Raw genomic sequence first — 72089 nt, 5'->3', positions numbered from 1 at the left:
CAGGTGGGTTGTGTAAGCCGAGTGGTGCCCCATAGTGTGTGTGTATATCATCCCAAGAGTGTGTATTGGGTCATTATAGAGGCGTTCTGTGCATTTACATCCCGCTCACAACGCGAGAAGGAGAGAAGTGAGCGCTGTTAGCTCACGCTGTGTATTTCTTATCCAAAACTAATAAAAAACTTACAAAATTTGGCTTTTATACCTTAGTCAAAGTTTTTGAGTGGTCAAAACTAATAATCTGGAGTTCTATCAAAGCTGGGAATTGACTAGCTGATACAATCTGGAAGCTTGTAGCCCCGGCTCATTAATTACAAAGTTTACCAAGAAAATAGGAGTTACAATATTCCCGATTTATCAAAATAATAACTGTTTTACAAGGAGAACTCCAAAAATGGTGTCCGCGTTAGCTTGCTACTAACATTCCCCCCCTCCTTGCCTGTGTCGTCCCTTGACATAGCTTTATGGGCTGAAGTAATCTTTGGGTTGACGGCAGGCGAGGCGGTCTTTCAATGCTTCTTGTGCCTTTTGGTATCTAATTCTGCGTTCTTTTTCAGGCACTTGCAAAAATTGCATGGTGACTTGGTTTTTCAATTCCACCGCTGAGTAGCCTACAAATCTCGATGTGAGATTGCTTATCACGGGTGCAAATATCTTCGTTTTCTAGTGAAGAATCGAGTGTAGAATGCTTCTTCAAAAGCTAGTATATTATGCGAGGGCAGGAACATGCATCTAGCATAGAATTCTTAAAGGATTTCTTCTGAAGGTTGCCCATTCAGATCATAACATAAACCTTTGTTTCCTTCCAAGAATGAGAGCCATGGGGCTCCTGTCTACTCAAGCTCATTGAAAATCTGTATGCATGTGAGTAGCATCCTGCAGATCTTACATAGCATTGCACAGCAGAGATCTGGCAGACTCTTGAAGAACGTCATGGCGCTTGTTAGGGTTTTCACCATGTATTCTTCCGTCGCTTGGCCTCTCTCTGGAGCTGGCAGCCTAGGGAAATTGAGCCAAATTGGCCTCTTCTTCTGCAGTGCTTCATGCGCTTGCCATGTCCTTACTCTAGGTACAAGATAGAATGTGGGATCTTTTTGTAAGGCTGCAGGTGCTCTTTTGAACAGAATCAGGTATCTTGGATTCTTGTTCAGCCAGCTTAACCTCCACTTCGAGTGGTCTTTATCTGTGCCATCTTCTTGCATATCCTTGTACAGCCTTTCTTTTATTTGTAAGAGTTCTACCTTGATGAGAGGGTACGGCAGGGATAGCTGGTGCCATTGAGCGTTGATTTGGTTGGGAGTGAGTTGACTGACATTGACAAAGTGTAAAACTCTCAACTCCCAATCCATAGCGGCCTTCCACTGCTCATCGACCTCTAAGGTGATCTTTTCCTTCAGTGCGTCTTCTTCAGCTTTTGGCAGCTGGACCATTGGCACTATATCTTCGTCAGTAATGTGGACCTGAAAGTCTTCATCACCACTCAACTCTACTGTACACTGCATCTCAAATTCAGCGGGGCGGCTCTGAAGTGCCTGCCTCTTCCAATGTGTGTGATTTTACCCTCCTTCTTGGTGGCCTTCAATGTGGTCAAGACATACTGCACGTGGTCCACAGGCTGCCTTGTTGTTGACTTCAGAACTTGAGTAAAGGTGGTGGCCACGGCGTGATTTGGTGTCGTGTACCTTGGTGGCCTTTTTGTCAGAAAATGGAAGTGTTGATGGTACAAACTGGCTGGCTCTTCCACCTATTTGTGGATGAGATCGGCAAATGTAGCCGCGGTTGTCTCCTTGGTAAATGTGCCCGCGGTTTTCCAGTCTCTTGCGCGTATGGTCATTCCTTCAGTGGGGGCAGTTTGAGTGCCTCTGCCACTATTTCTTTGTAATTACTACCTCGACCTTGTTTCCTTGGGTGTCTGATATCTGGGCGGTTCCGTCTTCTTTGATTGTGGACAGAAGCTCGTAAGCTTTCTGAAAGTCCACTCCACAAGGCTCTTGTTCGTAGAAATGTTGGAGCCCCAACCTGCGGTTAGCTTCTTTGGTTTCTGGCTTTGCAGCTACATCATAGACCTCTTTAGTCAAGAGCTATAACTCCGCATGATGCCCTTCTTTACTCTTAAACCTGCCAGTGAAGACCGTGGAGTGGTGTTCTTCCAGCTATTTTTTAGAAAGATAGGATGCTTTTGGTTCCTTGACTGACTCGAGGTCCAGTTGAGACGCAGGCAATTCTTGTAGTTTCTCTTTTTGGTTTAGCTTCTTCTTGGCCTTCTCCATGGCTTGCATTGCTCATGTTCAGTGAATAGAGTGCAAATTTAGCAGATTTGTCAGATTTTTCTCTGGAATTTCCTTTTAGACTGAAATGCTGATAATCTGGTCCAAATTGCTTCAAATCAATTTTTGAACAAGAAAAGATGCATAAAATCATGCAAGGAATAAAACTGTATGGTCAAAACAAAGATTTGCAACCAAAGTAAATAATCGTGATTATTTACAGCTGAGAAAAGTTTTCAACTTTTTGCAAACTTGGCTTTATAGGCTTGAAGTATATGCCAATTACATGCGTTGAATGAAATATGGGCTCATTTGGATGCACAGGTTGAAAATGGTACCAGATTTTGGCTTTAGGTCTCTGAAACAGTAGATATAAAGGAAAATTGAGATTTTGACATCCAACTTGACTCAAAGTTGGCTAGTGGGCTTATCACAACATATACTTTGGATGTATGATGACAAAATATCCAAATTCTCCAATTTTGACCAAAAAGTAAATAATCGTGATTATTAACTTTTCTTCCAAAATTAACATTTTTTGGCATAAATTGGTTCTATGCATGTTATAGACCTTGGGTTTGAGATATGATGTGATTTGGATCAAGAAACGTTGTTCATAACCTAGATTTTGGCTTGCAAAGTCTTCTTTGAGTTTTTTGGCAATTTTACAAGTAATGGGTGGTCATTTTGGCTCATACTTGATTTTTGGCATGTAATAGGTGTGTACACATAACAGGTGAGGTGAACTGACAATTTCCAACCAAAAATCATGCAAAAGTAAATAATCGCGATTATTTACAACAGTGACAAAAACTTTGTAAATCTCACACATTTTGACCTAAACATGTTTCATACACCTATTACAAGTCCTAAATTGAATTTGGTCAAGTTTAATCATGCCGGCATCACTTTGTGCTCTGTCGACTCTGAAATCACCGTTTTTTGTGATTACTCTATCTGTTGGGTTGGTTGGTCAACTTTGAGGCTTTGGAGTTGTCCGTAACATAGTTGTGAAGCTGCATGTCCAATTATGGCTCATTTCAAGTCAGTTTAGCTTCGTATGTCGAATTTGACGCTTTGTATGTAACCTTCGAGCCGTTTTCTGCTTTTCGAGGGCTTTGCAGGTGGTTTTAGCCTACCTGGATATCTATACCTAGACTTCCCGAACCAAATTTCCCCAGATTCCCCCGTTAGTCCTACTAGGCCATGAAATCTATGTTAGACTCAAAAATTTCCCTGGTCGGATTCCTGTAGCTCATTCTGCAAGAATTTTGCAAAAGTAGGCCTAGTCGCCTAATTTAGGCTTCCCGCTTCCATCTTTTGATTTTATTGAAATTTTTTGTGCTTGTCCGTCTTGTCCTTCTGATCACCATCGTGTCTTCAATTTTTTCATCTGAGCTTTCTTGCTATTTATTATTAATTTTAACCTGTTTCTTTAAAAAATCAAAGAAAATAGCAAAATTCTCAAAAAAAGTAAAGTAAAAATCCAATAATTAAGAAAATCTCTTGAAAAACATAACTTTATTTTTTTGTTGGATTTCTCAATTTTTAAGCCTCTTTATCAACAAAAATGATTTAAAAAAATACCCAAAAAAGGACTATTTTTTATGATTTTATGATAGTATATACACTATTTACACTCATCGGAAAGATATTATCAATGGATTTTCCCTTGTCAATGAATTATAAGGGCATTATTAGGTAATTTTGCAAAAAAACACACATTAACATGGAACTTTGTCCTCCCTCTTCAGACATTGCCCCTAATTACTTAGTACTTACTGCCCTTCACTTAGCGCCCTTCCACCCCTCCTAGATGGTGTACTCTGGGACGACTGCGTGCATGGGTTGAACAATTGTGTCTATGCATAGCCATGATTGGCTCTACCATGATATGAAGATCAATGCAATTCAAACCAATATGAGGTGCAAGAGCTAGATCTTGAGTAAATAACTCAAGGGTTTTCGATGTCGAGGTTTGCTGCTGATGTTTTCCAAAGAGCAAATCTTGTAGCCTTTGTGCTCTCTGTTTGATTGTACCATCAGGGTGTTTTAGCACGCTGATTGCTTGAGCTGTTGGTAGCACGTTAGACTGTTGTCGAGCTTTTTCTTTCCATTGGTAGCTTGGTCGGCTTGGTGTCGCATGGTGTGGTGGAGTCTGTTGAAACTTAACTCGCCACTGTTTGATTGGTTTCGCGGTGTGTGGAGAAGATAAGTGCCCTTTTTTCTTCCAAACCCTTTTTGTGTTAGGTTCCTTGCTCGTAGATGCTCGATTCTGTGCTCGAATCCTTGGAACCGTCTTATGTTTCTTCAGTGAAGTTTTAGGCACCCAGATCTGAATTGGTTTATCCTTAAGTTGTGCTTTTGGTGCCCAAATTTTTGTGACTCCTTGCATGCTGCTTGTAGCATTGGTTTGTCGAGGATATGGAGAAGATTTTCTTCGTGGATTGGTCTTCTGATTGCATCTTTTCCATTCCTCCTTGCTTGGTGCAATTGGAACAATGAGTTGCCCTCCTTTAGGTGATAGCTTTAGCTGATTCATATCCCAATCTGGTACTGCTTTGTATGTACGCATCCAAGGAATGCCAAGAATTATCGTCGCATTCATGTGTTCATCTGGCAAGCATAAAAATTGATGCGGACATGAAAATCCATGTACTACCACGTTCAAGTTGCCTACTCCCAATGTTGGAGTTGGATTCTTGTTGCATCCTTTGATTGTTGTTATTCCTACGGTCAATGCTTGACTTCTTGCCTTCTTGTATGTGGAATAACTGAATGCATTCACTCTAGCTCATGTGTCTACCAAAGCATTGGTGCTATGATTGTTGAGTTGTACTTTGATGGGCAGATCCATTCCATCTAACCAGTCATCATCTATTGAAACTGCATCTTTAGGTAATTCCCATTGTCGATCATCTAGTTCCAAAGTGTTGATGGGAATCGGTATCTGTTGATTCTTGAGAGCAGCTTTACGCTTGAGTACTCGAAGTCTAGCTTCCTCTTGGGCTTCATTAATAACCTGTTGTCGCTTGATCTTCCTTTGTTTGGCTGCATGCATTCTCTCTAGCAATTCATTGGTTAGTGGCAAATTGTATTTCTTTAAACGACATCCACTAATCCAATTAGCCATTGGTTCACCATCTAGGGTGGATAATTTTACTGCTCCACTTGGAGATACATCTTCAATGATAAATGGTCTGTTTCCCTTTTTCTTAAACTTGGGAATGTGTTGCTTAAAGGAATAGACTAGAACTAAGTCCCATTTCTTGAAAATTTTTGTGATTAAGTGGGAATCAAAAAACTGTTTTTGTTGTGGTGGTCTTACTAGAAAAGTGACCTCCAGCTAATCCAGCATGTGCTTGTTCTATAATCAGAATATACTTGTTTTCATTTGCACAAAGACGCAAATGTTGATCTTTACCTCTCCATACAATTGGTTCCTAATAAGACCATAGTCTCTTGCTTCAATTTCAATTGCTCCTTGATGGCGTTTACTCATATCCTCAGGAAATGTTCGGCTACATAAGTAAGTAACCAGATAATTACTCCATTTAGGAACAGGTGACATTGGAAACAATGTTACATGAGGAATGGGTGGCTGTTTTTGACATTGAGGGCAATCTTTTACAAAAGATCTAACATCTCTCCTCATAGTCGGCCAAAATACTCCAAGTCTCAAGATTCGTTGCATAGTTTGGTCTTCCGCAAAGTGAAGTCCTACTATGGTAACATGTGCTTGACTTAGGTATTGATCCTTTTCTTCAGGGTTAATGCATAAAAGCAATATCCCGTCTTGGTTTCTTTTATATAGCCTTCCAGCTAGTAATTGATACATAGCCGATTGCTCGATTAAATCAATTGTGATAGGAAGTGGTGAATCCACTTGAGCTATTGTCATCAATGACACAATTTTTCCCGACCATCTAGGTATCATTTCCACGGAGAACAAACAGGCATCTGGTAGATCATCGTCTACCCCTTTAGGTGATTCCCCTAAAACAATCCTTGACAAATGATCTGCTTGTTGATGTTGTAGTGCCTTTTTTTACAACCACAGTGAAATCAAATTCGAGAAGAATGATGAACCATCTCACTATTCTCCCTGTGTTGCATGGCTTGTTGACCAAATATAACAAAGCTTGGTGGTCCACAAAGAACACAAACTTGTTGGCTATTAGGTAATGTCTATACTTTCTAACGGCATAGATCATTCCTAGTCCTTCTTTTTCAGTGGTGGTGTAATTCTTTTCTGCCATGTTCAATTTTTGGCTAGCATAAGAAATAGGTAAGTCAATTTTCCCATCTCCTGGTTGGGCTAGTATACAACCAATAGCAAAGTTTGAAGCATCTACATGTACATGGAATACCTTATCCCAATCGGGTGCTTACAATATTGGAGCTAAGGTGAGAGCTTGCTTAAGCTTCATGAAGGATTCTTCACATGCCTCGGTCCATTCAAAGTGCGTAATCAAGCTATACATGGGTTTTGCGATTATAGCGTACATGTAGATGAACCGTCGGTAATATCCACAATGTCCCATGAAGGCTTGTACCCCCTTGACTATTGTTGGTCTAGGCAAATCAGCAATGACATGAATGTTTTCAATATCGGTAGCTATGCCATTTTTAGACACTATATGTCCAAGAATTTTCCCTTGTCTTCCCATGAATGTGCGGATTGACGAATGTACGCATAGATCATCCATGTATACTTCTAAGAATTTCCGAAGATACTCTTTGAAAGCATGGCTCATCAATCTTTGAAATGTGGCTGGAGCATTAGTTAACCCAAACGGCATAACTTGATAGGCAAATATAGCCCATTCTATTGCAACAGCAGTTTTATGCTGATCTTTTGGGTCAACCAAAAGTTGATTGTATCCCGAAAAACCATCTAAGAAGCTGTAGGCTTCTTTTCCTGCCACTCGTTCTAAAACATGCTCAGTTATCGAAAGAGGAAAGTTGTATCTAATGGTATCTGCATTCACTTTTTAGAGATTAACACGCACTCGTAATTTCCCATTCTTCTTAGGTACTACCACAATTGGAGACACCCAATCAATGTGTTCAATTTTGTAAATGAATTTGGCTTCCTTCAATTTTTCAATCTCTTCTTTGATCTTTTTGGAAAATGTTTTGTTATAAGTGTATGGTCTCTGTCTACTTGGTTTCACATTGTCTCTCATGGGTAATGTATGTTGACAAATTTCTGGATTGACACCCTTGAGATCCTTGTAAGACAGAGCGAAGATATCCCGATATTCCTTTAACAAGCTTAGCAAAAGCTTTTCTTCTTCTTATGTTAGGTCATTTGCAATGTAAGCGGGTCTATGCTCTTCTCCTAGTTCAACCAACTCTACCCTTTTAGCGTTTTCAGGTCCTTCGTAAGACTCTGTTTTCGTAGTTCCCTAACAGGTTGTTCGATTATGATTTTCCGCTCTTGGAGAGTATACTTTTTGTAATGGGATGGAACATGCATTACATCCTTACCATCCTCTTCCATGGTTTCCATTTCGGTTGTGTATATCTCCTTTAGAGCTTTTTTCAACTCTTGATATTTCTTTTTGCGCTCGACTCTGGTCATGAGTGGTTTTTTATCTTGATGTTCTTTGTGAGTACCCTTCCTTGCTTTTCTCGATGTGTGAGACATTTTTGAGTTTCTGGCTGAAGGATATCTGTCCGTTATTTTATCCTTGACACAATCATTAGTATCTATCTGCATCAGAAATTGTGTTTTACTAGAGACTAATGGCATAGGTCGTGCTTTCACTATATTGGTGTCTCTCTTTCGTCTATACCATCTTTGTCTTTTGGATTTCTGGTTTGGAAAGTCAAAAAACTTTTTCTCCCCTCCCTTTAAGAGTAACTGAGCTCTCGTATGCTCTTTTTATGACCCCAAACCTTCTGAGGTAGCTGAGTGTTCATCTAACTCATCAGTTGCATCATAATAGAGGTCAAAAAAGACTTGTTGAGCTTTTATCAAGTCCTTTGTTTACTCATCTTTGTTTTCAATGTTAAGGACTGACATCATTTGGATGGGAATTATGTCGTAGCCATCCTCATTGCAAAATTGAGTAGGCATAGACGTATTCACACATACATCCATTGTCGCTAAAATTTGAGTCCACTTGAATGGTTCGAATAAATGCTCTGGAAAGGGTTCAGGTATGTAGGCTTCGTCTGTACAGTCCCTTTCTAGGATACATTCCTCTCATCTTAAGCTTCCATTTTCTGAAGCTCCACACATCTAAATAGGAATGTCTTTGTTTAACCAAGATGGGAGTTTAGTTTCAGCTGAAGAGACTGAATCAAACTCTTGGATGGGTGTTTTCAAGACATCTCTATAGGTGTGATCTTTTAGATTGACTCTTGTTATAGATCCCACCTGCTTCAAGTACAGATAGTTGTTTCCCCAATCTTGGATAAGCTACACCTGTGGCATGAAAGGTCTTCCCAATATGATTTCATAGTTCAGTTTTTTTCCAAAGTCTACTATGGCAAAAGTGTGTTGATATTCAATTCCACAGGAGTTGACTATCACTTTTTCTAGTAGCCCTAGTGGTCTCTCAATGTGTCCGTCAGCCAACTGCACTTTCATTCGCATTTTTCTAATGGCTGGCTGTCCCCAAAATTCCCATACTGCTTTAGTGGCTATGGCTATGCCAGCCCCACTATCCGGTATTGCCATGGTTTCAATGTCATTATATTTCACTGGGAGGGTAGTGTTTCCTTCTTTCCCTTCATAATATTCTCCGACCTTGTTCATAGGAACTGATCAAATCTCTTTGTTTTCCATTTCATTTTTCAATTTTCTCAAATTCTTAGAGATTAACCCCATTATCCCCACCTTCTCTAGGGTTTTCTGTAGATCGTTCCATAAGTATGGACTGAGTTTCAACAGTTCTCCCAAAGTAAGAGTGCATTGGATAGGTGTAGACAAGATTAAATGAATGTTGTCTACTTCTAAGGTCTATTCGGCTCTTTTTACTTGAGTGGTCTTGCAAATGATAGATTCATCTTTGTTATCTCCCAAGTAAGAAGGTAATGTTTTTAATGTCAATGGTTTAGATATCCCTGAACCCTCCAATCCACAATCCCCGTACAAGGATTGTAAATCCATGTTCATATCATATGGTAGGTTATCCAACCAGACTTCCTCTATAGGAGCTGACTTTAAAGTTAGGCTCCCATCATCCGTCTAAGGAATCTTCGTTATCCGGCACTATGAGCTCTGGTTCATTTGTTTCAAGGTGGGGTTCTGCCATCAAATCGGATTTTGCTTTCGTTTCTTCTACCACAAGCTCTTCCGGTTTTGCAATACTTTCAAGCTTGGATTTTTGTTTATCCAGCAATCTTGCGTAATTCTTACCAAGTTTTGATAAGATTCCAACTTCGCTGCTTCCATGTCTGGAGATGGATAGTTTTCCCATTTGGTTTCCATGTTTTGGCTTGCTTTAAGTCTTGCTTGGTAGGCTTCCAAGGCAGCATTAATAGGCTCAAAAATTTTATCAACCAAAATGGATCCTCCAGATTTCACGGTTGTTTCCTTGAATTCACTGCCAGTTTCTTTCAACTTGTCCTGGGCTAGCATTTTTGCTTTCTCTTCGTTTTCAACCCGTTGTTTTTGTTTTCTCATCTCATATCTTTTGCTTCTGCTCCTTTTGATTCTTCGAGAAGAAACTTTTGTGTTCTCCAAATCATCAGAGGAATTGTGTTTCTTTTTCTTTGCCTGGGCTTTAATGATTACCTTGATTGGAACAATCGGTTCGCTCTCTAATGAGCTACTAGGCATCACTTGGACTACATTTACAACAGTTTTCCCTTGCTCAAAGGATTCTTAAGACAATCTTTCGGAAAGTGTCCTCCCTTTTTGCAGCATTGTATGCAATAGGCTTCAATTGGTTTGAGGATTTTGTCAGGCTCTGGACATTCGTTCTTCCAATGGTCATCAGCACCACAGTTATGATAGTTTTCTGTTCTGGGCTTCATCATGGGTCTTCCCATGGGAGGTCTGACACCTTGATTAGCTAGATAATACATTGGTGCGAGCTCTGGTGGAGCATTAAGTCATGGTTTCCTCCATTGGTGGTGGATGTGGACTATACCAATCTCCCTCTACCATTACTGTAGATGGACGAGGCTCTGCATAGGGTGTAACAAGCACTAATGCTTGTTCATCTATGACTCCTTCTGAGTGCATGTACTTTACAGGCACCGCATTATGTCCTAGATATGGAGGTTGTTGTCCCAACATAGGTTGAGATCTTTCCATACCCATTGGTGGTCTTTGAGCTTGGGCCATATTAGGGTGATATCTGTATATAGGTTGTCCCTGGGGCCTCATGGGCACATACTGAACATTCCCATCATACTTTGGTCGAAAGTAGCACTCGTGGGTCTCATTGTTGGTCCATTTACCCTCGATTTCACACCATTTTTGTGGCCTAATTGATTGTCCATGTGGAGGTATCCCTTGTCCCGGTCCTCTCATAGGTGCTTTTTGCATATTTTTCATCATGTCATTCATCCTTTTTAGCATATTTTCTATGGCTAAGAGTGGTGCCGCAGCAGCCGTTTCCACTTGTGTTGGTTTTGTGGATGTTGCCTTCTCACTTTGGTTATCCTTAGAGACATCCTCTTCATTGAAGGTCTCACAATTGTCTCCTAGGTCAATACCATCAGACACACACGCTTCTAGGGTTGTATGCTTTTTATTATAGAGTATAGCATGAAGTTGTTTGTTTAGCAGTCCCTCCAGAAACAAGGATACAAGTCGTTCTTCTACAGGTATCTCCATCTATGGGCATCTCGCAATGTATTGTTTCATTCGGGTTGCACAATCCCTAACAGACTCACCATGTTTCTGTTTAAAGATGTAGATTTGAGCTACCGTATTATGTTTAATCCCCATTCTAGAACAAGCAGCTACAAATCCTTGAGCTAATGTGTTCAAGTCCATGATTGACCTTGGTGGAATATTTTGGAACCATGTCAAAGCTTTTCCTTCTAATGTCATTCCAAACCCCTCGAATTGAGTATGAAAATCGAATATACGCTCTACTCTTAGCACTTGCTTAAAGCTTGCTAAGTGGTCATATGGATCCCCTGATCCACTGTATTTTTTGACCCATTTTTGAAAATCAGCTGGTCTGACACGTCTATTTGGTTCAACTCCAAGTCTTCTAGGAGTTGGCTCTGTTCTGAGTCCTTCAAACCAATCCGTGGGAAATAGTGACTCATGTAGCCCTGGACTGCCCCTAGTGTCACCCGGTTTTTTACGTGATGAGGTGGTTTTTGATTTGAGTCACATTACTCTCATATGATCTCTCACGATGTTCGTCTCTTGGAGTGGTTTCTGGTCTTTGACCCAATATCCAATCCCGTATGGAATACCCCTGGTATTTGGTTTGTTCTACCTCCTCAGGAGTCAGCATAACAAAATTGTTGTTATAACAATCCCTGAACAAGTAAGCTGGTAGATCTGCAGATCCCTTATCTCTGATCTTGAAGATATAGATGATCTTCATGGCTGTTAATTGTCCTGGTCTAGCATGAGAAGTCCACAAAAGATCTTTTATGTTTCTATCTTGCCAACAATAGACTCCGATCCTAGGATTATCCGTACTAAGCCGTTTCAAAGGCTTCAAGTCTACTTGATCGTATCCCTCGAATTCCAAGGTTGGTGGTCCTCCTTTTGCGGACATGTCTGGGATTATAGTGTTTACTTCTAAACCCCATTTGTCTACCACATCAAGATTTTCGACTTGTACATATTAAGTTCCGTTTTGATCCATGTACATTTTTCCTTGTTTGTTTGCCCTAACCTCTTCTTCGAACTCAATACCATGGTCATCAATGTGAATAGCATACTCCTCGTTAGGGTCCAAGTAAACCTGGGCTCCATGACGGTTAGTCTTGTAAAATGAGAGTATATGCTTATAGCGCATTGTCGTTCCGGTTTTCGAGTGAGTCGAGTAAGAAGACATTTCGGACGTTGAATCTAAAAAAGTGTCACAGACTTCTTCAGGAATTGTGTGCAAGAAATTGCCTTGATTCATGCTTTCTTCGGTGGATACTCTATTGGTGGTTTCTCCGAATAGGCCTTGATTTCCTAGTACACGACCAGATCTAAGGTTCATATAGACTTGTGAAGCCCTGGATAGAGTACTCGCCTTGGATTGACTTGTCGTCAATTTCCACTCGATTCAATTGCACTTTCTGTCAAGCCACTGATTCCTCGTCTGCAACCTGATTCCTATACAAAATTAATCAAATTAGCTATTTTTCTATAAGGATAGTAGAGCTCTTGAGAACTCTCGTGATTGGTCTCTATATATCACTTCAATTCGTGCTATGGAAGTCAAAATTTTGACTTTCAAATTCAGCTTAGCAAAATCAAAGGTCTAATTTGCAACCTGTAAACTGAGTGTATATGTACCAATTTTGATCCGATTGAACCCAAAATTGTCCTATAGCCTTATTTTATGTTGGTCTAACACTGTATAAGCCCAAAAGTCAAAATTGAAGTCTCTGGATAGCAGAAGTAAATAATCATGATTATTTACTTTTGTCAAGTTTTTGCACTTTTTGGATTGCTTTGGCAAGTAGACAACTTGTTAAAGCCCTTGCACAAGTTTCAACAAGTTTGGACAAAATTTGATCAAGTTTACCCACTGTTCCGTGTCCGCAGACTCTGATTTCGAAAATCTGGCTTAAGTCTCACTTTTGTGGTCCAAATTTCACCAAAATTGATTTGTGGGGTCTACTTGATGTGATTGACCTTGTGGTATACTCAAATTTACAAAATCACCAAGTTTTGAAGCAGATATAAATAATCACGATTATTTACTACTGACAAATTTTTACAAATTTTTGCCCCAACTTTGACACAGATCTGTTAAGCACCTTAAGTTAAGGTCACTAGCCAACTTTCATCAAGTTTGGACAAATTTTTGGTCAAATGGTCATCAATTATCTGTTCGTACAGTAACTTTGCAATTTTAGTCACAATTTTCAATCCAGTGATTCAAATCTCACCAAATTTGGTTTGTGGGCTTATTACAACATGGTAAAGCTAGTGGTATGCCAACTTGGTCAAAAAAGTTCAAAAACAGAGCAGATATAAATAATCGCGATTATTTACATTTGACAAAATTTTGTAAGTTTTTGGTCAACTAAGCATGTACACATGTTTATCACATCAATATAAGCCTATGGATCAATTTTTAACAAGTTTGGATAAATTTTTACCCAATTTACAAGCAAGATTTAAAAAGTCAGTACAAACTTTAATTTTTACCCAGTGTTTTGCCAGTTTAGTGATCCAAATCTTTTGGGCCTTTACTTAAGTTGTTTGTACACATGGAATGAGTCAATGGTATGAACCTTGGCCAATTTAGAGCAAAAAGTTAATAATCACGATTATTAACTTGAGGCTTGAAATGAGCACTTTTTTGCAATTTTCTCAAAGACAGTCTTTTTATGATGTTTTTTAAGCCTAAAAATCAAGTCAAAATTTAATTTGGCCTAAAATGTCAAGAAAAAGTAAATAATCTGAGTTTTGGTCAACTTCTTGAAATTTTTACCTCGAAGTGTCTTTGAGCTTACCCACTAGTTCAGACAACTCTTAGGCTTACTTTCCTGTCGGATTGAGTGAATTCGAGTCTTTTCAAGCTATTTCTAGCCGTAGACCTAAAATTTTGCAACTTTACATAACAACTCACACTTGATTCTTTCAGAGAGAGCAATGTTCTGAAATCCACCTCGGATCCTACTTACCCTACTCCTAGTTTCTCATGCAGTGGAGTTGTAGAAAGTGTCCACAAACACTACTTTTCTTGTTTTTTATGGTTTCTTGAGCATTGATCTTAAGACTTGTCTCGCCTTTCAATCATTCTCCAAATCCTAATCTAAATCTACAATCCTACAATCCTAAAGGCACTCAGCAAGTACGATTACTTCCAAGCTACCTCTACACAGCAAAAGACGACAATCTTAAGCTATGCAGTTTCTGAAAAGAAAGTTTTACTCCAGGTGAACCTAGAGGAACTTAAAGGACAATTACACAAGAAGCTCATGTTTTTCCCTAGTTTAGGTCTCTTCGATCCCCGGCAGCAGCGCCAAATGTGAGAGGCATGTCTAACCTTACCATCCTATCTTATTACAGTATTAGCGAGAACCACGATTAATTTGTCAAACCATGGGATGAAACTGACTCGACTAGTGCATAGAGGCTACAAGAGGTTGTCAATCTCTCTGAAAACAACTAACAACTCGCATATAACTCAAGCTACACTCAAGTGACTGAAATCACCAAATGCCAATCGCTCATCGGCAAGCAAATCACATCCGTTACAGTTTCAAATGACATCAAAATGTAACGAAACTTTTAGGACAATTTTATAAGACCTAAGCATGCCTATGGCCTCAAACCCCACTTTAGGTCAAGTTTCAAAATTGCCATTATTAACAGCAGTGGATTTTTGACGTAGTCGTTTTCGACCCAGAATGCATCTAAATTCTTAGCAATGAGGCCCCAATACCCCGCCTATGCTTAGTTTTTTATTTAAAAGTGTAAATTCCTAGTTATGATGAGATTAGGCCGCAGGTCGGCGATGCCAAAAGCTACGAAATACTGTGAATGGATTACCTCAATGCGTAGAGCTCTTACCTGCGGTTGCAATGCAACAAACGCAATCACAATGTGACAACCGGAGAGGGAGTAGGAAGCACGAGAAGGAGAGAAGTGAGCGCCGTTAGCTCACTCTGTGTATTTCTTATCCAAAACTTATAAAAAACTTACAAAAATTGGCTTTTATACCTTAGCCAAGGTTTTTGAGTGGTCAAAACTAATAATCTGGAGTTCTATCAAAGCTGGGAATTGACTGGCTGATACAATCTGGAAGCTTGTAGCCCCGGCTCATTAATTACAAAGTTTACCAATAAAATAAGAGTTACAATATTCCTGATTTATCAAAATAATAATTGTTTTACAAGGAGAACTCCAAAAATGGTGTCCGCTTTAGCTTGCTGCTAACACTCTCTCCTCTTGGAGAGGAAGGGAAATTCCATAAGCATGAAGTTGTTGAGTAACTTCGGCTTGCAAAGCAGAGTTGCCCATAGCTTGCTGCAATCTAATAACAAGATAATTGATAAACATAGGGGCATCATCATTCAAGCTTCATGTGCAAAATCAAAGTTATCAATGTCCATTCTACTCTCTTGGTTATTGTCAGCCATGCTAATTAAACTTATGTATAGATTACTTTGTGCTTTGGTACCCTCAACAACCTTAGTCGCTACTCTTCTTTACCTTTAAAAATTAGTTCTCAAGCAGCCACACCCATGGTTTAGACAATGTTGATTCCAAAGACTAGTGGAGAGGGTCTAGCATTGCTTGGCTGATTATGGTTCCTATTGAGCTTGCTCGTAGCTCAATAATGGTTAAACCAAAGGCAAGCCCCTAGAAGCTCCATTATTATGACTATAGCTCCCAACGATATATCTTGAACTAAGTTCTTCTCAACCAAGATAATAGATCCCTGTCCCACTTACCCTATTGCAATAAAAAGGCCCAATCTTTCATGGACAACATAAGGACCTCTCTTCTTAAGCAAGAAAAGAAAACCAATAGCTCTGATACCAATGTAATGTAAATGGCCAATGAACTTTGAGAATAATGGAATTAGGAGATTTAGAGAGAGCATTTTTGTGAGACTACTTTGAGAACATAGATGGTGAACTTATTTAGCAATAGAAACTTAACCATAATACTTAATTAACTTGGCATGAACAATACTTCTGCAAGAGAGAGAGTTTAGAGAACTTGACAACAGTTGAGGACCCGATTTATGTGGGGCCGGTGCCCCCTCCAATAGGCTTTTGTATTATAGATTCTCCCTCAAGAGAGACTTGGTACAATACAATCTTTGTGTTCCTTGTGACCTAGGTGATGCAATGAAGATGGAAATATCCATGCATCATAAGCATAATATAGACTTTGTGAAAATAATAACCATCCCCAGCCTTAGTCCCAAGACCTTAAGCACCTTCAAAGGTGGAGAGAGCTAGCAGGGAATGAGGGTAGAGAAGAGGAAGAAGAAACATTCATAGGAGAAAGAAATAGTTCCTCACTTAATATCACTCTTCTTGTTTATCATACATAATAGCATGGTAATGAAGATGGAGAAGATGGCAAGCGTAAGCATTGGAGAATGGCTCTTGGTTGGATTTGCATTCCATAGCCAAGAGTGTTGGTGTAGTCTCTCAACTTCTCTACAATCTTGGAGAAGTAGATGGAGCTCTTGCACTTTGCAACTCACACAAATATGTGTGTGTGTGTGTGTGTGTGTGTGTGTGTGTGTGTGTGTGTGTGTGTGTGTGTGTGTGTGTGTGTGTGAGAGAGAGAGAGAGAGAGAGAGAGTGGGAGAGAGTATACCCACAATCTAGCCCCCTCCTTGCTTAGGTAGACCCCCTCTTCTAGCACAAGCTTGCACTTGATTTGACCTCCTCTAGCTTGTCCGATCACATGCTTAGTGCATATCAAGCAACAAGAGTAGCCTTTGGACAAGTGTCCCCCTTTCCCCTTTGAGAGAGAAATTGATAAATGCATAGATAATTAATTAAATTAACTAAATTAGCATTGGACTCCTTGGAAGGCTAACCAATAGGCTTTAGGTGCACCATGAGGGCAACATGAAGAGGAGCTTGACAAGTATCCTATTTTCTTTCTTTGTACCAAGCTTGCCTTGTGTGACGGTTGTGTGTTCTATCTCTAGCTTGTCCAATCACATGCTTAGTGCATATCAAGCAACAAGAGTAGCCTTTGGACAAGTGTCCCCCTTTCCCCTTTGAGAGAGAACTTGATAAATGCATAGATAATTAATTAAATTAACTAAATTATCATTGGACTCCTTGGAAGGCTAACCAATAGGCTTTAGGTGCACCATGAGGGAAACATGAAGAGGAGCTTGACAAGTGTCCTATTTGCTTTCTTTGTACCAAGCTTGCCTTGTGTGACGGTTGTGTGTTCTATCTCTAGCTCCTACAAAGAGGGCTCGTCCCCTCATGAGCAGGGATATGCTTTGACTTTTGCACACCTTAACCCCTCAAGCACCTTAGTCATGGAGCACCTTAGCACCTTAGTCTCATTAGGCACACCAAGCACCTTAGTCTCATTAGGCACGCCAAGCACCTTAGTCAGCAAGCACGACAAGCACCTCAAGCTTTGGCCCGATTCGCACCTCAAGCACAGCCCTAGCTTGCCTAAGGTCAAAGGAATTTTAACACTAACCATTGGAGTCCTATAATGAAGATAAAAGGTCTTTAAGCTCCATTAGATAGCCTTGCTCTTTGATAGATCATTTCTCGTTTGGACCCCTTTACCATTGGCCCCGTGTTCATATAGACTCGTAAGCACATGTCTATATTCTAGCCCTTGTTCCCATCTATTCTCCCACATTGAATGATAAGTTTATTATAAGAAAATCATTTGGGTCGGTTAGATATTATATTTTATGACAAGTGAAAAATTGAACTCCAACACAAGGGTCCAAACTATTGGTAGGGAGCATTTCTTGCCCCTCTCTGCCACTCACAAGCCTCTCTCTGGCTGAAGCTAGTGGTAGAAATTTCCTCATGACTAAAGATCTGGCATCATGGCTACTGTGATCACCACCACATGTGCTATGCCAATCTAAGACATATTTAAGAATTTTGGGAATTATTCAAGTCCCATTTTTTAAAATGAGATTAAAAAATATAGTGTTTTTTATTAAGTTCGACCTCATAATTTTTTGTGTGGAACCTTTATGCCATATGAAAACGAGGCTGTAGCACATCAATAGGGGGCTCAAACTTAAGTCTCGGGGAGTCCACTATGTAAAAATTGCATATAGCATGTGCCAACAAGAGGTATTTAAATAGTCCCTTACCTGTATATTTTCAAGTATTATGGTACCCATTATGTATGCATTTTTGTAAAAAACCTAACCCTTATGTATGGAAATTTTCACTTTCTCAATTAAAAATCCCTTTATGTAAGTAACTTTTTTTGTAAATATACCTAAATTTTATAAATCCCTTATTTTGTTCACACGTGCTATCTTACATATTTTCTAGTAGATGCCCAGTACTTAAGTTCAGCCCCACTTGGTGCTATTGATCAACGATAAATGCAAAGAATATTTGGGTATATAATGAGCATGCGGCTCAAACTAATATATCCTTTTTTTAATAGAAAAGGGCAAGAAGTTGAAAGTTTACTATAAGCTTCTACCTCTTTCTAGGCATTGTGCTTGAGCCTCATGCCCCTTATGTGCCTCCATTCTATGCCCCTTAGTGTAAGCTTCCACCTCTCGCTAGGTACCCCCACCTCTCGCTAGGTACTGAATGGGGGTACATAACGGGCATGAGAATAGAGCAACCACCATGTTCAAGATACCAATAGGACATATTGATGAGCAAACTTAGAGTTTGAACCTCCACACTTATATAGGTATGTAAGGAGCATGACTAGAGCATCAAACTTATTCTAAGTACATAAGAAACATAAGGCTTAAGCTCCTTTGCCTTGGTTCTCAGTCTTCATCTAAGAACTGAAGGGGTAACTTCAATCCTCCACCTTGATCTAGGTACGTAAGGGACATGAGGCTCAAACTTAAATTTGAGCCTTATGTCCCGTTGATACCTGAAACAAGGTTGAAGCTAAAAATCTTGGGCCTATACTCTACATATCTAGTTGAAGAGCGTGAAATATATTAGCCTCTACCTGGTTCCAAACCCATAGATAAAGACATGAGGCTCAAACTTAACTTCTTGTTCATGCTCTAGATTTGTAAGGGGAATGAAGCTTGAACTTGAGTTCGAGAAATTTCCTGTTCTAGGTATGTAAGGGACATGAGGGTCGAACTTAAGTTTGAGCCTTATGTCCCTTAAGTTCGAGCAGTTTCCTTGTTTCAGGTATGTAAGAGACATGAGGCTCGAACTTAAGTTCAATCCTTTGCCTTGATCCAAATTTATAGGTAGAAATATGAGCCTTTATCTGATCAAAATTCAATAAGAGTGTGAGGCTCGAACTTAAGTTTGAGCCTCTACCTTGATCTAGGCACATAAGGGACATGAAAATTAAAGCCTCCACCTTGCTCTAAGTCAAGAAAGGGTAAGAGGCAAGAGCCTTTCCCTGGGTTAGCTATGAAATGTGCACCAAAACTCACATCACATAGCTCAAAAATCTAGCTAAGACCAGTAGCAGAAATATTAAGGCTCTCAAACCTTTTAAACTACACACACTATAAGAAAAACTACTCATATGCATGTTTGTTGCACGACAAAACTGGCAAGGCACAAGCATGGACATTCATAAAATTATACCATAGTTTTCTTCCCTTGCTTCTATTTTTTATCTTCTAGCATCTCCTAGACCAATTGTCTTGCTATTATCGGCTACTTATCTACTTTTAGATACTTTAATATCTCCTAAATTATCTCGCTACTTATCGGCTATTATCCACTAGCTATCATCGGCTATTATCTGGGTAACAATATTGTGATCGTAGTGTATCAAAGTTGATCATTCTAATGTTAAGCTTGAAATGTGCACGATATGATTTGCGTGTCATTTTAGTAGGAGCTTACGAAATAGTGGCACATCAAGTGCAGTACCTAACAATAGATCAGCACCTGCACTCACCTATTTGGCGCTTTCATCTGTTGTTATGTGGCTACCATCACCACCGCTATGTAGGTTCTACAGGTTGGCCACCACTACCATCATCACCTAGACGTCAGGTTGTAGTTTGCTACCTCTTCGGGGTGGTTGTCCACCACTATGCAGGTACCGTCACATGGTTGGGGTTGTCGCCTGCCGCTCAGGGACACCTAGGATACAGTGACCAGGACAAAGTTTTGGGATTCTTCTCACACACAATAGAGTCTCCAACTAGGCTATTTTCCACCGCTCCACAACTATCGTCACCGTTGTCAAGTGCTATGACTGGCTTTTGCCCTACCGGTGGTGGATCTTGGAGGTATAAGCACAAATTAGCAAGAATAGAACCTCCAAGGTTGTAAGTGCTTTCATACAAACTTATCATGCATGCATGCTAATGTTACGTTCAACATTGGAAGCAAACAACATTCCAGTACCTAGCGATAATGAACAATATCTACAGAGACGACAGGGGATAGCCATTGTCTTGACGGTATCTACAGACGGCAGGGGAGATCCATCGTCATAATTTGACAGATCTAAAGTTTGAATTTCAAAATTCAAATTAAAGTTCGTTTCTTTTTAATGAAGTTCACGCCACACGGATTTTGTGTCCTTACCTAATAATGGTGCACACAGTTCACTTTTTGTGAGACCACCCAAAACTGAGACCACATACCATTTTGCTTGCCTCCAGAAGAAAAGTACAATGTCTTTAGACCATGATGCGATGCTTTTGTCTCGCTCAACCTCAAGTTCAAACTTCATGAGACCACCTAGAAGTGAGACCACACACCCTCGCTAAAGACTCTAGAAGAGTATTGCAATATCTTTAGATCATGATACAATGCTTTCATCTCACTCGACCTCAAGTTTGAACTTCATGATATCACCCAAAAGTGAGACTGCCTGAGCATACGCACCGTTTTGCCTCTAGAAGAGAAACGCAATGTCTTTGGATCATGATGTAATGCTTTCTTCTCGCTCACCTCAAGTTTGAGCTTCACTCTTTCTTTGTCCAGACTTTGTAAATTCACATAGAGTATGCATTATGCTCTATGTCAAGCTTGAGCCTCCAATATTATTTGAAGTGGTTTTGGTTGTAATGATACAAAGATGTGCTAAGATAGTCACCTTGCAAGATCTCTACAAGTAGTCCTAGAATTGAGCAACATGAGTTCTATATTTATGTCACCACAATTTGGATTGCCCATTTTGTTTGTAAGAATTTTCAAAGACACTTGATTTATACATTCATTCTCAACATCTTTTGACAAAACTTTTGTTTTTGATGTAGCTATTGGTCATTGGTGATGATGTATTGGTCATGAAAACTAGCCATTGTATATTCTAATTTATTGTCACCCTTTATGCTTGCTTTCACAACTACAATTCGCACAAGCAATAGATGGCACACACTCTCACGCAAGAGTTTGAGTCTCACAAAGTCTTTTGACATGATCCCTGTCTCTACAGAAGCAAACTTTCAACAAATCGTGATACTTTTCAAGGAGAGGATCTTCACCACTCTTGGAGTATAGCGTCAAGCATATGCTTCATGGTCATACATCTTTTACACCTTCTTGTAAGTTGAACTTACATGTAGCATGTTTCAAGCATAAGGATCCAATACCAAACTTAGCACTTCGTAAATGGCACTTCCTTAGTAGTTTGTATAGATATGTGTACGCATGACAACTACTTTGCAAGACGAAGAAGAAACTCCTTTTCAGGATAGCATTCATTTGGTTGTAGAAAAGAATGATGTGCATCCTCAACCAAAATATAATTGTTCATAGAAATGGAGGCAAGAAGAATTGTCTCATTTTTGTGCATTTTTCCCAAAATTCCTAAATTGATGTTATCTCTTGTATAAAATCTTTATCACCGTTATCTCTATCCAACTTGCCTTTTCCTTTGTCTCTTTGTGAGCTCCTGCTTTTGTCTTTGGCTTCAAACTCCCAAGCCAAACAAAGTGCCTTGTCACATTTATAGCAATGATTGTCGGATCTCATGGGTACTGAGGCAACTAGCTGAGTACTGGTACTACTATCCGTGTCAAGCTTGCCTTTGCCTTTGTCCTCTAGAGAACTTATGCATTTTCTTTTGACTTGAATATTTTGAAATTTTGAATATTTGAATATTTTGGCTCCAAATAATTGCGCGATAATGCTAGAGTTAATAGTGATGTTTAGAATCTCTCCCTTTCTCACATCCACCTTCGGATAGTTTCTTCTATTGTTGTTGTGCAGAGTTATGGCCGCTGCAAGTGGAGCCAACATTTTGTGTTGTGAGCAGTGTGAGAGTGCTTTCGCTACTAAAGACTGTTTTGAAGAAGATCTCCTTTATTGTGGTCTGTGCTCAACATCTCTTGATAGCAAGAGAGCTCGTCGCCACCACTATGTAAAGACTTTCAGATTATGCAATGAATGCAAGGATGCAGTCGCTTGGGTTAATAGATGCGTGCGGTGTTCAGGAGAAGAGTGTGAGCCTCTTTTGTTTCATGCAGAGTTGTCCATGTCAGACCACAATCCCTGTCTTGCTTGCATACCATCATTAGTGACAAAGTGGTTTGATGCCTTGCGCAAGCCTATCTATTCAAATAACCAACATTTAATGCCTCAATTTTATTTTATTTTCCATTTTTCTAAAAAATATCATGTTTTTAAAATTTATTTGAAGTAAAATAGAAAGAAGTATCCAAATTTGTGCCAACTTAAGAAGCGACAATATACGTGGTAATTAAAGCGATGCAAAGTACGACAATATCTGTGGTAATATTTAACTTGCAAAAAAATTGCTTCCCGACTCCTCTCTCCTTTGGCCACCCAATTTTATATTTTGTCTCTCTACAAAACACGGTAAAGGACCGCGGTAAACATTTTGAAAGTATTATGGTGTCAAAGTTGATGATGAGGAAGCGTACACAAGCGGGGAGAATACACGAGACAGAGAAAGAGCGAGAGAGACTCTTCTAAACCAACTAACCTTGGCAATGAATTAATGATTATACAATGGGGGCAAGGTGTACTTATATATTCACCTTAGAAAATTGCCCTACCCAAAATTTGACAAATAAGTAAAATAAATACCTAAAAGCCAAAATAAATATTGGGACAGTTCACTTGAGATTCCATAACTTTAACACTCTCTCTACAGCTCATAGTGGACATAAATGGTGAGACCAAGTCAATGAAGAAGCTACCATGGACACCCCATAAGTGGCCACCAACTCGGTACACCTTGGTTTTGGTACCCTCAACTTTGTACCTTAAAAGAATGCTACCTTGAGCACCAATTGCCTTTTAGAAAATTGAATTGTACACCACATTACGTCCAAGAATCCCCATCCGTGAATTACGAACACATCACGTCCATAATACTCCAAGATAATGAACTTTGAAGCACATCTTGTCCATAATCCAGCCAACAACAATGGATTAGAATGCAAACCCATAGTGTTTTGGGTACGTATGATTGCTTCCCTGCTAGATGCATGTGCCTTGAACTCCGCCCCATGTGTTCAAGCATCGAAAACTTGAACTCCAACACAAGGGTCCAAATTATTTATAGGGACATTTCTTGCCCCTCTCTACCGCTCACAAAAATATGTTTCCTTCAAAGCTTCACCCGTGCATAAGATGCTAATGGAGAACTTGTTGATCTGCTATCCATAGTGTCGGTAGCTGGTGTTGGTCATCAATGTTCGGACTGTCGAGCAAGGGGGTGCCATCTTGCCGGTTCAAGCCTTGGCAAGCCATGGACCTCCTCCTTGTGCTCCAAAGAAGATTCAAGAGTTTCGAAACTTTCTAGCTCCGAAGCCCTCCAAAGAGGCTTTATCATTGCAGGAACCAAAAGAATCCCTCAAGGGCTCTCATGCCGAGGGTATGCCATTTTCCCATAATTTGAGCTTTTGTGTCCTCCTCCACTGCGTTTCAGAACGCTGTTGCAACACCCTCATAGTTTTTCAAGAAGCAAGCCCAAAATGTATGGTGAAAGCCTGTAGCATTTTGAGACTGGCTGCCATCGCAGTCGTGGCCAGCTACACAGTTGCAGTGCGCTCCTTAGCCTAGAGCAAATTTTATCATCTCAAAACATTGTAGCAAAGCTAGGTGTCAACTGCTGCATTCAATGGCCTCTTCTTTGCGTGGGTTCCCCTCCCTTGCTATCAACAAGCACATAGCTTTGATACCATGTCAAGGTCGTCGATTCAAAAGCGTACATGCAAAAGTGTAGGAAGGAGAGCCCATATATAAATGCACTAGTCTAAGGGCACATTTGCACGTGCGTTATAAACAAGTGGGTCATTTGACAAATTTCCTCCTATGCCTGCTACCCTTCCATCTTGAGTTGGCCAAAATACTACTATGAGAATTGCTTGTGAAGTCCATAATCACCTAGCCTCATATTGATATCGTTGTTGATCTTTTTGCTGGCACGGATGGTGGTCGGCTATATATTGTATCACCATGTGATGTTTGAGAGGGATCAACATCTTTGTGAAAGATTGCTGGAAGCCACTTGCTATGCAAAGTCACTTGAGCAAGAGAAGTGCTATTACACTTTCTTGATCTCTTAATGGTGTGCTTCTTTCATTATGATGGATTATTTTGCACAAGCGGTTGACGAAAGCATCATAAGATCTGAGAGTCAACACACATTTCTCTCCAATGATCTCCCCACATCATTTGTGAAAATTGACCCGTTGAAGATTGCAATGTAGTGGAAGTAGAGTAGCTTTGCTATTGTGTATTCATTGTCTCTACCTCTCTCACTCTATATATATATATATATGTGTTATGAGGAATTCATGAATTCCCTCCACGAAAAACAGCTACAATCTATTAGAATTAAGTAGGGGACACAAATATGGTTACCTTGCATGATTTAGATGAGACTAGTTTACATGTATAAATATTGGGAATTTGCTTTTCTAGTAGTAGAGGTGGGTTGTTATGTGTGGCATAGTTTTGAGCTTATTCATATATCTATTGAGCACTGCAAGTTCTTCTTGAAAGCGTGAGGGGGGGGGGGGGGGGGGGATCTAATTTGTGGCTCTGATATAATAAGTAGGGGGGTAGCTTGTGACTTGCAAGCATAATCAAATGTAATTAATTAGGAGCACGCATAATCCTCTTTTGATTAATTAGAAGCAGAGAGGGAGGCATAAAAATTATACACAAGGTGGTCGTAGACTTCACTGAGAGAAAATGTTGTTGACATTCTAAGTGCATTAAATTGAGTATCCACGACAGAAGACTCTCATGCTAGTATAATAGCTTTTCTGCAATGAATAGGTGTGCAAGTGCAGCAAACCATAAGACAATAAGTGTTCAAACAATGGTTGTCGGGGTCCCTTTGCAGAAAAATTGCTTTACCCACTCTTTCTCCACCACAGCAGTAGACACAGATGAAGGCTCAAGCTCCGCCACAAAAGGACTCCACTGAAGCCCCTTCGCCCAACCCCGCTGAGCCCACCATTCGACTTGCTCTATCACCAACAGAGCAAGCGAGCCTAGCCGCAGAGGTAGAGCGCCTGCAGAGGCGTCTTCTGTCATCTGCAAGATTCTCGATACCAAACCCAGCAGAGGAGAGCTGCATGATCTTCTCCAGGCCCGCCTTCTCGCAGAGGTGGGCAAGATCTTGGACGTTCAGATCCTCGGATGAGGCTACTACTAGATCGAGTTCGAGACCCCCGAGATGGCGTCCAAGGTCATCGCCAAGAGTCCATTGACCATCCGAGAAGCTCGAGCCCACTTTCGACAATGGAGACATGGTTTTGACCCTGCTTCAGATGTTCTGGTAGAGGAGGCAGACATCCCCGTCTCCATCTGCCTTCTTGGTTTACGGAGGGAGTACTTGTCCAAAATAGGCTCAGCAATTGGGACTGTCCTGGAGACACCTCGCACGGCAGCCTTAGCCTAGCTGCCAAGGCGGTCGGCATTCCCCCAGTTCGCGTTCTAGTTAGGGACACTCACACTCTCTCGAAGGTCATTCTTCTGCCTCGGGTGAGTGGGGGTTGGTTTAGACATAGCGTGGAGTATTCGGGCCTCCCGAACCAGTGCTTCATTTGTCGACAGATGGGCCATCTTGTGAAGGCTTGTCCACGGAGGAGGCCTTGACCTACACCACATACTAAGCCCCAGTCTGCAAGGGCTATCCAACAGCCACAAGCAGAGACACAGAGCACTCATGCAGAGCCACCCTTCGAACCTGGGGCTTTAGCAGAGGAGGGATGGCAACAGGTTCGTGATCGACGCGCCTCCCCAGCAGCAGTGGGTTCCCACGGGGAACCGTTTTGGCCCTCTTGAGCAGGAGGAGGTCCCTGCTCCAGTCCCCCACCTCAACTTCACCCTCGACAGCCCCTCCTCCCCTAGATTTCCTCTCCTCCTCATCATCCCCCCATCCCCCCCCCCCCCCCCGCCCCAGTTCCATAGTCGACCCAAGGGGCAGGGCCATCTCCGGATGCTAAGAGATCTCTTGGCAGCGCCTTTGCCACAAGTCACTTGGCAAGAGAGGGACAGCCTTTCTTGCGACCCCCTCTACAGGTACATACGTCTCCCTTTGCAGCAGTTCCTCGTGGTCTGATGAGCTTCAACATTTGGCACCGATGGGACTTCTTTGACTACAAATTTAGACATTTTCTCGGCGACCCCTCAGCAGACCATGAGGCATCCTGCTTCAAGGTTCATGTTTTGTTCCTTGCAGCTAGGGGGATAGAGGCCTTGGACTCAGCGGCTGGCTTCTCTTTTCCCCTTTGCAGCAGGAACCAGACTGAGTGGACTCTCAACTGAGTGTTGGAGTGGTTGCATACATAGGTCCTAGAGTTCTCTCACCACATGGGAGACCTAGGAGTTACAGACATGCTTTAGACTTTGTGGCCATTGGCCAAGTTTGTGGTGACACCTCCAAATGCAGCAAGATGTAAACACATTGTGGTTCACTTTTTTGCTGACATGCAGTGCTTTCCATGCTATGTACACATTCATGAGGACTCCTGGACAGAGGAGGTTGCTTTACGTATGGCTCGCTCTACTTGGGCTTGGGCCAGGCACTTGTTGCAGTCATGCCTATCTAGAGAACGCTCGGATGCAGATTACTCCCCATCCAAGCTAACCTCGAAGATAGCACGTTTAGCTGTTGTGGTAGCATCTATTCTCTCTGGCTCCCCATGAGGATCGTCTCATGTAGGGACTTGGTGGGCCCCAGTTTCAGCGTTAGCGAGGCCGACTGCGTCAGGAGCTTTAGCGCTGCCTCGTGGGAGGAGAGATTGATCTCCTTATGCTACAGGAGCATCATCTGTGTGAGAGCCTGATTAGACGTTGTGGTCAGCTCTTGCGTGGAAGATATGATACTTTTTGGTCAGCTGCTTTTGGACCTGGAGGAATCCAGGGTGGGGTATGTATGACTATTGCAGATTCTTTACAGTAGGTCATTGTGGGCAGAGGGATTATTGTGCCAAACAGGGCTCAGTGGATCACTATGCAGGTTCAGGGTTGCCTTGTGGGCTTCCTGAACATATATGCGCCCAATGTGGCGAGTGCACGAGCAGAGTTTTGGTCACAGATTGTTGAGTCTCTGCCCGCAGGCAGAACATTGGTGCATAGGGGATGACTTCAACATGTTGGAGGACCCTTCTGACAGGATTGGTGGTAGCTATGTTACTATGTATGGAGTTGAGCTAGCAGCTTGGGAGAGGTTTTGTATGACTGAGGGTCTTGGATGTGTGGCAGCACTCTAGTTTTGTGAGGCCCCAGGACAGCCTGGCCTTCTCTCGTTCGGACCATAGAGTGGAAGGAGTGAATCTATCGCAGATAGATGGCTTCTACACTAGTGACCATTTCGGTGACTTGGGTGGGACAGCTGACATTCTGGCAGGGACTTCCTTCTTGGACCATGCACCAGTGATCCTCACGGTGGCAGACAAACAAAGGAGGGGGAGCACGATGCTTCGCATCCCTGAGAGGGTCTTGCTGGACTTTGCACTCAAGGAGCGAGTAGAGGCTCTAGACAAAGAGCTTGGACATGCAGGATTCTCCCACTGACAGAGTGGCCTCAGGACTAGCTCAGATTAGTCATTTCTTTCTCCCCATGAGTCTTTGGCTCGCATGGCTAGAGCAAGAGAGGAGGAGGAGCATCTCAGACGGGGTGTTGCTTCCTTGCAGAGAATGCAGGAGCAGCATCCAGGCAGTCCTTGGTTGGAGGAGCAGCTACAGCAGGCTCGCCAGAGCTTGTTAGCACAGAGGAGCGGCGCCATGAGTTTGCTTTCTATCGACAGGCATCTCAGTGGACACAGATGGGTGACAGAGTGAGTGGTGATTTCTTCGAGACAGTGGGACCTTGGCATACGCATGCCAAGGTCAGTAAGTTGAGGAGGCCCGACGGGTCAGCTGCTTCAGAGCCAGAGGACATACGTGCAGTTGCTACTAACTTTTATCATGAGTTACTGTCTGCAGGAGAGATGCGTGACAGCATGAGTGAGGGTTTGATCTACCTCATTCCCAAGGAGGGTGGCTCCTTGGATGAGATTTGACAGTGGTGTCCCATCACCATCCTCAACTCAGCCTACAAAATTCTTGCCAAGGCTCTGAGTTTGAGGATCCAGCCACTTCTGAAGAGCCTTATACATGGGACTCAAACAAGTTTTGTCAAGGAGAGCAATATCCTTGACAACATCTTTACTTTTTGGGAGGCTTCTGCCCTTGCGCGGCTCCATGGTGAGGATCTGGTGATTCTTCTTCTCAATTTTGAGAAGGCCTACGACAGAGTTTACTGGGAATTTCTAGAGGGCACTCTACCCATGATGGGCTTCTCAGATGCTTGGATCAGAGGGGTGTCAGCTTTGTATAGATGGGCACACAATCAGGTACTTTTGTCAGGAGGTAGAGGTGATCGTTTCATGCTCACACATTCGGTCAGACAGGCATGCCCTCTTGCCCCCTTCCTCTTTCTGTTCTATGCTGAGGCAATGAACAGGTTTTTGGTGTCGCAGTAGGTTGGTTTACGGGGCTTAGCACTCCCTATTCGGGGGGATGAGCTACTGGACGTTGAGTTTGTTGATGACTCAGCCTTGTACTTGGATGGCCAAGAGGCCAACCTTCACAGGTGTGAGCAGGCTCTTGAGACCTTCTGTTCTACATCTGGCGCATTGATCAATTGGAGAAAGATAGTGGCTTTCTCGGTTGTTGGTAGTGCTCCTGTGCCCGACCGGATGCCTGGTCAAGGTTTCAGGTGGATTCCCCCAGGGACTGCAGTTCGGTACTTGGGCTGTCATGTTGGTTTTGACTTGTCTCCCGAGCAGCAGATTACTCCCCTCATCCTGCCTATCAGGAGGAAGTTGTTACATTGGAGCTCCGCACGACTTTCTTTGGTTGGCAGAGTTGTAGTGGCCAACCAGGTGTTGTTGGCTACAACGTGGTACATCACTTCTTGTTGGATCTTCTTGAGTTCTTGTATCATCCAGGTAGAGTAGCTGATCAGGAATTTTCTTTGGTCAGGGCGAGACACTCTGACAGCCCAGGCCAAAGTGGCTTGGCAAGTCATCATTCTTTCTTGTTCCCAGAGAGGGCTTGGATCATAGACCCAGCATAGCAGAGTAGAGCCCTTCTTGGGAAGTCCATCATCCGAAGTCTTCTTCCAGGTGAGGAGCCCTGGAAGGAGTTCTTGCTATAGCAGCTTCGTGCTAGGGTTCCTCAGGCAAGAGGCCCCTGGCAACCTTCAACCAGCTAGATCTTCACAGAGATGCGTAGAGTTGGTTTGAGCAGGAGACTGGAGGATCGCTTCGCTGTGGGTTTGCTACAATCTTGGGAGCACTTGCGGCGAGGCCTGGAGCAACGTCAGCCTACTTGCACGGAGGAGCGCCTACGACAGCCCCTTGTTTGGAAACCCGTGGTTAGCACTCAGAGAGGTCACTTAGTTGGTAGTCGGCCTCATGTTTCCTGGGGTTCCATGGCAGCCGGTCCAGCATGCTCTTTAGGTGACTCGTTACAGTTTTCAGGCTTGTCAGAGGAGCTACAGGGCTTTCAGCTATAGGGCATGAGAGGGGTGCGGGGTGCAGAGCATGTGCCAGGACATCTCAGAGGCAGTACCAGCTGAGTGGCTCACGCCTCTCGAGTCAGCAGCGCCCAGATGGATGGGAGCCTTCACACGACTAGAGGTTCTCATCTCTGTTCGGGCTTGCTCAGAGACTGTTCCCTCCTTGTTTTTTGAGCTACAGGGTGAGGGACACTTACAACGAGTTGTATTAGAGGCCCCACAGGTGGCAGAGTGCTGTTCTCAGAGGATCCGAGTGGTGGGCATCTATGGGAGGACTTGTGTCATCGATCCTGACCCAGCTGCTCTTGCGACTGGACACTGTAATTGTGGGCTTGGGAGTGTTTTCCACTGGCACGAGTACAGTGGGATCCTAGAGAGTGGCTCTGAAGGGACCCCTTCTCTTCTGCAGACCACCCAGATGTCCCTTTCTTTCAGTACATTGTTCGACTGGGACATCACATACTGGCAGCACAAAGAGAGGCTCGCCCAATTGAAAATGTTCTACTCAAGAACTTGGCCACATCTACAGCTTGCCTAAGGATGGCACCATCAATCTTCAACTATTTGTTGATTTGCTTTTCACTACGGCACTAGCGCCATCATGATCACCCTTCCCAAGTCATCTCCACACTTGCTAGTTGGAGATACATTCCAACAAAGTAGAATGGCCTTGGAGCTTTAAAGTAAGATGTTGCACCATTTGACCACACTCAATGACTTTTGAAGATAAGTCCCTATTCTTTAAGCCACTTGTCACAAAGAAGAAAACATTGTTGAACAAAGAAAGTACCATGCATTCTATGATTAGAATATAGAAAATTATGCATGACCTTCTCAATACTTTCATTATCCTTGCTACATCAATATGTGATATGAACCAAAATTGTGCATTTATATGTACTATAATGTATGGATTGTATCTAATTATTCTCTTTGAACGAGTAGTTCTTAGAAAAATCTACTACTGATACAATGGTATCCAAATGGAACCCCTTCAAGAAAACTTTGTATTGTTTAGCCTTCCATTTGTAAGTAAGCTTAAGCATTGAAGCATGGCTCTAGGTTGGATTTGCATTCCATAGCCAAGAGTGTTGGTGTAGGCTCTTAACTTCTCAACAAGCTTGGAGAAGGAGATGGAGCTCTTGCACTTTGAACTTCACACAATGAGTGTGTGAGTGTGTGTGTGTGTGTGTGTGTGTGTGTGTGTGTTTTGGGGGGGGGGGGGAGTATACCCCCTCTCATCCTTGGTCCACCTCTCTCTCTCTCTCTCTCTCTCTCTCTCTCTCTCTCTCTCTCTCTCTCTCTCTCATTATTTAATTATATCATTTGGACATGTGTCCTGTTTTTCCTCTTTGAGATAAAGAACTTAATTATTTATTTTATGCATCTAAATTCTCATCGGAGCCCTTTAAAGCCTATCCAATAGGATTCAAGCATGAGGGCCAAATAGGGAGGATCTTGACATGTGTCTTTTATGCTTCTTAAGATATCATGCTTGAATTGAACATTTCAAGCACCTTAGTCATTTAAGCATGAAAATTGTTTGTGCCTCTCGAGAGATCATGTTTGATTGTTCTTGATGAAGTGTTTGATGAAATCGCATATCTTCTCTATAAACGCATAGAAATGCGCTTGTTCAAGGATAAAACCTTTTGCTAGCTTTGCCCATGGTTGTTGGGGCCCCTTGGATTTTCTCAAAGAGCTACACCAAAACAATCTTTGTCTTCTTTGTATGCCCATGACTTTGTCTTCTTCGTATGCCCATGAGAAAAAATTGGAAGCTTGTTCAGAGCACACTCACCACAGTCGCCTATCAAGCACTTTGTAAAACAAATTCTCCTCAGATTTTTTACATACACATGATTCCCATAGTTTTGTAATCTTAAAGAAAGCCTTCTATTGTGCAACACATCTTAATGAACAGACCTCAAATTTTCATATCTTCCAATCACAACATGTTCTTCCGTGAAAGCCAAAATCAGATGAGCACATACAATTAAGAGTAGCCTTCAATATATTAGTTGTATGTGGTATACACAACAACAAGTATGTTGATCCTTCAACTTTTGCACAAACCACAGCTTCCAATTCCCAAAGGACCTTTTCTCAACTTGCATATGGGGTATTGGTCGTTGAATTTCAAATAATACTCGGTAAAACCATACAAATCTTGAAGAGTGGCATATAGTGGAAAATGTGTGCTTATTCTATTTAATGTTAATAGTAGCTATATAGCCCAATTTATGCAACCTAGCTAACTTTGTGCAATCCAACATGTCAACCTACCTATTCTATATTGTAGTTATATGAATTATATAGCTAACATGGTAGGTAGCTATAACCTAAATACCTGATTGTTTTGAGCTATGATCTATGTGCCTTACTATAATCTGTTGTGAGCTATGTGCCATAAGATTGTGATCTATACAGGTCAAGGCTAGTGTATAGTTGTGAGGATATTCATTGTTGAGAGTTCACATCGCTATGACAAAATCTATTAGCTATATACCTTATTGTTGTTAGCCATACAACTCAAGGCTGGTGCATATCTACTCTAGGACTCTTATTGTACAGATTTTTAACATCACTATGAAATATGTAGCTAAATCAAGCACCACAAATGTTAGATATACTCTAGCTATAAGCCATATAGCTAGCTATGGATTGTGCTATAGATGAGCTATAGAGCATAGATGTTGAGCAATATTGCCTCATAGCAAAGATTGGCAGCATATATATATATATATAGACACACACACACACACACACACACACACACACACACACACACATGCCATACAGCTAGCTATGAGCTATATGCTAGATTTGATCTCTAAAGGATGAGCTATATAGTATAGAGGGTTAGCATTGCCTCAAAGTAGCAGAGCTTGGCAATCTAAGATGTGTAGCGAAAGCGGGCTATACAGTTTAAATCTATGAATTCTCTTGAACCATGTAGTAGATGTATGTTGTATATTGTAGGCAAGAGTTATACATTTCAACTTAGGTTGAACAATTTAACTCCACACCATCTATCTTGCTAGCTGTGAGGAAATCATATAGATATGAGCTACATCAAGAGGTGAGAAGCACAAAGAGCTTTGAATACACAGATCTAGACAAGTGAATAGTGAAACATGTATATACCTTAGTTTCATCAAGCAAGCACATGGAATGCTTCTCATACTCCCTTCTTATCGTCCTTTTCAGACAAATGTCTTTCTTATTTGGAGAGACACCTATGTGCTTAGTCGTCCAAAACGTGAAAGCGTTCTCTCTTACTTCATTAGATAAGCCACCATAAGTAGACTTTCTTTTACATAACTCCAACATGAAAGTGCTTGTTTGATGTAGGATCACTATCAACTCTACTAAATGTTGAATACATAATTCTTGGATGAACATTGAGAATCTTGGCCACTTGATTTAGAGTAAGATCGCTGCTAAGAGCCTTTGTGATCTACATCAGCCCATGCACAACCATATTGAATGTGCTACACCTCAAGAACTTTTCATCTAAAGATCTCGAAGTCTTTAGATCTTGTAAGGAACTTTTGAGTGCACAAATACGAAACATAGAGAGAGGGAGTAATTTCTCTGTCAATGGCAAAATGTGTTCATCATTCATAATCCTTTTTATTATGTCCAATTTAACATCCTTCCCACAGTGAATAAATTTCCTCAATAGTTCTCTTCCTCTCTTTCCTATTTTCTTCAAGAATTGGCTCCATTTTTGTGTCTTCTTCTTGAGTTGTGTTACCCTCAACCTCCATTTTTTGAAGGAAAATTTTCGATACTCATGCTTGGCATGTGCTTCATATCTGCTAACTACATTCACTTCCTCTCGACTAAGATACATGCTTCTTTAGGAATGTTTGAATTGATGTGATCGCATTCGAATCATTGCAGGTTGACTTTGGTTGCCTTGGAACCAAGGCAAGACAATCCCTTTATAAACTTTCTAGTTTTGTAGAAGCTGATTGTTCCTCGGAGATGGAGGAATATTAGCAATCCTCCATGTTTTGCTCCATCACTTGAAAGTCCATGCTACCAACAATATGAGCTGGAAAAGGAGGGAGGAGAGTTGTGGGGGGGGCGGGGGGGGGGGGGGAGAGAGAGAGAGAGAGAGAGAGAGATGTTTAGATCCATGTCTCAAACAGGATGTCATCCAATTGCTTCTGAAGTACATTTTGAGAGAGAGAGAGAGATGTTTAGATCCACGTCTCAAACAGGGTGCCATCCAATTGCTTCCAAAAGTACTTTTTCCCAAGAAACTGACTGAATGGAGACCCTTCACAATGATGAGGATATCGTACAAGGTCTTTGCTAAAGCTCTAGCAGTCAGGCTCTCACCTTTTCTCAAACAACATGTACATAAGAGCCAATTTGGATTTATTGGTGGCAAATCCATATTTCATAACATTCTTATAGTTAAATTGGGAATTGGGCATTCTTTGTGAGATCGGGTCAAGATATGATATTATTTCAAATTGATTTTGCCAAAGCCTTTGACTGAGTGCTGTGGGATTTTGTGAAATGCATTCTGGTCAAAATGGGATTTGGAGAGCGTATTGCAGCATATATATATCTATTGGGTCAAGGAGCATGGTCTCAGCTTCTCGTCAATGGCAAGCTCTATGAGCCTATTCCAATTAACAAATCTATAAGGCGAGGATGTCCTCTAAGCTCTCTACTCTTTGTTGTGGTCACTCACCCATTGTTCACTTATTTAGATTCACTTGTAGTAGGAGACAAGCTCCAAGGGTTGCATGTTGACACTAAACAACTCATTGGGCAAGGAATTGGTGATGACACCATCCTTTTTTAAAAGGCTAACAATGTCAACAGCACAAGGTGCCTATCCTTCTTATTTACCTTTGCACTTGCAGCAAGTTTGTAGATTAATTAATTGGCTAAATCCACATTGATAGATGTATGTGCTTAGGATTTTGATGGGTTGTTTAGGAATGGGAAGAGGTTGCTTAAAGGCCATGTGTTTAGACCCTCGGGATATCCTGTTGGTGTGAATGTACCTATAACAAGTCTGAGCAGTTGGATAATGGATAGAGTTCTAACAAACGTGGCTAGATGCCATTGTGATGAGTGGCCCTTGCATGTTCGAATTCGAATTTCTCAATTTGTTCATACTACCTTCCTTTATTGCAATGGACAAATAAATCTCTCGCACCCTTCAATGCGGTAGCTATATTTATTTACGGAACGCCCACTATTTGCTTTTTCTCCTCTAGCTATTTTTGGTTGAGATAGAGCAACATTGAAAGTTACTCCTATTGCTATTTTTGGTTGAGATAGAGTGACACACAATGGAAAGATTCTTCAAGTTACTCATGTATGAGATGCTCCACTGATTGGAAATTTAGTAGTTGTTGAATGGGCAAGACTCACATGCACTTTCAGTTTTGCCTGCATGAACTCTTATGGCACATCAGTGTATAGACTTGCAAAAGAAAAATTCACAAACTTGTAACAAGTCCCTCAAAGTTCGCATTTCATGGTAGTATGAGAGCCATTCCAGAATCTACATGGAAGAAATATGAGCCAAAATGTTCTTAACAAAGTGCATTGGAATATACTGGGTTAAATGACAATATCCACAGATGGGTGGAAAACCTGACTCATGATCATAGAATAAAAGTGCTCGTGTCAATCAGGGTTGATTTTTAACGGGCATTTTACCCGTTTTTGGGTATCTTGCTTCTTGTTTGCGGGTAGAAACATGAGCTACCCTGCAAAAAATACATAGATTAGTCCAAAAAATGTAAAATCTCAAAGATTTTTTGGGCAAAGGTGCCCATCAAAATCAAGCCTGGTGTATGCCTTGAAAGACGAGAGAAGACTTGTTCATTCAGCTTAGAACATAGCTTTTCTGTAATGAATAGGTATGCAGGTGCATCAAAACTAATAGACAATAAGTTTCCAAATAATTGCAGAAGGGGAGGCAATTTACGTGCAAACACTGTTCTAAAAGTACTGCTGCTTGCTGATCGAGGAAAAACTCGCACCTGCCTGTTTCACAAACTTCTCTCATTTATCCTTTTGACAGACCATAAGCACCTTCAGCAGCCCCATAAACAGCCAAGCAAGATCGATGTGCCAGCACAACTGTCATGATGGCTCCTACTTTTTGTCCTCCAAAGCATCAGCAGCACTATCTCCCTACAAGCTTCAGAGTGAAAAATATTGCTCAGCAAGACCAGCCCTCCTGTTACATTGCCCATCCAGATGCCCTCAATGGACTATAGTCCCTTGCTGACCCTTCCCTATAATCCAAGTGACTACATGGCGACCAGGAGCCAGGCGGCAGCATGGATTCCTGGGGAATGGTCAGCAAGGGACCAATTCCTAATCCGTCAAGGTCAGGGATTGGGGGGCAGCAACTGTGTCACCTGCAACAGAGCATGCAGGGACTGTCATGTGACCCCTCATGGCAATGCTGACGAAAGCCAAGCCGGGAACTCCTATTTTATGGGGAAAGAACACCTAGTGTCCTTTCCTGACCATCACAGCTCAAGGAAGGTGGGCCAGACAGTGCACCCTGCAGCGACTGCTGAGGTGTCATTCCTGGTTGCACCAGTTGCAGGCAATAAAATGGTGCTGACGGGGGGTTAGATGGGTGTGGCTGCAAGGTGCGGGTGAATTCCTGTCAAGCGCTGAGATGGCATGCCGTGGTAGGCACGCCCTGCAGATTTTTTCTGTAAGCCAGCAGAGGTATTGAGAATCCATCAGCTGCCAAAATCCTGAGGGGGAAACCCACCTCAATTGACGGCTTCTATTGGCCCCCAACCCCCAACTGTGCCGGATAGTTCTGGTCCCTCTGCCAAGTCTGAGAGCTACAGAGATTGGTGTTCTGCATAATCTAGGCCCCATGTCCAGGCAAGCTGCCACAAAGCTTTTGTATAACATCCACAGCAGTCCCATGAGCCCTTCCGGGAAAGGACATGTTAGCAAAAAGCATTGATGACTGGTGCAGCAGCTGCCTCTGATCATCCAATCTCCTTCGCAGGCCTTACAACAAGGTCTTGTTGAAATCCGTGTTATCAATATTAATCCCAATCCTCTTGCTTTGCCAGTCGCTTAGGAAGGCACAGCTATGTGAGAACTAGTGAGAGGGTCAATGGTCAGCGGCAACGTGCATACATGTACCTAGATGAATCCAGGAAAAACACAAAACCGATCATCCACCAACTTGAGCTAACCAAGGAGATTACAAATGGGTTCTACAATGGACTCTTGTGATGACATTATCCAGGGGCCGGTGTGTGAAGAAATTATGTTTTGTCCACTAGGAATCATCTTTGCACCAAAAAGAATAGTTCTTGCATGATGCTTTTCTAGTAATCATAGCGTCAATGTGCTCTTTGGTTTGCCATATTCCTGAATCTTCCATCAGGCTTCTATTTCAGTGTCATCAGGCTGGTGAAAATGATTTGAATGGATGTCATATGTTCTCTACTATTTGCTCCACAACTGTCGAGGAATCATTGGTGTTTCCAGCTGCACCATAGATGTTCCGAAGTATTAAATACGGAGTATAGTTTTCCGGATCAAGGTGAAAGGCCTGCTCCGCTGCCCATTCCCCACGCTCAACATCTGCTATACATTTGCAAGCACTTAGTAAGGTTGTCCATGACACAGCAGTCGCAGGAAATGGCATCCCTCTAATAAGGTTCTCAGCCTCTTCCAGCCTACCAGCTCTTGCAAACAGGTCAACCAGACAGTCATAATGATGTACAAGAGGTAGGACACCATACAAACACTTCATGGAATAAAAGTAATGGCAAGCCTCATAAACTAAGCCATCGTGACAGCATGCACAGAGAATGTTGACAAATGTGATCTCATTTGGTTGGACTGCTTCACGTAGCATTTTGTTTAAGAGCTGTAGGACAATACTTCCTTTTCCCTGTTGAGCATATGCTGCAACCATAACAGTCCATGTCACAGTGTCTCGATGCAGCATTCTGTCAAAAATTAGCTGCGCCTCCTTCAAGCTGCCACACTTACCATAAAGGGTAATCAAAGAATTGCCAACAATAATATCGTTTTCAATCTCAGTGCCCATGATAGAGGCATGAATCTCTTTCCCCTCAGGTAGCAATGACCAGTTGGCACATGCAGAAAGAACGCTTGCATAAGTAACAGAGTCGCAAAACTGTATTCTCCTAAAGATTGCCAAAGAATCCTCCACACAGCCACACCTACAATACATATTAAGAAGAGCATTTGCCACAACAACATTTGAGTCTTGTCCACTTTGCACAATAAGTGTATGAATACACTTTCCCTGAGTCAAGGTCGCTGGGCTTGTGCAAGCAGAAAGGATGCAGACAAAAGTGACCCTATCTGGCTGAAACCTGCCCTTGTGCATGCGTTCAAATAACTCCAAAGCCTCACTAAATCGTTCAAGCTGGCAACATGCTGTGATCAGAGAAGTCCAGGAGATTACATCCTGTACACTTGTGTTCTCAAACAAAGTCAATGCATCCTTCAAGCTGGTACACCTATTGTACATATTTACAAGGGCTGTTCCTACAATATTATTTGTTTCTAGATTAGCTAATTTGATGCAAGCATGTATCTGCTTGCCCCCAGAGAGGGTACCCTCATCCTCAAAAGCATCAAGCACATAAACATAGCTATCTTTGTCAGGCAAAAACCCCTGTAATTGCATTTGTTTATATAATTGAAGGGCCCTCCTGCCCTGCCCATTTCGTGCAAGTGCGGCAATCATAGCATTAATTAATACTAGGCTTGGCTGGGGTACCCTGTTAAATACATCCTGAGCCATAGCTAAGCTACCACACTTGCTGAACAAGTACATCAAAGCACTCCCTGAAACATCATCCAAATTATCTCCAGAATTTGAGATAGAAGCAAGAATTTCTTCAATCTCCGACTCTGCGGCACAGGAATTGAGCATACTTAGTAATGTAAATCTGTCTGGCTTAAACCCTTTCTCCTGCATTTGCTTGAAAAGTTGGATAGCACGAAGACCTCGAGCATTCTGAGCAAAAGCTGCGATCATACTGTTCCATGTGTAGGCGTTTCTTTGTGGCATCTTATCGAACATCATCCAGGCATCCTCTGGGCTTCCACACCTCCCATACATGTTGATCAAAGCCGTCCCAACAACAACATCAAGCTCATACCCACTTTGAGCAATAGACTCGTGCATATTCTTACCTTTTGTAAGGGCTTCCTCACCAGAAAACGCTTCTAGAATGCTGAGAAAACTAACCTTATCTGGTTTCACCCCTTCCTTTTGCATTTGCTCAAAGAGTTGTAGGGCTTTGCTTCTTTGCCCATCAGCAGCATATGCTCCTATCATGGTGTTCCATGAAACTGCATCATGCTTGTGGATCCTGTCAAACATCCTTCTCGTATCTTCGGGGTCGCTACATTTGCCATACATCGTCAAAATAGCAGTGGCAACAACAAGCTCTTCATCCAAACTCGTCTCGTTCGCTAAAACATGGAGTTGCTTGCCTTCGAGCAGGTCCCCTTTAGTGGAAAATGCTGAAAGCAAATTGACAAAAGTAGCACTGTCTATCACAATCCCTTCTTGCAGCATTTGCTTGAAAGTAACTAAAGCACAAAGCCTTTGTTCCTCACATTGTGCATAGGCAGCTATCATTGTATTCCAAGCAATGGTATCTCGATTCTGTAGATTGTTGAAAACAAATCGTGCGTCTGATAGACTTCCCCATTTTCCATGCAGGTTGATGAGCGTAGTGCCCACAAAGACGTCAGTGTAGAAAGCCCCTTCTGCAACATAGGAGTGTAGCAGTTTCCCTTCATCCAAAGCTCCATGACTAATGGTAGAAGAGAGAATGCTAATAAGAGTAAGCTTGTCGAGTAAGAACCCTTTCTGGCACATACGCCCAAAGAAATGCATAGCTTCTGCAAAAGATCCATGTCTGGCGTTCGCACGGACAACTGAATTCCAACAAGCAGATTCGCGAGAAAGACCTGATGTTCCAAAGAGCACAGAAGCATCCTGTAGCGCTGCGCAGTGGCCGTACAAGTGGAGCAAGAGGCTCCGTAGAGAAGCGTCGTGTTCAAGCGAGTTTCTGACGATGAAGTCATGGGCAAGTTTTCCTTGAGAGAGATCTTTAGCCTTGATGCAGCATCGCAAGAGGTTGGCGATGTCGCTGGCTGAATGTAAGCTTCGTTTCGTGAAGACGAACGGAATCGCAACAGGCAAATAGCTTGACAATGCGAGCATAAGAATCGAAATGCACTGCAGCGTTAAAACTTAGTAGATTGAGTAGGCGTTTGTAAATGAAAAGAAGAGAAGAATCTACACGGATTCTTTTAAGAAATAAAGAAAATAAAATTTGCTGCTATTATAGGTAAAACTAATTAGCATGGCTATTTACGAGGCCTGCAACCTTTTTCATACTGTTTCAAGTCTAGGTCTAAGTCTCGGTGATTGAGGAAGATCTGAGTCTCAATGACTGAGAGGAAGACTGGAGAGGTTGTGCTTGTGGAAGAACATTGACATTCGGTCGCCAACTACCTATTATGGCAATGCTTGCCTACTACTGTGACATTTATCGCTAGCTGCCTGCCAGAAACTAGGCGGGGTATAATGGTAGTTTAGACAAAACACTACAAGCCATGATAGTTTCCTTGCAACAACTTTTGGTACAATCCTCTCTTGTGCTCGCCATCTCTAGGAGGTTACTTGCTGCTGGCAGCTCCGTCCACATGATCCTTGGGTTCACAAGACATGCTTCTTCGTCCCATGCAACATGGCCAGCATCAAAAGGGCCGCAACGACGCAGAGTCAACACGTGAAGAGAGAGAGAGAGAGAGAGAGAGAGAGAGAGAGAGAGAGAGAAGTGCTGAGGACACCGCCAGTTGCAATGCGCGAAGAGAGAGAGAGAGAGAGACGTGCAGGGAGCGCCTTTTTTTTCAATATTGGGGTTACCCTCTGCAGCACGATCATTGTAGTGGTGGGTTGGTTACAGAAGTTTCCATGCGTGACTACCTCAACCTACGCAAGTTCGACTCCGACATTCCCATTTTAGAGAAAACAATTGAGGTCATGAAAAGGCTTGACGTAAGGAATCTTGAGAGGAATCTCCTCAAGAAATAAATAAAATAGAAGTAGAGCCGTAGCTCTTCAATCTCCTAAAAATAAAAATTCTTTCAAAACATATTAAGTGCATAAGTGAAGGGTGAGTTTAGGAAATGAAAAGACATATGAAGGTGTAAAGTCAAAAGACGAATGAAAGTGAAAAGTCAAAAGACCTTTTGTGTCTATATAAATAGGTGTTTCTTTGTCCTTTCATTTTTCCTTTAGCGTTTTCTTCTAAGTTCTCTTTAGCATCTCTCTCCTTCTCTCTCTCTCTCTCTCTCTCTCTCTCTCTCTCTCAATGCTATATTCATCTTTCTTTAGGTAATATTGTTGCAAATTTATGTGCTTCTTCATTGCCTGTTGTTGCGTGCTATAGATTAACGCATGGTTTTTTTTTTAGTGGAATCTTTGCATTAGGAGCACCTTTTAATTTTTTTGAAGCCAGTAGGACGTACACATTTTGTAAAAGAAAAGAGACGAGAATCTTTTCAGGTTCTCTCTCTCTATTTCAATGGAAAAGAGAGAACTCTCAGTCCGCATGTTGAACTGGAATCTCTCTCTCTCTCTCTCAGGCCGCAGCGAGGTGCAGGATACTGACATGCGTAAGAGAATTCATGATGAGATTGATTGTTAGGGGATGCTAGGATAGAATCTCTCTCTCTCTCTCTCTCTCTCTCTCTCTCTCTCTCTCTCTCTCTCTCTCTCTCTCTCTCTCTCTCTCTCTGTGTGCGATTAGGTTGGAAGCTGCATTCTTGCATGGGAAATCTCTATTTCCTTCATCACGAGCAAACTAGACCATTCACATGAAGAGGGTCACAGAAGGTCATGGTTGAAGCCAATGGAGGTGGATGAGAGTGTTACCATATACACGTGGTAGTGATGTGTGTGAACACACTAGGACCGTCGGGGCATTTTTTCCCTCTTTAGGAGGTTTTTTCCCCCGTGCATTGTATATACGCCCATCACTCTAGGGCTATCCATCTTTCCATTCCACACTAAGTAACACACTCTCTATTGTGTGCCTTGAGCTTCCTTCGTCTTCTCCAAGCTGTGTGCGTTTCTCTGCAACCCTAATTCCAACAATTGGTATCAGAGCAGGTTGCGTCCTCCTAGGCTTAGTCGCCAGCTGCTCCAACACACGCCTGCTCACTTTCTCCGATTTCAGTGAGCTTTGGCAAGCGTTCACAGGTCGACAAATACTTTGGGATGGCTCGTAGAGTTTGGTCTGCTCAGATTTTTGATTTGGGCTCATTTCGGCCTCCGTTTCCACTACAGGCAGTACTGCACAGGCTATTTTGTCATTTTGTGCAGAATTTCTGTCAGTGCCGTTTTTTGCATAACAGGTGCCTTATAGTCTTCTATGGTTTGTGCTATATAGCACGTATTGTTCCCGCTCCGTTTCTGCTATTTTCAGGCAGTTTTCACATCAGGTGCAGCATTTACCATGGCTGACAACAACAACACAGATGTGTTCAAAATGTTTGCCTGCTGAGGACAGGTTGGATGGGGACGACTACCCTATGTGGACTTATATGATGCAACATGTTCTTGTGTCAAAGGGCGTCTGGAACATTGTGCAAGGCATTGATGTATGTCCTGGTTCTGAAGATGTAGGCGATGATGAGGATGTTGCAGGTCTTGCTGCAAGGATTGCTGCTGTTAGAGTTGTTTTGCCTACGGCAGAACAAGCTCGTTGGGATGTTAAGGATGCACAGGCTCATTCATTAATTGTGTTGTCTGTGAAGCGCACCATTCTTCCTCACATCCGTTCAGCAAAATCTGCAAAACAAGCTTGGGATATTTTGGCTAGTCTTTATGCAAGTCGCAATGAGGCTAAAACTGCTTTGCTACGTAAAGAGTTGGAGTCGAAGATTATGCATGAGGAAGATGATATGGACACTTTCCTTGCTAGTGTCAAGGATATCAATGAGCAACTTATTTATGCAGGAGAAGTCATTTCAGACAGTTTCCTTGCGCAGACTGTTCTTGATGCCTTACCAGATTCTTACCAGACTTTTGCTAGTACTTGGAGACTTATGACAAGGGCAAAAAGAAGATGCATTGCCATTATTATAAAGCTAATGATCACTTGATCAAGTCGTGTTCTAAGTTGAAGGCCAAAGAGGCTAAGAAGAAAGAGGGTGGTTCCACTCCAAATGCTAGTTCCACTACAAAAGCAGCCATTGTTGAGTCTTCTGTGAAAGGAGACTGTAATGTTGATGTTGATGCAAAATGGGCTTTTAGCGCAGAGTGCACTTACAATCCTGCTATCCATGATGCATGCTTGTCAGTTGCTACAGATTCACATGTGTGGTATTTCGACAGTGGTGCTATGTCATAAAATCTAATATCTAACCGACCCAAATGATTTTCTCATATTAAATTGATCACTTAATGTGGGAGAATAAACGGGAACAAGTGTTAAGATATAGATATGTACTTATAGATCTATCTCAACACGGGGCCAATGGTAAAGGGTCCCAAATGGGAGATGGTCTATCAAAGAGCAAGGCTAACCAATGGAGCATAAGACCTTAGGGTTAGCTTCATTGAAGACCTCCAATAATGTGTGTAAAAGTCCTTTGCCCTTAGGTAAGCTAGGGCTGAGCTTGAGGTGGGAACCCGGCCCAAGCTCGAGGTGCTTGTCGTGCTTGAGGTGCTTGTCCTACTTGAGGTGCTTGATTAAGGTGCATGAGGTGCTTGACTTACTCCATGCTTGAGGTGCTTGACTTGCCGCTTGATTAAGGTGCTTGAGGTGCCTTGACATGCTTGCCTGAGATGCTTGTGGGAATACCCCCTAGTTCAAGTGCTTTGTCATGCTTGGTGAGTAAGGTGCTTGAACACCTAAAGTCAAAAGCATCCCTACAAGAGAGGGGGCGAGCCCTTTTCCTAGGGATTAGATAGAGAACACACACTCACACACACAAGGGAAGCCCCAACTTGAAGAGGCAGCAAGGACACATGTCAAGTCCCTACCCATGTTACCTTCATGTGTTGCTTGAAGCCTATTGGCTAAGCTTCAAATGGGTCCAATGATAAATTACTTGAATTATCTAATTGTTTTTGCATTTATCAAGTCCTCTCTCTCAAAGGGGAAAGGGGAACACTTGTCCCAAGCCTACACCTAATGTTAGAAATGGCCCAAGCTTGTGATTGGCTAGGCTTGGCAAGAGCCAATGAGCTTCAATTATGAGCTAGAAGGGGGGGTCGACCTAGCAAGGAGGGGGCTTGCTTGAGGGGTATACTCACCCACACACACTCACAAGCACTCTCAGTGTGTGCTATGCAACGTGCAAGAGCTCCCTCTCCAAGCAAGTAGAGGTTGAGAGCCTACACCAACACTCTTGGCTATGGAGTGCAAATCCAACCAAGAGCCATGCTTCAATGCTTAAGCTTGCCATCTCCTTCTTCTTCATTACTATGCTATTATGTATGCTAGCAACAAGAGTATGATAAGTGAGGAACTAATTCTTTCTCCTACGAAATGTTTCTTCTTCCTCTTCCCTACCCTCATTCCCTGCTAGCTCTCTCCACCTTCGAAGGTGTTTGAGGTCTTGGGACTCAGGCTTGGGATAGTTAAAGCTTTCTTCAAGTTTATGTTATGTTTGTGATGCATGAAGCTTTCCATCTTCATTGCATCACCTAGGTCACAAGGAACACAAAGACTGTATTGTAACAAGTCTCTCTTAATGGGAGAAATCATAATACAAATGCCTATTGGAGGGGGGACCGGCTCCACATAAATCCGGTCCTCAACTGTTGTTATGTTCTCTAAATTCTCTCTCTTGCAAAAGTATTGATCATGCCAAGTTAACTAATTGCTATGATTATGTTGTCATCTTCAAATATGTTCACCCGTTATGCTCACAAAGTTATTTCTCAAAAGTACTCTCATTAATTTCCGCTACTCTCAAGTTAAATAGGCCAATTACATTACATTGGTATCAGAGCATTTGGTTTCTCTTTTCTTGCTTAAGAAGAGAGGTCCTTAAGTAGCCTATAAATGGTTGATGTTGTTAATTATAATAGGGTAAGTGGAACTGGGATCTATTATCGGTTTTGTTGAGCCCACTATGTGGGGGATGGTGCACACCTCGGGAGCTTTGGACTTAATAATGGAGTCTTTCTAGACTTGCCTACAGCTTTACCATTATTGAGCCATAAGAAGTCCGAAAGGAGCTAACCCTTGGCAACTCTACTATGTTAGACCTACTCCTCTACTCTCTATAATTAACCACTTTGAGCCATGGGTGTAGATACTTAAGAGCCGATTTTCAAAGGCTAAGAGGAGTGGCAACTAAGGTTTTGAATTTCCAAAGCATACACTAAGTACATACATAAATTTTGTTAACATGGCTGACAATAATCAAGAGAGTAGAATGAACATTGATAGCTTTGATTTTGCACATGAAGGTGCTAATGATGATGCTCCCATGTTTGTGAATTATCTCGTCACTAGGTTGCAGCAAGCTATGGGCAACCCTGCTTTGCAAGCCGAAGTTACTCAACAACTTCGTGCTTATGGAATTTCCCTTCCTCTCCAAGAGGAGAGAGAGCTTAGGAGGCCTCTTGAAGAGACCCCCAAAAGAAGACTCTCTCCCATCCAAGAGGAGGAATCCAAAGAGCAAGAAAGCAATGAAAGTCTAAGTTCCTCTGAAGATGTGGCTCCACGAAGACGGCGGTCTAGACGATCGCCTACTCCTCCCAAGAGGAAAAGATCAACACATAGTCCTTCTCCTCATCACTCTAAAAGGCAAGAGAGGAAACAAAGGAATAAAAGGGCTAGGAAGAGGTCACCCTCTTCTCCTTCTTCTTCACCTTCCTCCTCTTCTGACGAAAGTTATGGCTATTCTCGTAGAGAATACAAGAGGGGAGGACATCACAAATCATTTCTTGCATGGCGAAGGTCACAAAAGCTAAAGAAGTTCAAGGAGGGATGAAAGAGTATCTCTTTTCTCACCTATGATGGCACCTTCGGTGCTACCGACAAAGCGTTGGCCTTCATCCAGCAATTTGATGTGGCCTTTGGAGATGAGGGCTTCACAGAGTCCTCCAAGCTACGCCATTTAGCTATGCACTTCCAAAAATCAGCTCGTCAATGGTGGGCTAGCCTTCGTGGAAATGGTGAAGCCCCAAAGACATGGAAAACTCTACAAGTTTCCATCATGAAGCAATTCCTTGCAAGCGATGCAAAGGACAAAGTGCTTACCGAATGGCGCAGCTTGAAGCTCCTCTCCCATGAGTCTATCCACAAATATGTAGACAAGTGTTGGGATTTACATCTCAAGGCTACTGTCTTTCAAAAGATAGATTTTGCCGAGCAAAGGCAACAATTCTGTGTGGGATTACCTGAAGAGATGGCCGAATACATCAACTCTCAACGGCCTGCTACTATTACCGAAGTAATCCATCACACCATGGTTGCTTCACGCATCAATTTCCATCAAGGGGCTAGACGTAATGTCAAGCCCATGGAAAACAAAGACAAAAATGATGCAAAGGGGAAAACCAATGCTCAAAATAATTCCCAAGTCACTTCCAACAACAACATTAACAACAACAATCGGTCCAAGGAGAAGGGAGTTTACAAAGGTAAAAACAAACTCTCTCATGAAGAGCTTGAAGCTTTTCACAAGGACCATAAGTGTTTCAAGTGTGGGGAACAAGGACATGGCTATCATTCTTGCCCCAAGAAGAATACTCGCAATGAGACTCCTAGGGCTTCCACGATCGAAGCTCCAAAAGAGGATGCTCATTGCAAGGGATCATCACTCTCCTATGCTTGGGGAAAGGTAAGAGAGCATGATGCCTTCATCTTGTTTGGCCCTGGCTCTACTCTCAACTTCATATCAATGGAGTTGGCCACCAAGTTGGGCTTTCAAGCTTTTGAGATGGGAGATATAGTAGTGGCTGATGCAGCTTTCAAGGACCAACAAACCTTCGTTACTCCCTTGATTGGGAAGTTGAGGCTTCATGTCCAAAGCTATGTCGACAAAGAAGACTTCTTCATCTCTCCTCTCCAACATGAGGATGTTATCCTAGGGACACCATGGTTTGATCGCATGGCTGCCAACATGAAGTTCCCTGAAAGAAAAATCTACTTCACCTACACGGGAAAGAACATGTATATAGATATCTGCTAGTGAGCGTGGTCGCATTATTCCACTTGTAAATCCTCTTGATTTTGATAAGTCAATGAAGAGCTCAGTTTCTGCGTACATGATTTTTGTCAAAGAGTCTCTAAAAGATACTAATGTTTCATCAAATGTAAATAATGGGAATCAAGAAGAGTTGGACTTGTCTAATTTTCTAAAACGATTCCAAGATGTGTTCATCAATGATATCCCTATGGACTTACCTCCAAAACGAGGGGATGATGACCATCGTATTGAGCTTCTTCCTGGAAGCTCACCACCTAACAAGCCTCCTTATCGAGTCTCACAAGCTCAACAAGAGGAGATCATGAGGCAAGTACAAGAGCTAGTAGACAAAGGGATGGTGAGGCCTAGTTCCTCTCCCTTTTGTTCCCCAGTCCTTTTAGTGCAAAAGAAAGATGGTACATACCATATGTGTGTAGACTATCGAGCACTAAACCATATCACTATCAAAAACAGATTTCCTGTACCTCAGGTAGAAGATCTGTTTGATAAGCTACAAGGCTCTACCTACTTCAGTAGGATTGACCTTAAGAGTGGCTATCATCAAATCAGGATAGTGGATGAAGATATCTCAAAGACCGCGTTTCGCACAACGTTTGGTCTTTATGAATATCTAGTCATGCCTTTTGGCTTGACTAATGCACCAGCTACGTTCAATCGTTTGATGGAGAAAATTTTTAGACCATATCGCAAATTCACTGGAGTGTTCTTTGATGATATCATCATCTACTCCAAGTCTTTGGAGGAACATAAGAAACATCTCCAAGTGATTTTTCAAGCATTGAGGGAGAACAAGCTTTATCTCAACCAAAAGAAAAGCGAATTCTTCCTTCAAGAGATTCAATACCTAGGTCATATCATCTCTAAAAATGGTATCCAAATGGATCCATCAAAGTTAGAGGTAATAAAAGCATGGCCTAACCCAAGAAATCTACATGAGCTAAGAAGCTTTGTTGGTATGTGTGCATACTATAGACACTTCATAGCAAAATTCTCTCAAGTAGCAGGACCACTACACGACTTAACTAAGAAGAACATTAAGTTTGTATGGACTGCTAAGGAGCAAAATGCTTTTGAAAATCTCAAAGAGAAGCTTACTTCCCAACCAGTCCTCGTGCTTCCGGATCTCTCAAAGCCATTTGAGGTCCAATGTGATGCTTGTGGTGATTGCCTTGGAGCAGTTTTGCTTCAAGAAGGGCATGCCATAGCATATGAGAGCCGAAGGCTCAATATTGATGAACGAGTCTTGGGCATTTATGAGAAAGAGCTTTTAGTTGTTCTACATGCCCTAGACACATGGAAGCACTACCTATTGGGGACTCCATTTATCTTACGAATCGACCACCAAAGTCTCAAGTATTTCATGACGCAAACCAAGCTTTCCGACAAACAAATGAGGTGGGCAAATTTTCTTTCGCAATTTAATTTCCATATTGCTCACATAGCTGGTAAGCACAATAAAGTAGCCGATGCACTTTCACAACGACCAAAAGTTAATGCGGTGTCTATAGCTACTCACAATGATCTATCCTCTATGATAGATGAGTATGCTACTGACCCAAACTTTAGAGACATAATGTCAGCCCTTGCTTTGGGGAAGAAAGAGGAACCATTCACCTTGCAGGATGGTTATCTTCTCCACGGCAATAGGCTATGTGTTACCCATTCCCTTCGTGAGAAAGTTATGTATGAATACCATGCTCCTCCATATGCGGGGCATAGAGGTATTCAACCTACTCTCCGAGGAGTAGAGATGTACTTCTATTGGCCTACCATGAAAGTGGACATACAAGAGTATGTATCAAAATGTGTAGTATGCCAAAAGACCAAGTATGATAGAGGGAAGCAACCTGGATTACTCCACCATTGCCTATTCCAAATTCACCATGGGAGAGTATATCCATGGATTTCATCTTTGGATTACCCAAGTCTATCCATGGGAATACAAGAATATGGACAATAGTCGATAGGTTTAGCAAGCAAGCACATTTTATTCCTGTCAAAAAGACTATTAAGGCACATCAAATGGCAACTCTCTTCATTTTCAAGCACCATGGATTACCCACATCCATCGTGTCAGATAGAGATCCTAGAATGACCAGTGATTTTTGGAAAGGTCTCTTTGAAAATCTAGGAACAAAATTGAATCTCTCTTCGGCCTATCACCCACAAATGGACGGCCAAACTGAGATAGCCAATCTTACGATACTCGATCTACTCAAGACGTATGTTACCGAAGTAGATCAACGCTCACAATGGGAAAAGTACTTACCTCTTGTAGAGTATGCTTACAATAATACTGTACATACTTCTATGGGAAAAGCATCTTTTCAGATCATTGAGGGAAGACCTAAAAGTCCCTTGCTGCTCAAAGTACATGGAAAGATCTTCGCCGCCGATGAGTATAGCCGTGACCTACAAGAATCTTTTCAAAAGATTAGGGAGGCTATATCCATCTCTCAACAAAGGCAAAAAGCTGTTGCTGATAAGCATAGAAGAGCCTTGATGTTCAAAGAAAATGATTGGGTCTTACTCAAGTTTCCTAAGGCTTGATTAAGGCAAACAACGGGCAAAAATCCTACGGGCCATCAAAAGTATTATGCTAAACTAGCAAAAAGATACTATGGTCCTTTCCAAATCTTGAAGCCCATCAATGAGACGGCTTATCAACTCAAGTTGCCCAACCATTAGATTATACATAATGCCTTTCATGTAAGCCTACTTAAGCCCTACAAAGGAGAGCCACCATCTGAACCAATTATTGAAGACTCTCCCAAAGTTGAAGACCAAGAAGAGGTGCTACAACCCGAAGCTATCCTTCAGCATAAAGACAAGGTACTATGACATGGTAAGATTATCCGACGGTATCTTATTAAGTTCAAAAATTATCCTTTTGAAGATGCTAGATGGATGCAAGGAGTATAGCTAAAGGATAGTATGAACTTTGTCAATGTTTACAATGCTACATTAGAGTAAGCAAATGTACAAATTTCTTTTAAATGACTCATGTTTTTGTCTTATAAGACTAGTCCTCTTTTTACTTGTGCACAAATTTAACTAGTATGCATGCTTAGAATCATGTTTGTGATGACGACGTCTCTCAAACACCAAGTAGAATTTGTCACTCTACCTTGGGAGAATGAAATGGACTAAAGAGCAGACATGCTTGCGGTAGCTATGTCTCCCAAGCACCAAATGGATTAGTCATCCATCTTGGAAAGATGTCGTAGGGTAAAAAAGGGATCCTCTACCCGCTAAGTACAATTGACTAATGACTAAGGCTTTATCTCTTCTACCTCATAGTCGAGGACGACTATGATTTCAAGAGAGAGGTAATGTCATAAAATCTAATATCTAACCAACCCAAATGATTTTCTCATATTAAATGGATCACTTAATGCGGGAGAATAAACGGGAACAAGTGTTAAGATATAGATATGTGCTTATAGATCTATCTCAACACGGGGCCAATGGTAAAGGGGCCCAAATGGGAGATGGTCTATCAAAGAGCAAGGCTAACCAATGGAGCATAAGACCTTAGGGTTAGCTTCATTAAAGACCTCCAATAATGTGTGTAAAATTCCTTTGACCTTAGGTAAGCTAGGGCTGAGCTTGACGTGGGAACCTGGCCCAAGCTCGAGGTGCTTGTCCTGCTTGAGGTGCTTGTCATGCTTGAGGTGCTTGTCCTACTTGAGGTTCTTGATTAAGGTGCTTGAGGTGCTTGACTTACTCCATGCTTGAGGTGCTTGACTTTCCGCTTGATTAAGGTGCTTGAGGTGCCTTGACATGCTTGCCTGAGATGCTTGTGGGAATACCCCCTAGTTCAAGTGCTTTGTCATGCTTGGTGAGTAAGGTGCTTGAACACCTAAAGTCAAAAGCATCCCTACAAGTGGGGGGGGTGAGCCCTTTTTCTAGGGATTAGATAGAGAACACACACTCACACACACAAGGGAAGCCCCAACTTGAAGAAGCAGCAAGGACACATGTCAAGTCCCTACCCATGTTACCTTCATGTGTTGCTTGAAGCCTATTGGCTAAGCTTCAAAGGGGTCCAATGATAAATTACTTGAATTATCTAATTGTTTTTGCATTTATCAAGTCCTCTCTCTCAAAGGGGAAAGGGGGACACTTGTCCCAAGCCTACACCTAATGCTAGAAATGGCCCAAGCTTGTGATTGGCTAGGCTTGGCAAGAGCCAATGAGCTTCAATTATGAGCTAGAAGGGGGGGTCGACCTAGCAAGGAGGGGGCTTTCTTGAGGGGTATACTCACCCACACACACTCACAAGCACTCTCAGTGTGTGCTATGCAAAGTGCAAGAGCTCCCTCTCCAAGCAAGTAGAGGTTGAGAGCCTACACCAACACTCTTGGCTATGGAGTGCAAATCCAACCAAGAGCCATGCTTCAATGCTTAAGCTTGCCATCTCCTTCTTCTTCATTACTATGCTATTATGTATGCTAGCAACAAGAGTATGATAAGTGAGGAACTAATTCTTTCTCCTACGAAATGTTTCTTCTTCCTCTTCCCTACCCTCATTCCCTGCTAGCTCTCTCCACCTTCGAAGGTGTTTGAGGTCTTGGGACTCAGGCTTGGGATAGTTAAAGCTTTCTTCAAGTTTATGTTATGTTTGTGATGCATGAAGCTTTCCATCTTCATTGCATCACCTAGGTCACAAGGAACACAAAGACTGTATTGTAACAAGTCTCTCTTAATGGGAAAAATCATAATACAAATGCCTATTGGAGGGGGGACCGGCTCCACATAAATCCGGTCCTCAACTGTTGTCATGTTCTCTAAATTCTCTCTCTTGCAAAAGTATTGATCATGCCAAGTTAACTAATTGCTATGATTATGTTGCCATCTTCAAATATGTTCACCCGTTATGCTCACAAAGTTATTTCTCAAAAGTACTCTCATTAATTTCCACTACTCTCAAGTTAAATAGGCCAATTACATTACATGCTACAAAGCACATTACCTCACATCGTGAATTGTTTACCTCTCTCGAGTCTGTCCCTCATGGGAATTCAATCACTTGTGCCAACAACGCCTCTTATCCAGTTCAAGGAGTTGGAAAGATTGTGCTCACTGCTACTAATGGCAGCTCCTTCACACTTGTTGATGCACTTTATGTACCTGGGATCAAGAAGAATCTCTTGTCTGTATCCGCACTTGCTAGACTTGGACTTGTAGTCAAATTTGTGGATAACAGATGTACAGTTCATGATCTCAGTTTTGGTGATGAAATTGTTGCATCTGGGCTTTTGTGCCGTGGGCTGTATAAGCTCACTTTGTATGACAAGTGTGGACAAAATTTTGCAAATGCTGTTGCAGATTCAAGGGCTAATTCAGATGCAAAACTTTGGCATGCATGTTTTGGTCATCTAAATTTTGCCAGTTTGCTGCGTTTGCAAAAATCTGATATGGTTGCTTCTTTGCCGCCTCTTGAAGCACCTGTCAAACATGTTTGTGAAGGCTGTATTCTGGGTAAAATACAACGTTCTAAGTTTCCAAATGATGGTTCAGTTAGGGCCACATGCAGGTTGCAGCTTGTGCATAGTGATGTTTGTGGGCACATGCAAACTCGTCCTTGGGCAATTAATTGTACTTCGTGACTTTCATTGATGATTACTCCAGGCATGTGTGGGTATTTCTGCTTAAAGCGAAGTCCGAAGTTTTTATGTGCTTCAAACAATTTCTGGCTATAGCTGAAAATGTCTCGAAATGTACTATGGGCACCCTCCGTTCTGATCAAGGGGGGGAGTATATGTCTCATGAATTTAATGCATTTATGGCTAGTCGTGGGATAAAACACCAATGTACAGTGCCTTATACACCTCAGCAAAATGGTATTGCTGAGAGGAAAAACAGGTCACTGATGGAAATGGCACGATGTATGGTCAAAAGTCAAGCTTTGCCGCGTTCTTTTTGGCTTGAGGCCATCATGTGTGCCACTTATGTACTTAACAGGTTTCCTACGAAAGCTTTGCAGTCTATTACTCCATATGAAGCATGGCATGATAGAAAGCCTTCTATTGAGCAAATGCGTGTTTTTGGTTGTTTGGCATATGCTTTGGTGCCACAAGTGCAGCGCAGAAAATTGGATGATAAGGTTGTCAAATGTATTTTTGTTGGTTATAGTGCTGAAAGAAAAGGTTATAGGTTGTATCATCCGCAAACAAAACATATTCTGGTTTCACGGGATGTAGTGTTTGTGGAAGATTTTGTTCAGCCCTTGCTGTCATGTACTAGAGACAGTAATGTAAGCTCACAGGACATTTATGACACTTTGTTGCCTCTTTTCAGTGGTGGAGATATGAATGTAAGTTCCAATGAGGCAAATGTACAGCCTATGGGGGTTTCTGAAAATGTTTTAGATCAACCTATTACTAATGCAGATGTACTTGATGAGGAAAGGGCTGAAAATGAGCAGGCTAGAGGTATGCCAAAATGGCTGGTGCACACTTTGCGTGACAGTAAATTGGATGCACCTTTGTCTAGTTGTTCAAGCTCTCGCCATGCATCTTATGCATCAGATTGTTATGCTTTGGTTGTGTCTATCTTACATGATGTTGAGGAGCCTCTGTCTTTTGATGAAGCACAGAATTCAAAAAATTAGATGGCTGCCATGCAATCAGAATATGATGCACTCATAGAAAATGACACATGGACTTTATGTGATTTGCCTCCTGGCAAAAAGGCCATTGGTACAAAGTGGGTTTACAAGTTGAAACGCAAGTCGGACGGTGAGATTGATCGCCATAAGGCTCGACTTGTTGCAAAGGGTTATGCACAGAAGAGACTTTTGCTCCCACTTGTCGTATGACTACTGTGCACTTTCTATGTGCATTGGCAGCTCATTTTGGTTGGGATGTACATCAATCAGACATTGTTACTGCTTTCTTGAATGGTGACATATTTGAGTAAGTTTATGTAACGCAACCTCGCGGTTTTGTCATAAAAGGACAAGAGGACAAAGTGTGCAAATGTAACAAGGCTTTGTATGGGTTGAAGCAATCTCCTCGTGCTTGGTATGAGAAATATGACACTCATTTGGTCAAACAAGGCTTTCGTAACAGTCCAACAGAAAGCACATTGTATGTTAAGCGTGAGGGTGATGTACTTCTCATTGTGGTTCTTTATGTTGATGATTTGCTGATCACTGGACCGAATGAGAGACATATTGTTGAATTTAAGGCTGATTTGAATGCTACTTTCAAGATGAAATATTTGGGGATGTTGCATCATTACTTGGGTATACAGTTTAAGCAGTGTGATGGTGGTATTGCCTTGTGTCAGAAAAGTTACATAGAGACATTGCTATGTAAGTTTGGACTTGAGGATTGCAAACCTATTGCCACTCCCATGGAAACAGGTTTGAAGTTGAGTCTACATGATGATGGTGATCCTGCTGATGTCACTCTTTATTAAACTGTTGTTGGCTACCTCATTTATGTATGCAACACGAGGCCGGATATTCAGTTTGCAGTCTCACATGTCAGCAGATTTATGCATAGCCCAGGGTCTAAGCATTGGCAGGCTGTCACGAGGATTTTCCGCTACCTTAGTGGCACTTTACATCTTGGCTTGTTTTATCCCAAGGGGGGATCATTGCCGCCATACTTACATGCTTTTTCGGACTCAGATTGGGCTGGTTGTTTTGACACGAGAGTGTCCACAAGTGGTTTTTGTTTCATGCTTGGTAGTTCATGTATATCATGGTTGAGCAAGAAGAAACCTACTATGGCCACTTCGAGTTGTGAGGCTGAGTACATGGCAGTCTTCACAGCTACGGTTGAGTGTGTATGGCTCAGACGCCTTATGGCTGATTTGGGTGTTGGACATGACACTGCCAACACTATCTACACTGACAGTCAGAGCGCATTGGCAGTTGCGAGAGACCGAGTTTTTCATGCTCGCACAAAGCACATTGAGGTGCATTACCACTATGTCAGGGAGAGGCTCTCAACAGGGGAGATCAGCTTGGCTTATGTGCCAACACAGGACAACCTTGCAGATCTTTTCACAAAGGCATTGTCTCGTGAGAAGCTTGAAGCGTTCCGCAAAGCTTTGGGCTTACTCCCCTTTGTGGACTGATCATGTCCTTAGGGCATGGCACTTCCCTTTACTCATGTGCCAGCTCTCGTTCACCGCATCACTCCATGGGGGATTTGTTACCATATACATGTGGTAGTGATGTGTGTGAACACACTAGGACCGCCGGGGCATTTTGTCCCTCTTTAGGAGGTTTTTTTCCCCGTGCATTGTATATACGCCCATCACTCTAGGGCTATCCATCTTTCCATTGCACACTAAGTAACACACTCTCTATTGTGTGCCTTGAGCTTCCTTCGTCTTCTCCAAGCTGTGTGCGTTTCTCTGCAACCCTAATTCCAACAGAGAGCCTAATTGAATCGTCTTTCGCTCCTCTACCATCGCCTCGAGTGTTTTCCACGCATGATCTTTCTCTTTCTCTCCATCTCTCTCACTTGAGGCTTTAACAAAGGTGAGGTGTAGCAATACGACAAGGAGAATCTAATTTGGATTCCTTCAGCTTCTCTATCTCTTCTTTGATCTTTTTGGCAAATGTTTCATTATAAGTATATGACCATTGTCTACTTGGTTTTGCATCATCTCTCATAGTTATGGTATGTTGATAAATTTTTGGATCAACACCCTTGAGATCTTTATAATATTAAGCAAAGATACCTCGGTATTCTTTCAGTAAGCTTAGCAAAAGCTCTTCTTTAGTCAAGTCGTTTGCAATGTAGGCGGGTCTAGGCTCTTCTCATGGTTCAGCTAAATCTATTTTCTTTGCATTTTCAGATCCTTCATATGACTCACCCTGCTTTCTTAGTTCCCTTACAAGTTGTTCCACTATGATACTTCGGTATTTTCTTTTGATTTTCAGGTCCTTCATATGACTTCTTAGCTCCCTTACAGATTGTTCAACTATGATCTTTCGGTCTTGGAGAGTATATTTCTTGTAATGGGATGGAAAACTCATTACATCTTTGCTCTCTTCCTCGGTTGTTTCCATTTCACTGATATACACCTTCGTTAGAGTTTTCTTCAACTCTAGATATTTTTTCTTTCATTCAACCCGTGTCATGGATGATTCATCATCCTGGTGCTTAGGTTTTGATTGAGTTTCCTTTCTCATTTTCCTTGATGTTTTTGATATTCCTTGCTTATTGTCTGAAGGATATCTACCCCTGATTTTGTCTTTGACACAATCATGTGCTAGAATTGATGGCATAGGTCTAGATTTCAAGTTTTTTGTTTCTCTTTTCCTTCTATACCATTTCTGTCTTCTTGGTTTTTGGTTTGGAAAGTCAAAAAACTCTTCCTCTCCTCATTTTAGGAGTAGTTGGGATTTCACATGTTTGTTTTCTGATCTAGAATCATTGGATATAGCTGAATGTTCTTCAAACTCATCAGTAGCATCATAATAGAGGTTTGAAAAGACTTGTTGAGCTTTCAGTAAGTCCTTGGATTCTCGAACTTCATCTTCAATTTGGATGGTTGAAGTCATTTGTATGGGAATTATCTCATAACCATCATTGCAAAATTGAGTAGGCATAGACGTATTCACACACACATCCATTCTTGCCAAAATTGAGTCCATTCAAATGGCTCAAACAAATGCTTTGGAAAGGGTTTAGGTATATATGCTTCATATGTGCAATCCCTTTCTAAGATGCATTCTTTTCGTTTTAAACTCTCGTTTTCTGAGGCTCCACACATCCAAATAGGCGTGTCTTTGTTTAACCAAGATGGAAGCTTTGATTCAACTGAGTCAACTTTTCTTGAATGGGTGTTTTCATTATATCTCTATAAGTGTGATCTTTTAAATTAACCCTTGTGATTGATCCCACTTGCTTCAAGTATAGGTAATTGCTTTCCCAATCTTGAATGAGTTGTACTTGCCGCATGAATGGCCTTCCCAAGACGATTTCATAATTAAGTTTCTTTCCAAAGTCCACTATTGAAAAAGTATGTTGATAATCAATTCCACAGGAACTAACTATCACTTTTTCAAGCAGTCCTAGGGATTTTTCTATGTGTCCATCTGTCAATTGTAATTTCATTCGAGTTTGTCTAATGGTTGGTTTTCCCCATGATTCCCATACTTCTTTTGTGGATATGGCTATGCCTTTCCCACTATCCAGTATTGCCATGGTTTCTACATCATTATATCTCACAGGAAGGGTTGTGTTTCCTTCTTTCCCCTCGTAGTATTCTACGACTTTGTTCATAGGGACGGATCCAATCTCCTTGTTATCCAATTCATGTTTCAATTTACCCAAATTTTTTGCGATTAGCCCTGTTATCCCCACCTTCTCTAGAGTTTTTTGTAAATCATTCCATAAATATGGTCAGATTTTTAACAGTTCTCCCAAGGTAAGAGTACATTGAATGTGTCTTGACATGATTGAATGGATGTTCTCTACCTCTAGGGTCTGTTCCGCTCTTTTCACCTGAGTGGTTTTGCACACTATAAACTCATCTTCGTTGTCTCCTAAGTAAGAGGGTAGTGTGTTTAAAGTCAATTTCTTAGACATTCCTGATGCTTCATAGCTGCAATCCCCATACAAGGATTGTATATCCATGTCCATATCATGAGGTGAATTGTCTAACCAGACTTCCTCTATAGGAGCTGATTTCAAAGTTATGCTCCCATCATTAATCTCTCTCACTTTTTTCCATAAATGTCATGGCCAATCTTCCTCCACAAATGGAATTCCATCTAAAGCATCTTCATTGTCAGGTACTATGAGTTGTGGCTCTTTAGTTTCAAGATGGGGTTCTACCACCACTTTGGATTTCTCTTTATTGGTTTCTACCACAAGCTCCTCAGGTTTTGCTATACTCTCAAGCTTGGGTTTTTGTTTTTCCAGCATTTCTTGAGTAATTCTTACCAAATTTTGATAAGCTTCAAGCTTAGCTGCTTCCATATCTAGAGAAGGATAGTTTTTCCATTTGTTTTTGATATTTTGGTCTGCTTTTAAGTCCAGCTTCGAAAGCTTCCAAGGCTGCATTGATTGGCTCAAAAATTTTGTCTACCAAAATTGATCCTCCAGATTTTATTGTGGTTTCCTTGATTTCACTCCCAGTTTCTTTCACTCTTTCCTGGACTAGCTTTTTGGCTTTTTTCTTACTTTCCTCCTTTTGTTTCTGTTTTCTTATCTCATAGCTTGACCTCTTCTTTTCTTCGTATTTTACAAGGAATTTTAGCATTCTCTGATTCATCAGAGGAGTTATGTTTCTTCTTCTTAGCTCGGGCTCTAGTGATCACCTTGATTGGAACAACAGGTTCACTTTCCGAAGAGCTACTCGGTATCACTTGGACTACATTCACCACTGCTTTTCCTTTGTTTAATGGATTTTTTGGAAAGTCTTCAGGGAAGTGTCCTTCATTCTTGCAACATTGTGTACAAAAATCTTCAACTCACTTAATGTTCTTGTCAGGTTCTGGGCATTCATTTTTCCAATGATCATCTACACCACAATTATGGCAGTTTTCAGTCTTTGTCTTAATCATGAGTCTTACCATTGGAGGTCTAACACCTTGATTAGCTACAAAGTACATCGGTGTACGCTCTAGTGTATCATAAGTCACACGCTCTTCCATTGATGGTGGATGTGAATTATACCACTCTCCTTCTACCATTATGGTACATGGACTAGGCTCAACATAAGGTGTAACAGGTACTAGTGCTTGTTCATCTATGACTCCTTCTGAATGCATGTACTTTACATGCACTGCATTATGTCCAGGAAATGGAAGTTGTTGACCCAACACTGGTTGTGGTCTTTCCATACCCTGGTCTTTGTGCTGGGGCCATATTAGGCTGATATCTATACATGGGTTGTCCTTGTGGTCCCACAAGCACATACTGAACACTTTCATCGTACTTTGGTCGGTAATAGCACTCATTGGTCTCATGGTTTGTCCATTTACCCTCGATAGCACACCATTTTTGTGGCCAAATTGGTTGTCCTTGTTGAGGTATCCCTTGCTTAGGTCGTCTCTTAGGAGCTTTCTGGCCCGGGGCAGTCACTTATCAAAAGACCCCTATATCACGTGCGTTCAAGAGGTAATTAATAATACCCCAATATACATACTATACTTACACTGTGAGCCTATTTAAAAAAACCCCACCCCCCTCTGTATGTATACATTTTTATACATTTTGGTCTTTTAATAATCCTCTCCGGTTAACTCACGTGATATCATACACATTCTAAAAAGTGACCGCCCCGGGCTTTCTGCATATTATTCATCATTTTGAGCATGTCTTCTATGGATGTAAGTGGTGCCGCACCAGCTGTTCCCACTTGTGTTGGTTTTGTGGATGTTGTTTTCTCACTCTGAGTACCCTTAGGGACATCTCCTTCATTGAAAACATCACAATTGTCTCCCAAGTCAATACCATCTGATACACACTCTTCTAGGGTCGTATGCTTCTTGCTATACAGTATAGCATGAAGCTCTTTGTTGAGCAATTCTTCGAAACAATGACATAATCTTTCTTTTGCTGGTATTTGTAATTCGAGGCATCTTGCAATGTATTGCTTCATCCTTGTTGCACAATCCCTAACACCTTGCTTCTGTTCAAAGCTATAGATTTGAGCTACCGTGTTATGTTTGATCCCAGTTTTGGAACATGCAGCTACAAATCCCTGAGCTAACATATTTAAATCCATGATTTTCCTTGGTGGAATGTTTTGGAACCATGTCAAAGCTTTTCCTTCTAAAGTCATTTCAAATTCCTCAAATTGAGTGTGTAAATCAAATATGCGTTCTGCTCTTAGCACTTGCTCGAAGCTAGCTAAGTGGTCGTATGAATCCCCAGATCTGTTGCATTTTTTGACCCATTTTTGAAAATCAGCTGGTGTGACACGTCTGTTCCAACTCTTCTTGCAGTTGGTCCTGACTCGAGTCCTTTAAACCAATATGTTGGAAATCGTGGCTCATGTAGCCCTGCACTGGCTCTAATGTCACTTGGTTTTCTGCGTGATGAGATAGGTTTGGGTTTTTTAACATTGCTTCCAAAATATTTCTCGTGGAGTTCGTCTCTTGGAATAGAATTAGGTCCTTGCACCAATATCCAATCTCTTATAGAGTATCCTTGGTATCTGTTCAGTTCTACCTCCTCAAGATTCATCATAACAAAGTTATTGTTATAGCAATCCCTAAATAGGTAAGATGGTAGATCTGTTGAACCCTTGTCCTTGATCTTGAAGATGTAGATGATCTTCATGGGTGTTAACTGCCCTGACTTGGCATGAGAGGTCCATACAAGATCCTAGATGTTCCTATCCTCCCAACAATAGACTCGAATCCTAGGATTATCAGTGCTAAGCCGTTTCAAAGGTTTCAGATCAACTTGATCGTATCCCTTGGATTCTAAAGTCGGTGGACCTTCTAAGGTTTCAGATCAACTTGATCGTATCCCTTGGATTCTAAAGTCGGTGGACCTTCTTTTGCTACCATATCCAGAATTACTGTATTCACTTCTAACCCCCATTTGTCTATCACATCACGATTTTTAACTTTTACATATTGAGTCTCGTTTTAACCATATACATTTTTCCTTGTTTGTTTTCTCTTATTTCCTCTTCAAACTCTATGTCATGGTCATCAATGCAAATGGCATACTCTTCATTAGGATCCAAGTAAACATGATCTCCATGGACGTCAGTCTTATAAAAGGTGAGTATGTGCTTATATAGCACTGTTGTTCTGGTTCCTGACTGAGTCGAATAGAAAGACATTTCAGATGTTGAGTTGGAATAAGTGTCTGGGACTTCTTCAAACATAATGCCCAATTGATCACCTTGATTGACACTCTCTTCAGTGGATAACCTACTAGCGGTCTCTCCAAGTATGCCTTGATTTGCTAGTGTACGACCAGATCTAAGGTTCATATAGACTTGCTAAGCCTTGCATAGAGTACTTACCGGCGGATTGGATTGTTATCCATTTTTTCCACTTGACTTGAATTCAACTCTTGTCAAGCTCCCAATTCCTTGCCTACAACCTGGTTCTTGTTCTTGTGTCAGTTTTAACCAAGTTAGTCGTTTTCTCTCAAAGAATGTACAATTTTTGCTAACTATTGTGATTGGTCAGTGTATATTACTTTAATCTGAGCTAAGTGAGTCATCAAATGAGACTTCTAGATTCTATCCTTGCAAAGAGCTAAAGGACTAATCAACAACTTGGAAACTGAGTTAACATGTATTAATTTGGATCCGATGGAACCCAAACTTAACCAGTGACCTTGTATTATGTTGCTATAACATTGTACAAGCTCAAATTTCCAAAATCCTGTCTCTAAGGCTCAAAAGTAAATAATCAAATTATTTACTTTTCTTAGTTTTCTCACTTTTTTGACTTGTTTTGCCATATAGACACCTTTTTGTAGTCTCTGGACAAGTATCACTAAGTTTGAACAAGATTTGTCTGAGTTATCAATTGTTTAGTGTCCACAGACTCAGTTTTCAAGAATCTAGCTTAAGTCTCACTTTTGGGATCCAAATTTTATCAAATTTGATATGAGTAGTCTACTTGAGATGCTTGACCTTGTGGTATACTCAGTAGTGCAAAAACTCTCAAATCTGGGATAGATGTAAATAATCGCGATTATTTACTTTTAGGGGTTTTTTTAGCATTTTTTTGCCAAGATGATGATACAAACACGTAAAGCAACTCAACTTAAGGTCCCTAGCAAAGTTTCACAAAGTTTGGATAAACCCTGTTCAATTTGCCAATAGTTTAGTCTCCGCAGACTGCCTTTACAAAACTGGCCACAATTTTCACTTTATAGATCCATATTTTACCAAATTTGATATGAGTGTTTAATACAACATGATAGAACCTGTGGTGTGCTTAGTTGGCAAAAAATACTTGAAAATAGGACAAAAGTAAATAATTGCGATTATTTACAATTGTCAAATTTCATCATATTTTTATCATTTGAGTATACACACACGTTAAACACTTTTACCTAAGCCACTGAGTTAAGTTTCACAAAATTTGAACAAGATTTATCAAGTCAAACTCAGTTTCTCGACAATCAGTACAAATTTTTGTTTTTATCAAGTTTTTGGTTTGTTTTGTGATCCAAACTCTATGAGCCTTCACAAAAGATGTTTGTAATCATGGATAGAGTCTCTGGTATCAACCTTGATCAATTGAGCCAAATGTAAATAATTGCGATTATTTACTTTTTTGGCTTAAAATGAACAATTTTTGCAGTTTTTTTCAATAGTCTTTTTGTGACATGTTTTAAGCCTCCGAGTCAAGTCAAAACTTAATTTGGCCTTAATTCTCAACAAATGTAAATAATTTGAGTTTTTGCAAACTCTTAAAAAATTACCTTAAATGCATCCTGATGCATACCCAGTGGTTCATGCAACTTTTATGAGCATAATCTCCAACCGGTTTCAGTGGTTGACAGTCTTTTGATGCTATTTCAAGCCGTAGGCCTGAAATTCTGTAACTTCACATAAACAACTCACAGATGATTCTTTTGGAGTGAGAAATGATTGAGATTCCACATCGGATTCTACTTACCCTACTCCTAGGTTCTGCTGCAATTGGGTTGTGGAAGGTGTCCACAAACACTTGTTTTCTTGTTTTTTATAGTTTCCTGAGCATTGTTCTTAAGACTTGTCTTGTCCAGAAATCATTCTCAAAATTCCAACCTAATTCTACAATCCTACAAGGTACTTAGCAAGTACAATTTACTCCCAAGCTACCTCTACACAGTAAAAGACGACACTCTTCAGCTGTGCAGTTTTAAAAAGAAAGTTTAACTCTAGGTGATCCTAAAGGAAGTTAAAGAACAACTACACTAGACACTCTTGTTTTCCCTAGTTTAGGTCTACTCATCCCCGGAAATGGCAACAAATGTGGATGGGTTTCCTAACCTCACTCTTATCTTATTGCAGACATAGCGAGAACCACGAACATAATTGTCAATCCATGGGACGAAGCTGACTCGACTAGTGCATGGAGGCTACAAGAAGGTGTCAAGCTCTTGAAAAACAATAGACAAGTCGCATCTAATACAAGCTACACTCAAATGACCTAAGTCATCAAAAGCTAGTCGCTAATCGGTATGCAAACCATGATCGTTATAGCATCAAACAACATCCGAATGCTATGAAACTTCTAGGACAAGTCTATAGGACCTAAGCACACATGCGTATGGTATCAAATCTCACTTTCAATGAGTGGCAAAAAATGCGATTATTAATAGTAGTAGTGAGATTTTGACCTAGTCGTTTATGACACCGAGTGCATCTAAATGCTTAGTAATGATGCCCCAATACCCCGCCTATACTTACTTTGTGATTTCCTAGCTTAAATTTCTAATTATGATGAAATTGGGCCGTAGGTCGGAGATGCCAAATACTACAATTTATCATGATATGTTTACGTCAATGCGTAGAGCTCTCACCTGTGGTTGCAACACAACAAATGGCATTTCAATGTGACAACCGACAAGGGAGATAGAAGCATGAGAAGAAGACGGGAGAGAGTAGAGTGCTGTAAGCTCACGCTGTGTATTTCTTATCCAAAAAGTTAATAATAACTTTATAAATTTATCTTTTATATCCCAACCAAGGTTTCTTACATCAAAATCTAATCATCTGGGAGCTCTAACCAAGGATAAAATGATACAATCTGGAAGCTTATAGCTATTAAGTATGGAGCCTGATTTACCCTTTGTAATTTTCTGTGGTAAAAGAGCACATTTGTAAGGCCCCCATTATGAGGAGAAGCCATCGTGCATGAAGGAAAATCACTCATCGGAAACCAAAATTTTCACGGCCAAGAATCAGGGGCAACTTTAGGGGCCTCGGGGGCGGAAGCCCCCGAGACTTTTCTCCCTCGCCGGAATATTCCTTTTCGCCGGAATATTATGGCCGGACGGCGGCCGGAAAGTGGTCAGAAAACAACCATCTGCGGTTGGCCGGTGGCCGGTGGTCGAAAGTCAATGGCCGGTGGCCGGTGGCCGAATTCAAAAGCGGACTTGTCTTCTCAAGGGCGGCCACACATGGGCGGATTGGAGGGTCCGATTTGGACTTATCTACACAAGGGCGGCTACACATGGCTGCCTCTCATGAGAGAGGGCAGCCCTTTTGGCCTATAAAAGGAGGCCATTTCTACACACATTTCACATTGTGAAGTTGATGCAACAAGGTGAGTGTGAGGTGGTGAGAGTGAAGCAAGGCGGGAGCTCCATTAAGGGTATAATCCCTTTGTAAACTACTTCTTGTTTTAAAGTACTAAAGCCATTGAGTGGCTGCTTTCCCGTGGACATAGCCCACATTGGGTGAACCATGTATATCATGTGTACTCTCTCTCTCTCTCTTTCTCTCTCTCTCTCTACTCTATAATCTTGTGTATGTAAATCTGTCTCTCTCCATTAAGTAATCTACTCAATTATCTATTTAGCTATGTCTTATTTCCTAACAATAGCTCTAGCTCATAGATTACAATATCCACTCGTCAAATAGGAGTTACAATGTTTTTGATTTATCAAAAGAATAAATGTTTTTAAAAATAAATGTTTTTACAAATGAAACTCCCAAAAAATGTTACATGGGTTAGCTTACTGCTAACTGGTTTTTAAGATAAAAATCTGGTAAAGAAATGAATTTCTTTTATGTGGAGCAAGTAGGTGCTTGAATAGTGTGTTGGATGTTGTGTTCGGTGAGAACTGTCAAAAATCAAAAGGCCTACATCAAGTGTGAGAGTGTGTGTGAGCGGAAGTGAGAGAGAGAGAGAGAGAGAGAGAGAGAGAGAGAGAGAGAGAGAGATACAATAATATATGTGGTGTCTATAGTCAAACTAGTCTGGAGAAAATGGGAAAGCCTAGAAATTGTCATGAGAATGACGGCAAGCCTGTCAATGCATGAATATGTAACCCAATGTGGCCACGTGACTAAGCTGTGAAAAACTCCAAGAAGGCTAGATGTAGCAAGCTACAACATAAATGTCCTCCAAATCAAGGAAAGCCAGACTAAATAGTCTGCACAGTAGTAGTCACCGATAGACCACACGGACCACCACCGAATAGGGTCCTGTCAGTAGGAGGGTAATCCAAGATGAGGGGAAAGCCAAACTCAGCAGTCTGCAATGTGAAGTGTCTCTTAGAAGAGGTGTGGTCATACCTAGCTATCTACATCGTAATCATCCCGTATAAAGAAGGGAAACCAGACTAAGAAGTCTACACTGTGAAGATCCTCTGAAAAGAGGAAAGGCCAAACCAATATGTATGAGTCGTCTTGATTGTATCTCTTGCCTCCAATCCTCCGGTGTCGGCCAAAATAAAATATGCGCCAACAATCCCACCAAACCACATCTCGATGTGGCTCTCAATGTGAATGAGCTGGGAGTGGCCTACTGTCCAGTCGGGGGATAAGTTTGTAGTAAGGTCACTGAGGGTGAGTGTAAGTAAACCTAAAGATAGCAATCCAAATTATCAGGAGTGTAGAAGTGCAACTGCACTCCCATCCAAGCCAAGCTCCGGGTGACTCCGGATGTAGTCGTGGGATGCGTGATCTCTTGCATCTCGTAGATAAACTCTCTAAGAGAGTCCAAAGCTCGGGGGCACTATGTGTAAAACTACCATATCACGTGCGTTCAAGACATGTTTGTAAAACCCCTTATCTGTGAATTTTATTAAGAATATAATGTACCCTTTTCTTTTAAAATCTGTAAGTTTTTTTCAAATTTAAAAAAATAATGCCCTTATGTATATATATTTCTGTAAGTTTTAAGAACTTTAAATACCCTTCTGTTGAACTCACATGATAGGTTACATTTTTATTAGGTGACCTCCCCCGGGTCCAAAGAATGGAAGTCCCACTCTAGTTTGTAGATCCAAGCAATGAATCCGTCCAAGAAGAGATCCAAGATCCTCTTCTCAAGTCCATGTAGATGCTCGTGTGTAAACAAGTGATCTGACGTGTCAAGGTCAAGATGTAAGTGTCTGTCCACCAAAGATGGTGGTGTCCTCTCTGGGAATGTTAGAATCCAATATACCATGAGCATGGCCATATCTCGTGTGAACTCCTATGATGAGTGCATATGTGGATCCATAGCAAACCACAAGTCACCATCTCCTCTATAGTGCACAATCACCAAATGATGTCTGGAATGAATGGATCTCCCAAGGATCGTATGCCTGTAGACGATCAAGCCAATGTCAAAGATACCATGAAGGAGTACGAGCGGAAGTGCGACGCGAGAGAAAGTGCGAGAAGAAGAGCACGACGATATGGTGAACTCGCTCTACTATAATGTGTAGAGCATAGTGAGTTCTTATTAGGTTTTTACAAAAGAATATGTGTACATACCTGGCGGCCCGCCCACTTACCTGGGCGACCACATTGGGCTTTATACCCCAACAACCTCCCACTTAAAGTCCAATGTGGTGCTTTAAGTGTGAGAGAAGCTACTATATAAGCTAATACACAAGAGATATAGAGAAGTGATGTACTACCCTACACCTAACTGCTTGCGAAAACGCGCAAAGCTCTCTGAGGGAAGTCCTTTTGTAAGTAGATCAGCAGGATTTTCTGTGGTGTGAACTTTGACAAGCTGAAGTTGCTTATCCTCGAGCATTTCCCTGATGAAATGATACTTCACATCCACATGCTTTGTGTGATAAACTGGATTGCGAGCCAATTGTATAGCACTTTGACTATCACAATATAACACAGGCATCTCTTCTTTGATTCCCAAATCTGTTACTAGTCGATTAAGCCAAATTGATTCTTTGCATGTCTCTGATGCTGCAACATATTCAGCCTCTGTAGTAGACTGAGTAACACAATCTTGTAATCTAGAACGCCATGATACTGCTCCACCAGCCAATGTAAAGACATACCCTGACGTAGACCTTCGGTTGTTTAAGTCACCTGCATAATCTGAGTCTGTAAAACCATTTACACTTAGCTCCTGACTCCCATAGCATATACGCATACTCTTTTTAGCTTTCAGGTATCTCAATATTCCTTTCACTGCCTCCCAATGTTTCTTGCCTGGGTTTGACATGTATCGACTTACTACTCCCACTGCAAATGCAATGTCTGGGCTGTTGAGATGTAGAGAGAAAGAGAGAGAGACGAGACAAGAGACACACCATATATGCTCCCAAAGACTGATTCATATTGAGGACAAGATACAAATATATAGGTGAGACCAAGTTGAGTAGAGATCACGATGTGCAAATGTGGAGTGTGCATAGTGCATGGTACCTAAAAGATTACAATGTCATATGTACAAAGCTATTACAATAGCAAAGAAGCTAATCTAGAAAGAGTGAGGTCGAAGCAACTCCAAGCTCCGAGCGCAAGAGGATGAAACGTGACTCGTTGAGGCCTTTGGTCAAAATGTCTGCAATCATCTGGTCACTTGGACAGTGTTCAACCATAATGGTTCCTTTGCGTACTTCATACCTGACATAATGATAATGGACAGCAATGTGCTTTGACTTATTATGTTGAACATAGTCTTTTGCAAGACTAATAGCACTTTGGTTGTCACACCGCAAGGGTGTGCTAGAAAGAGGAGAGTGACCAATATCAACCAGCATTTGTCAAATCCAAATCAACTCACGAGCTGCAAGTGATGCCGCAACATATTCTGACTCAGTCGTTGAAACTGCAACACAACGTTGTTTCTTGCTAGTCCAAGAAACAAGACAACCATTTATAAAGAAGCAATTTCCACTAGTAGATCGCGTAGATAAATGTGAGCTTGCCCAGTGTGCATCTGTGTAACCCAAAAGAGAAAGAGATTGCATAGAATCCGATGTGAGTTGTCGTCGATAGACTAAACCAAAATCTGTAGTGCCTTTCAAGTATTTCAACACACGCTTTGCAGCAGAACAATGCTTAAGAGAAGGACATGCAAGATGTTGTCCAAGATAATTAGCAACAAACAGAATATCAGGACGAGTGTTCATGCCAACAAACTGAAGACATCCAATCAAGTTAGCATAAGGTTGATTTGTGACAAGTTGACCGCCATTGTCAGAAGTGTTCTTCGTAGAGCTCGCAAGACAAGGTGTGTTGGCTGAATGTGCAGATTCCATACCAAATTTTTGAATAGTATCTGCAATAAACTTTGACTGTCGAAGGAATAAAATACCTTTTGTACGGTTCCGTTGGATTTGAATGCCAAGACACGAGTGAATCTCTCCAAGATCCACCATATCAAATGCAGAAGACAATAACTTTTTCACTTGCTGAAGAAATCCCAAATCATTGGAAACAAGGATGGTATCATCCACATAAAGAGCAAGAATCACAAAACTGCTACCTTGGCGTTTTATGTATAAGTTGGGGTCTGACAAGCAAGAGATGAATCCTTTAGAGGTGAGAAAAAGATCAAATTTTGTATACCAAGCTCGCGAAGCTTGTTTGAGACCATATAGTGCCTTATGGAGTTGAGCAACAAGGTCTTCTTTACCTGGAATAACAAACCCTTCTGGTTGTTCCATATAAATTTCCTCTTCCAAGTCACCATTAAGAAAAGCAGTTCGCACATCCATTTGATGAGCTTCTAAATCAAATTGAACAGCAAATGCCAATAAAACTCGAACACTTGTAATGCGAACAACTGGTGAAAAAGTCTCTTGATAATCAACACTAGCTACTTGGGAGTAACCTTTTGCAACTAAACGCGCCTTGAACTTGTCAAACAATCCCTTCTTACATGGTATGTACTATCACACCAAATACATCTATTAACAAACCCTTCTTTGGGCTGTTGTATTTGCCTAGGAAGTGGCCCTGATGGTTGGCCTTTTTCTTCAAGCTTTGCAAACTTCACCTTCAAGTCATGCATTCCCTTCACAAGCTCATCTAGCATGGACTCATCAAACTTAGGAGCGATAAAATTAGGCTTTACCATTTTGTCAGAAGTTGAGGTGGAAGGACTTGTAGTGTTTACTACCATCTTGTCCCTTCTTCTTTGTCGTTTGGCAAGCAGTGACACAGCACCTTCAACCTCATTCCAGTCGGTCTTTAGTCCTTGCTCAGCATCTTTATCTTCAAGAACAAGCTCCAAATTTTCTTGAAACTCTTTACCTACAGTTTGTAAGAAAAGATCTATCTTCTCTGCATCTAGTGTGGCCCTTTCTGTCCTGGTGAGTTGTGCATAGCGCAGCTCAAATTCCCTAAGTAGCTCTATTATTGATAGTCCTTGCTTTGGCTTGACTACCCATTCGAAGAATGTCCTTTTGGTCACTCTCTCAAAGCTACTTTGAGTTCTTCCCAATTTCTCCCATGCCCATCTTTAATTACCCTAACATGCTCTCTAATTTCTGGAGCAACAACTAGCTCAAAGCTTTGAATCATCTCACCTTCTGACACGCGATGCAGCTCCATCTCCTTCACATACTCGCGTAAGTACTTGGTTACATCTTTGCCATTGAACTGATCCATTCTATTGACGACTTCTTGTATGGCCTTCGTTGCTGAAATCTCCCTTCTTTCAATGGCATGTTGTTGTTGCATGAACATTGCAAATGCTTGAAACATTTGCATTGTTGCTGGGTCAAAATGCATACCCTGTTGCTCAACATGATCACCCATGGTTATCCACAAAATCTCACCCTGGCAGTTTCGCGTCGGGTTCACCAAAAATATGTCGAGAAATTTGCGGTCTTGCTAGGAAAGCACCGGGCTTATGGCTGTGAGAGTTTGTGAGAGAACTCAACAAAAACTATATGAAGGAGTTAAACCATAGATGCCATGAAGACTAGGGTTTGGAAAGAAATGCAATCAAAGAAGACTCGCTCTTTCTCTCTTGCACTCACACACACAAAGAAAGAACACAAAAGAGAATGTCAAAACAATACGAAGATGAAAACATCAAGGCTATGGTCATATCGTATCATGGGTAATATGAAAGGGTTAATAGATGAGTTAATGGCATTCAATCTTGGCTTACCAAATAGGCTACGAATTGTTCTTTGGAATTGTAGTTTTGTGCTTACCATAATATATATATTTTGTCTAGTGATTGGGATTAATTGTGTGTACAAATCCTCTTGGTTCATAGCAAGATAACTACGCTTACATCAAAAGAAAAATTATAGTCTATGAGAGGTAGTATGATGGGATCCGGTGATAGAAGTATTTCATTGAGCCTTTCAAGGCCGAAGAGAAACACTATACGTTGTTGAAACTGTATTTTACGGCTAATCCATACGTTAATTCTAATAGATCGTACAGAGTGAAAGCGATAGAAATGATCATCATGTGGGTTATTCATCTAGGATAGTATGTGAGAAATGTAGATATGAGAAAAATGTAGATATGAGAGAAGTGAAGAGATGAGAAGTTTCCCTCCCAAGCCCTATTCTTGCCTGTAGGCAATAAGGATACTACGGGGAGAGATGTACCTGTAGCAAGGAGAACCTAAAATTTGTAGAGAGGATGAATTACTAAGAGTGAGAGAGATAGGTTTGGTTAAGGAGATGAGATGAGATACATATATATATACTTTGGATTAGAGATGAAAATGAAAACAACAAGAAATCAAGAAAACATCAATGTAGAACACATCTTACTTGACAAACCCTTCAGCACCATTATTGATGGAGAGAGAAGAAGAGGGGAGAATTCAAATTTGATTGATACGCCAAGTCCACGCCCTTCTTTGATTAGAGTTGATCTTCCAAGGATAGCATGCAAGGATGGCTAGTCTTCCTCTAGGAGAAAGTGTAGGCTTAGGCTTATGTTAATGGCTAAGTACAATTAGGCATTACTACTCACTCCCTCAAGAATTTCTCTCATCAATGGCTTGAATGCTTGAGTTCCTTTTCAAGGAAGAAGAGGTCCCCTTTTATAGGTGAAGGGAACCCCCAAGGGTTTACACAAGAAGAGAGGAGCCAGTGTGAATAGGAATTGGAAAAGTTGGAAATGAGTTGTCCCTGCATGATGTGGGCAGACTAGGGTCCAGTATTTTGATCATATCTCCTCAACCATGGCTCCAAATAAAAAAGTAAAAATATGGGCAAAAACTTCAGCTCATTAGCTACGAGTTTCATTTTAAAATCATTTTCCAATTCGGATTGGAACCTTGTGTAAAAAATTTATCAAAATAGGGTCCATTTCTGGCAGCAAAAGTCTTCCCGTGGTCCCCTTAGCTTAGACTTTCATTTAATTCCAAAGGACACCTCATGCCATATGAAAGCATGACATTGCTCCTTGACAAAGTTTTGTAATCATGCTTGCAATAATGCATTAAAATAAGTGTATCTTTGAAATCACGCCACCTAGTGTCCCACTAGGATTTGATTCCCTCCTAGTAGCTATTTAAAAAGAAATATAAGAAAAGTATAAAAAATACATAGAATATATATATATTGGAGTTTACCCTAGATATAGGATCTAGCTAGGGTGTGAGATGATAATGAAATAGTAGAAATAAAGAATCAATGCTTTTTGCCCCAAGTTAAAGAGGCGGAGCAATTGATGCTTTTCCCATAGTATTTTCTGATGGTAAAGTAAGGATAGGTTACCCTTGAGAAAAATAATAGCATGAGATAGAAGGCTTATTATTATACTTAAATATGCATATGTACATTATAGAAAAGATAATTATGTATCTAAAAAGTTACAAGATAGATCTTGTAGCATGCGTTCCCACTATGTACGTGTCACAGCACGACACCGTAGGCGCATGAGATGACCTCTCTCTCTATCCTTCACAACCCACACACACTCACTCCCTCCCTCACCACCTCACACCCCCGCACTCTTGTTCTCTCACTCTCTGT

At 41.5% G+C, this 72089-nt stretch overlaps 1 protein-coding gene across 1 annotated transcript; it reads right to left on the bottom strand.

Annotated features, from left to right (window-relative positions):
- Nucleotides 1–35683: 35683 nt before the first annotated feature.
- On the bottom strand, nucleotides 35684–40292 carry LOC147441964 (pentatricopeptide repeat-containing protein At5g27110-like). The gene is made up of 2 exons (XM_086528351.1): nucleotides 39643–40292; nucleotides 35684–39546 (listed from the first exon to the last, which is right to left on the bottom strand). The coding sequence occupies exons 1-2, from the start codon at nucleotides 40253–40255 to the stop codon at nucleotides 37469–37471; spliced, it is 2691 nt and encodes an 896-aa protein (XP_086384477.1). The 5' UTR covers nucleotides 40256–40292; the 3' UTR covers nucleotides 35684–37468.
- Nucleotides 40293–72089: the final 31797 nt, after the last annotated feature.

Source organism: Adiantum capillus-veneris, chromosome 14 (genome assembly GCF_014529385.1).
Source record: "Adiantum capillus-veneris isolate H3 chromosome 14, ASM1452938v2, whole genome shotgun sequence".
In the NCBI taxonomy this organism is placed as follows: Eukaryota; Viridiplantae; Streptophyta; class Polypodiopsida; order Polypodiales; family Pteridaceae; genus Adiantum; species Adiantum capillus-veneris.
This window is presented reverse-complemented; position numbering and strand designations above follow the sequence as displayed.

Bases quoted from the DNA above. Each gene is read 5' to 3' on its own strand.
- LOC147441964 (XM_086528351.1), bottom strand. From the start codon at position 40,255: ATGCTCGCATTGTCAAGCTATTTGCCTGTTGCGATTCCGTTCGTCTTC. The intron at 39,547-39,642 runs GTGAGGAACAAA...ATTTGCTTTCAG, and splicing joins GATAGCTGCCTATGCACAAT to CATTTTCCACTAAAGGGGAC.